Genomic DNA, 72,089 nt, shown 5'->3' on the forward strand with positions numbered 1-72,089 from the left:
TGCAACATTTCACTTAACCCAGAAATTATTTATCCATAGCCTTGAAAGGAAGTATCACGATGAAAAAAATAAAAATGAACAAAATCAAATGTTGCTATGAAAGAAAAAAATAATTGAAAGAAAATCAAAGGAAATGAGTCTTTGCAACAATATCTTATTTTCTAATTTTTATATTTTCTTAACCAAATGTCATAGACTTGAGATATTTCAAACTATGAATTTTGTTAGATCAAATAGTCTAAGTTTGAAATATCAAAAGATTACACTAGTAGGTTGAAAAGATATAGAGGTTTGCAAATTTGAGTTTGTGGCAAAGACTCAATTCCTTTCTTGAAAATGTTCTTTGAAAATATTAGATTAACAATAAAAAATGTAAGGATTTGTCCCATTTTACTCGTATAATATTACATTTGAACTGGCTTTGGTTAAGTTGTAACTTCCCAAGCTCGAAAAATAGGAAAAGTAAAAAATTCACTAAAAACTTGCAAAAAATAAAACGTTTAGGATGTTAAAATTGCACTATTTTAAATTTCAGGTTGTACAAAGAAAAAAAGTTCTAAAGAAAAAACGTTAAAAAACATATCAAATGACGTAAACCGTAGACCAACCTAAGAATTGCGTTTTAAGAGTGTAAAAAATGAAGAAACTCTGAACAATTTTTTATGTTGAAAAAATAAATCGAATCGAATTAATGGATTTTTCAGAGCCAAATCCTGAATTCATTTTATCCAAAAATGCACGAATATTTGAAAAATCAATATTTACAAGGACGAATTCAATGCATTACAACTTGCATTTGCATTTATCAAAAATTAAGTCAATCAGTAATCGAAACATGAACACTTTTAAAAATCTAATTACGAAACGCCCCCCTTTTCCCTCCCTTTTATTAGACCGGTATCCTCTTTTTTAATTAAAATCACATTTCTCATTTTTTAATTCAGTTATCCAATCCTCACTTTTTAGTTGAACCATCCCCTCAACTCTTTTAATTGAACCACTGGACACTCCCCTCCTAGCTTCATATAAGACCCCCCCCCGACCAATTTTTTTGTTTTGACCACCCCTTCCCGCTTTAAAGGGACTGTAAGCGTAATTTCAAGTGACCCTGTATGCAAAGATGCCAATGCCCGATTTACAACGGTACTCTTTTAAAGCAAAATATACAAGGTTGCAATTTTTTTTTCGTTCGAATAATACAGAGTTGGTTACCCAGAAATGATACATCAATAATTCGACCTGACAATCTTAAAATATAGCGCCCTGGAGATTGAATATTCTTTACTGACATGTGTATAAAGTTTCCTAGAAATATGTAAAATGATTTGGTAAAAAAGAAACAGTTTACAGCTGAAGGAAATCTAAGAAAAGACTAATTAAAATTCAATATAGTCGTCTCTAAAGGTAACCCTGTAGATGATTAGGAAGAACAATAAACATCTTTTTATTTGTGTAATTTGAGAGATTCATGGGTAAAGGTAATGGTGTATATTCAAGATGGCAGGGGCAGGGGGATGGGGTTCTGAATCATGCGGTTACAACTTGCAATATGCATTTATTTGCATTTCTAAGAAAAAGTTTAGAACATGAAAATAATTTGATCATCTTGCTCCAAGCCACGCAATTTATCAAGTGCACATTTGACACAAAAATATCCTTTTTTTGCTAAAAAAAGCAGGGATCATATTTGAAACTTCTTGCCAATGAAAAAAATTTAAATTTTAAGGGGGTTTTGTAAAATAGTTTTGCTCAAAGGGACTGTAAGCGTAATTTCAAGTGAACCTTCATACAATGATGGCTGTGCCCAATTTACAAAGGTACCCTATAAAACTTTGTCTGATCAAGTAAGAATTAGAAATCTACGTTTATAATTTTGAAAACTAATTTTTAATTGTGGTTTCTCTACAAAAGTATCTGGTGCATTTCAACAGCAGAAACTGTATGAACAAGTTCAATAAATGCAAAAAAAGAAGCAGGAATTATATAGGAATTATCAGAAATAAACATTTTAAAACCTGTAAACACGACCATCCCTTCCACGTTATTGATTAGGGTACCGTTGTGAAACGGGCATTGCCATCATTGTATCAGGGTCCTTTGAGTTTACGTTTACAGTCCCTTTAAGGACAGTAGGGTTTGTGTTACAGGACTGTTGGAATCCCATTTGGTAATTTTAAAATCTCAAGTACTCACTACAACTTTTAAAAATTGAGTTGTGTTTACGAATTTAAAATTTACATTTTTGAAAATCCATTAAGAAAAGCATGCAATTATTGTTCACGTGCTGATTTTCTGAAAAATGAAAAAAATTGTCTGTAAAACTTTTCCAAATTTTTTAAAATTCAAGAACATTTTTCAAGATAAGACAGTGCTCGCCCCCCCCCCCCCCCCCCCAATTTACAAACCCATTGCTATTTGTGAAGTAAATAGGCTTGTGATAAAGTTCTATGCAAAATGTTGATGAGATGGGTAAAATGCGCGAGAAATATGAATTAGATAGAAAGAGAGTTAATGAGGATGCGCCTGCGAGTATATAAAGAAGGTGTGACCCTTGAATCTTCAGTCTTCTGGAAGCAGTACTCGTGGGAACACCTGTAGGCTACAACAATGGCTCCTGTTAAAATGGTATAACATAAAAATTACATATATTTCTTTAAATTTTCAAAAGCTTGGTAATTTTCATATTTTTTGATAAGATGTGATAAAATCCTAGATTTCTGGATGGTAAAACAAATCTTCAAAAACGGGCAACATTAAAACAATTAAATTGTACCTTGTTCACCTAAAGGTCCTGCTCTTGGAATAGCAATGCAAAATGGTAATGGTCTTTCATTAAACCTTGAGACACTCCTTCAATCTGTGGACAGCAGAAAGAAAACCCTATTTTTTGTTGAATTTAAATCCTTTGTGAGCCACACCTTTACACAGTAAAGAAAGGTCTTCACCGACATGCTGATATTTTGCCAAAATTCATCATTTAAATTGCTGGATCACAAAAGTTTTTGTGGTTTTATCTTTAGGTTTTTACATTTTAAATCTAATATTATCAATATTTCCTTAGATCTTGTCCCTACTTCTGGTTGGAGGAGCATACAGTGCTCGAACCCTTCGTGGCAATTCCCAGGATATTCGTGGTCAACGGTCCCTCCTTAACACATTCCCTTTCAATGCTCAAGGAGCTGATGCACACGCACATGATCATCATGCACATGTAGAGACACCTGCCCGTCTTATCCCATCTCAGAGTATTGCTCCTCGTGGTGATCGTCAAGGAGCTGCTGATACTGATGTTAGCTTCCCTGCTGTTGCTGCTTCAAGTCCTGGAGCTGATGGCAAAAGATGTATTGACAAGGTTGAGATGGTTGAGGAGACTGAATATGATGAAGTTGTCCAGTGTGACCATTCCTACGACAGAAGGTGTCACACCACCTATGTCACCAACTACGAGTCCCAGCAGGAGGAGGAGTGCGAGGAAAACTTCAGAAAGAACTGTTTCATCAACTACGAGAAGATTGCCTTCAATGAGACAGTCCAAGTATGCAGAACACCTCTTGTGAAGGACTGTGATGTCCAAGGACCTGAAATCTGCAGAACTGAGTATGAATCAGAGTGCTGGACCAAGCAGGAAGTTCACGATGTTGAAGATGATGTTGTTGAGTGTGAAACCATCCAGGATGAGAAATGTGCTGATGAAACCTCTGGATACACCACTCTAACCAAGTGCTCCAAGTGGCCTAGAGAAGAATGCAAGGTTACCAAGAAGAAAGTGCAGAAGTATACCCCTATCACTGGATGTACCAAGGAGCCCAGGGAGCTATGTGCCCCTGCAGGATGTGGGTTCAAGGAGGGAGCTGAGGAATGCTTTGACAAAACACAGACTGTTGTCCAGGATGCTCCCAAGGAAGAATGCTCCCTAGAACCCCAGAGAACCTGTGCTCATGTCACAAAGCTGGTTCCCAAGTTAGAACCCACTGAGGAGTGTGTTGATGTTCCTAAGGAGGTGTGCACAAGAGCCAGAACCAACCCCAGGAAGGTGAAGAAGCCCGTTGTTAAGAAGTGGTGTTACACTCCTTCCGCAGAATCTGGTCTTGCTTAAATTTGACAGTTCTTTATTTCAAAATCCTAAAACAAAATGACGAAAATATGAATGCGCGAAAGTGAAGTCAGTAATTGACAATTAAGACTAATTAAAATTGTTTTATTTCTTCTTAGTCAACATCTATGGAAACAATGGTTAAAGGAAGTGCATTCATTGGTGCACTTAACTTAAACAAGATTACAACTGCCTTTATCAAAATTAATTTGCAATTTTAAACAGACACAAGACAAATGTTCTAAAAAAGTGACATCCTGTACAATATACATCATGAGACTTCCAAGACAGCAGAATTATTGCCAGCCTTAGCAGACTTAATTGCCAGAAGCAACTGGCTGACTTTGTTGCCAAAAACTGCCAACTCACTTTCTTGCCTAGTCATTCCCATTGTAAATTCCCATCTATATTTTCAAACTGCCGTTTCACTCATATACATGCTTATATTAATCTGAATAAAAGATATCAATTGTATTATCATTTATTTACCAATGTAAGTATTTTGATTTTTAAAACTCACCGGTATCCATGATAAAGGTTTAATCTTTGTTAAAGAATTACAAGATTATCAACAAGATATTTTCAATATTTTGGTTTAGAATTGGGGAAATATTCTTGTTTTTATTGTCAACAAGAGAGAAAAAAGGTGTAAACCGTTACATGGCAAAAAAACTAGGACACAATTATAAAATATCTCTAAAAATTCAGAAAGTTTATCCTTTATAATAATAGTTTTCAAAGTGTAGCTGTAAGGTAAACTTTATAAAACCATTAAAACACACACTTTAAATATTAAATTACTTTCTCTAACACAAAAACTCATTCATTCATAAAAAAATTATTTATCAGAAGTATTATTGATCATAGCAGGGACTTACAATTACTGTTAATTTACAAATTCGTTTAATACAAAAATATACAAGGAATTAGTATCATTTTATACAAAAATCATTCAAATCTTGCAGCGATTTTAAAGACTAGATGGTTGTTTCCAAAATTATCACTGAATTCAAATAGTCAAAGATAAAGAAAACAACGCAATGCAATTTTTAAACCATATAATTGAACTTAAAATTGATAAACTCACAGGCACTGGTTAATATTTAAACAAATGGAAAAAACTCTTGTTGTTTCAAAAGTTTCTGAAATTCCTCTTTTTAAAATCATTTCAAACTCTTTCTACATAGAAGGCAGAAAATATAACTGAAGCATTTGGCACATTAAAACATAAATTGATAAAAGTCTAAACCCAGTTTAGGCAAGAGGTCTTGTAATGGCAAAATACAATGAGTTGAAATATTTTAATATTAGCTATGTTTAATCTATGTATTCTTCAGATCACCACCAAGCTAGGTAAAGAAATTATAAGGCTGAGTGGCCTGTTATGGAAGTTAGTGCTATGCAATCATCTTTTCCATTGTATTCTTTTGGTCAGAAAGCTGCTGAAGAAACTTTAAGGCACACTATTATGAGATTAATAGCATATGATACGCTTTGCCAGTATTTGCCTGCTGAATATGTACCACAAGAAAGGTATGGCGAGTTAATTGTCTGGATCATTGAAGGTTTTGATGAAAATGTAAGGCCTAAGTCCACAAGAGATATGAGATATGTATGGCCAATATATTCTTTATGTTTGCAAGCTGATGAAGACCATAAGTAATGCAATATTGGTTGCCAATGGCCATGAAGTTTTCTATAATAAAGAATAAGTCAAAAAAACAGGTGTCCAAGATGGTATTTAGTACCATGAGATACGCTTTGCCAGTGTATTTTCAAGATCAGCAAGTTGTTGAAGAAAGCCAGCATTAGGGCGGATGGGGCGGGACTGCCGGATTGTCTCCAATGCCTGAACAAAAATGCAGGAAGATGAACGATATATTTTGAAAATTTAGGTGTGGACAAATTTTATGTACATAATACATAATGGAGATATAAAATGTGATTTACCTTTCCCCCTCTTGTTTTAAAACACTTTTATTGTAAATAACAAGATTTAAAAAAGGAAATGGGGGGAAGGGGAAAGGGATTTTTTAACATTTCGACCGTTAAGATACATTTTAAATTCTTAAAAACCTACCCTTGTTGAAGTCATGTTGTGCTTCATCATAAGATAGGCAGCTACACATGTTGCTGATCTAAGATTATCTATGGTAAAAAAGTAGTTTTTATCTACCATTAAACATTAAAAATGAAGATCGTTAACAAACAGAAACTATATTACTGTCAGTCAGTTCATATCAAACACATCCAACAATAATCACAATTCTTATGATCACAGATTTGTAAATATATCATGTTTAGGGATAGGCACATGAAGTATCAAACAATAATCATACTTCCCAGAGACACAATCTTGTGAATATCATCTTCCTGAATATGGGTATATGAAGCATCAAACAACAATCATTCCTATATGGCACAATGTTGTGAATAACATTTTTACCTGAATAACATCATGTAGCAATGCAATATTCACACTTCCCATGATAGCAATGTAGTGAATATCATGTTTAGCTGGACAAGCTGGTTCTTTCCATTTTACTCAAAGCTTTGTGAATCCTACTTTGACCAGCTGGGCTACCAAGCTACACTGATTATACTTCACCAAGAATTCTATTACCTGGACCAGCCCATGAAGCAGTTAACAACTATCACTCCTCCTCCACTTACAGCTTTGTGAATGAAATCTGTTGTTCTATGAAAATATCTAAACAAAAGTGATACAGAGCTAGTGCATATCCAAAAGAAAATCTTTAAAAACATTGTCAAAAAAAGAAACTTGAAAAAAAATCAGGTTAAGTATATTTTATATTTTGCTTAAATTAAAATTTTGCATGATTAAGTACTACGAATTATGTACATTTAAGTCTCAATCTACATTATAGTTCTACATGATTAAGTAGTATGTTTTATGTACATTTAATTCTCAATCTACATTAAAGTTCTACATGATTAAGTATTATGTATTATGTACATTTAATTCTTAATCTACATTAAAGTTCTGCATGATTAAGAAGTATGTTTTATGTACATTTAATTCTCAATCTACATTAAAGTTCTACATGATTAAGTATTATGTATTATGTACATTTAAGTCTCAATCTACATTAAAGTTCTTTATGATTAAGTACTACGAATTATGTACATTTAAGTCTCAATCTACATTAAAGTTCTACATGATTAAGTAGTATGTTTTATGTACATTTAATTCTCAATCTACATTAAAATTCTACATGATTAAGTATTATGTATTATGTACATTTAATTCTTAGTCTACATTAAAGTTCTGCATGATTAAGTATTATGTATTATGTACATTTAAGTCTCAATCTACATTAAAGTTCTGGATGATTAAGTATTATGTATTATGTGCATTTAAGTCTCAATCTACATTAAAGTTCTGCATGACTAAACATAATTATTAACAGTCTGTTTAACTCATTTTCATTGTAATTAAAGATTTTATTTTTAACTGTTTTGAAGTCCTAACATTTTTTTCATTTGATTTTAAATCAATGAATCATTGACTTTGCAATTCCTGCAAAATATTACCAAGGGAGTGGTTCAGAACTGAGTACCTTAATAGGTTTTGTTAGCCAGGGGTTGACATTTTTCATATTTTTCTCCCCATCCCTTTTATTTAACAAACATGTATTGTATAAAACTATTGTATATTATTATGAAAAAAGAATACAAAGATATTTCCAATAAAAATCAGAATTTATAAAAAAGTTTCTTATCGATTAGTGAATATACTTAATATCGTGAAAAAGGCAACTTCAAAGTTGATTGTAAATGTTAAACAAAAAGTAGTTTTGTTGCAAAACTGTTGGGCGTGTTTATTGCTTAAACCTTTTGAGAGAGTTTATAAATCATCCTGAAGTTTAAAGTTTTACCTTGAAATATTAGATTGTGGCAAATCGTCAACATGAAAGCCATAATACTGGATTCCGTGACAGCTGTATTTCCCGGGGTTTACAACCACGTGCTGTTCAGCGGTATTCAGCACGTGGGTTACACCTATACCTACACAACAGCTGATTTTTTTAATAGAAAACACCAAATCTGTCAAAAGAATAAAACCTAAAATGTTGTTAGCAATATCAAATAATTAAAATCATTTCGAAACTACAAATTTTTTGTTCGAATTTGATAATAGAATGAAAAGGATATCTGACATATTTAGCTGCTGCAACATAACTTAAAATTCGGAAAAGGAATTGATTCTTTGCCTCAAACTCTGATTTTCTAATCCCTTTATCTTTTCAATCCAATGTCTTAGACTTTAGATATTTCAAACTATGCATTATGTTTGATCAAATAATCCAAATTTAAAATATCAAAGGTTTAAACCATCCGGTTGCAGAGATATAAAAGGAATAGAACATTTGAGTTTTTGGTAAAATCTCAGTTCCTTTCTTGAAAGAACAATCAGCTTAAATAGGTTTTAATTAAATTGAAAAATCATTTCATATGAAAACATGTCACCCACTAATTACAGTCTACAGTAATAAGCTTTAATTTTTAATAAAAAAACATCTCTTGTAGACCATAGGCCATACAGTTCAATGCTCAAGAATTATGATTACATTTTAAATTTTTAATTCAAGCTCAAATTGTTCTGATCGAAAAACGAATTGCCAATTACTAAAAGATAAGAAATATATTAATTTGATGGATATTACCTAGTAAATAATCAATATTAAGAATAGTCTCTCCATTTCCAATGATGATCCCGTTGAAAACCTGAAGAAAATATGATCATTTTTTAAAATCTTAAAAAATAAGTAACTTATCAAGTTTATAAATTAAAAAAAATACATACATGGTTACCCACAAAGGATGAGACTGTAAAGACGACATAAAACTCATAAAATACGACGAATACAAGGTTAAATTAAGTCTTCTGCATTGAATATTGTCCTGTAATGACAACGAAAGAAATTAGTTCAAAGTTGCAGAGAATCCTAAATATAAGTTAATATTAATTCTGTCCAGTCGTCTCTGAAGTCTCATCATTTGTGGGTAACCCTGTAGAATAATTCTGGTACAAAGAACTTTTATCATAAAAAAGATTAAAAAAGATAAAAGCCACCACTTTACCCTCCGCAGTACAGTTTGCAGAGTTGCAAATTTTTGAGACGGAGAAATGAAAAATCTTTTTAAACAATCGAGGTCCTGATTAAACGTCCAGTGGGTCTCTGAACTTTAGAATCCATTTTTACCCATGTAATGCAGATTTTTCGTTCATGCTATTTTATACTACAGTGGTAGGCGATTATATCAATACAATGAAGACGACTTTTGATTTTAATTTTGATTTATATCAAGCTGTTAAACAGCCTGGATACACATAAACATAATATTCAAGAGAAGCTTCTCTTGTATTACTTGTAAACTTGCAATTTGAATAAAGCTTGCAACAATAAAAAGTAACAAAGTCGTTTTCATTGTATTGATATAATCGCTTACCACTGTATATATTTTAAATATAGCACCTGAAGTAGGAGCTACTTAAATTTATTTACGAATTTTCAAAGTTCAAAATATATATGACTGAAAATATTTCCATACAGGCTTGATTAGCTAGTAGTTAGTTGTAGTTGGTTTTAGGTAGCATTGAGAGATTTTTTAGTTTTTGCATTTACCTTGTCACAATCTGCTCTCATAGATTTTTAAGTTTTTGTATTTACCTTGTCACAATCCACTCTCATAGATTTCTTAGTTTTTGTATTTACCTTGTCACAATGTGCTCAAATAGATTTTTTAGTCTTTACATTTAACTTGTCACAATCTACTCTCATGGATTGTTTAGTTTTGTATTTACCTTGTCACAATCTACTCTCATGGATTGTTTAGTTTTGTACCTTGTCATAATCTACTCTCATGGATTGTTTAGTTTTGCATTTACCTTGTCACAATCTACTCTCATGGATTGTTTAGTTTTGCATTTACCTTGTCACAATCTACTCTCATGGATTGTTTAGTTTTGTATTTACCTTGTCACAATCTACTCTCATGGATTGTTTAGTTTTGTATTTACCTTGTCACAATCTACTCTCATGGATTGTTTAGTTTTGCATTTACCTTGTCACAATCTACTCTCATAGATTGTTTAGTTTTTGTATTTACCTTGTCACAATGTGCTCAAATAGATTTTTTAGTCTTTACATTTAACTTGTCACAATCTACTCTCATGGATTGTTTAGTTTTGTATTTACCTTGTCACAATCTACTCTCATGGATTGTTTAGTTTTGTATTTACCTTGTCACAATCTACTCTCATGGATTGTTTAGTTTTGTACAAACATTGTCACAATCTACTCTCATAGATTTTTTAGTTTTGCATAAACCTTGTCACAATCTACTCTCATAGATTTTTTAGTTTTTGAATTTACCTTGTCACAATCAACTCTCATAGATTTTTTAGTTTTTGTATTTACCTTGTCACAATCTACTCTCATAGATTTTTTAGTTTTTGTATTTACCTTGTCACAATCTACTCTCATAGATTTTTTAAATTTTGTATTTACCTTGTCACAATCAACTCTCATGGATTTTCGTTCATCATAATCAGTAGAGGACCGAAATCCGGGCATAACTCTAAATATTTAAAAATTTAAATTAAATCTAAGGGGCAAATTTTTTTACTCTCCCCCCCCCCCTCCGATCAAGACTTTTTCATTGCTAAGAAAATCTTAACTTGCAGAGAATTATGATAATAATAATAATACAGAAGATTAATCATAGTTATCTATTTTGAACATCACCTTCAAATGGTAAACTATTAAATGGTAACCAATTAAATGGTAAACTATTAAATGGTAAACAATTTAATGGTAAACTATTAAATGGTAAACTATTAAATGGTAAACTATTAAATGGTAAACTATTTATTATATTATCTGGCAGAAAGAGAAGCCAATTCATTGCAGAGACACAGATTGTTTAAATAAAAAACGAGTTCAAGTCTCATATTTTTTGAGTAACCCTGCCGCTGTGCTCAGCACGTGAGTAGACAGAGAAATTGATACATCTAATATTTTCAAATATCTTTAATCGTGTTTTATCTTCAAATTTGTTTTTATTTTGGCAGAACTTAGTCAGGTGACTAATTACAATCGACATGCTTTCAACTGCAAGATTGACTTTCACCAATTAAATTAGAAACAAGGTTTATATCTTAATACGAATGATTTCCTTTATAACCCCTAAAGGAATTGAGTTTTTGTCACAAACTCTGATTTTCTGATTTTCACGTGGATTTAACGGTTCTGTCAATATTTCAGAAAACTGTGACTTTCGATCACAATTTGACCCCTTTAACATAATTTTATAGCTTTTTATCTAGTTTTTTGTTGGCATATAGATTTTGATTTAAAAAGTATTATATAAACAAATCTGTAAGTCTAAAGACTGTTGAGTTATAGACGAAAACACGTTTGATTTCAAATAAAAGAAACCGAATGCTTCTCTCTCTGGTTAGTTCGGGGTGATATTTGCATTTCAATGTCGGAGACCTTAGATATTTCAAGCTATGAATTATTTTAGATCAAATAATGATAGTTTGAAATATCAAAGGTTAAAACAATCAGGTTGCAAAGATATAGCGATTTGAAAATCAGAATTTGTGGTTAAAACTCAGTTCCTTTAGCAATGACACATAAAATAGTAGAGCTTGAAGGGACTGCAGTTAAGGTAAAATTGGCGAAAATATTTTAGGAGTTGATCGAGACCAATATTATTTCAATCTGATGTCCCTGTCTCGAGAAAAGGATAAAAAGAAAACTGTGTCAATGTTATGAAAAAAACAAAAAAGATGGAATCGTTGAATGTTTCCAATCCAAACTCCTCTTCTTGAGAAGCTATTGAGAATATCAACAACGTTTTGGATTTCTAATACAGGGTGTCCCACAAAACATGACAGTGGTTGAATAGTAAACATCTTTTTCCAAAAGGATTTGAGTTTTTGCCACAAACTCTGATCTTCCAATTCCTATAACTTTGAAACCCGTTTTCCAAGACCTTTGATATTTCAAACTAATAATTCTGTTAGATCAAATAGTTTGAAATATCAAAGGCTTACACCATAAGGTTGCAAAAATATAGGGGTTAGAAAATGCGAGTTTGTGGCAAAAACTCGATTCCTTCATATAGTTCTTTGATGCCAAACAGAATGATAAAAAACATCACATGGTTCTCATATTATAGTAAAATTGATTTAAAAGTAAAATATATTTGAGGGAAAGATTTTTTTATCTAGATGAACTGCAAAATGTCTTCAATATCTTATATAATATATGGAAGAAGACATTCAATACTATTTACTAGCTGTCATGTTTCGTGGGACACCCTGTATGTAAAAGCATAAATTTCCTCTTTCATAATGATGCCAAGTCCATTAGCGCCTGATCCAATCAGGGTTCAGCCATGTGTTTGTTGTCTATTCTGAACAAAGAGAATAGATATATATTAGAGGGGAATTTACCAGAAAAAGTGTAAAACGGCCAATTTGTTGTACTGTTTCCATACAGCAGGTGTACTTAACATATTTATGCTATATAACCTTTTGGGCCCTGGAATATCATTTATAGAAAATCTCAAATTAATATGAACCAAAATATGAAAAAGGCTGGTTTCATAATTGACCAATGATCATTTCACATAGACTCTATGTCTTTCACTTTACAAACGATGATTTTCCGTTAAAACTATAAATCAAATGATGTTTAGGGAACATACTGTATTAATGTACTCTACTGCATATAATTTGTGAACATTTCCATGATTTGTACACTTTGAACTCCCTTTCAGGCTGAAAGGGACTGAAAAAATTCATACAGAGAACCAAATTCCGCTCTAATATATATTCTATTCTCTTTTATTCTGAAACAATAGAAATAGTATGGCGGTAACATCTATCTTTCTATCCATCTCATTATCCAATTAGAGATATGAATCATTCAATCGGCGCTATCAGTAAATGGAAATATTTACTTCTACTGAAACTGTAGTGAGCTACGAGGCAACAAAGTTGGACCAGTAATACCTGTGTTCACGTGTCCGGGTGTGTACAATAGAATCAATCAATTCATCTCTTGTTCGTTCTTTTGGTATACTCGGAGATTTAAGTCGTAGGTTTCGGTTGGGGGGCGTACTCGGCCTTTCAGATCTAAATAGAAAATCAACTATCCTAAATCTTTAGGAAAGGGGGCATCCACCAATTTTATTGAAGGGTGTGTGAGGGCACTTCTTTTATGGTTTCTTTTTACTATTTTCATTTTTATTTTTTATTTTACTTGAAAAAAATATTTGGAGAGAAAATAATTTTTTACAATTTAATCATATTTTTGCCATATTATAATTACTTTTTTATTTTCTCATTGATTCTTTTGTAAAACACATTGATTTTCATTTAAAACATCTTCAGTGCATCTCCAAGACATTCGAAGAGAAAGTTTAAAAAATAATAATTTGGATTTAGTATAAATGTAAAATATTTCTGAAAAAAATAGTTTAAAATGGAGTGTATGTATTGCAGTGTTGAAAAGTTCCCTGCTATGTTGAGCTTATCAGTTACTTCAAAGTGCTCAAGATTACAAAAACCTACAGTAAAAAGATAACTGTTTAACTCCACAAAGTTTGAAGAAATATTAGATTTAAAAGAAATTGACTTTGGGGAAACATTTCGATGTTTGAAAAAAATTTCGATATCTAAACTGACAAATTGATAAACAATACAGGCTACATTGTTTTATTCCAATGATCTTTATATAATTATAATCTTGAAACATTCAAAGAGACAATGATCGTTGCTGTTTAAGAAGCTATATTTTTTTGTAAATCACATTTCTCGGATTTTCCGTTTAAAGGAACTGAGTTTTTGCCACAATCTAGTTTTTTCCAATCCATACATCTTTGCAACCTGACGGTGTAAACCTGTGATATTTCAAATTTAGATTATTCGGTCCAACATATTTCATTGTTTGAAATATCTAAGGTCTACATCATTGGGTTGCAGCGATTTTTGGCAAAAACTCAGTTTCTTTGCGCAATTTCAAAAATAATAAATGTCGATATTTTTTTTCTGGCAATATTTGTCATTTTTAATCTTCTATAAACCTTCCCCGGGGTCATGTAAGTTGCTACAAAAAACCTGGGCCAGATCACAGTGATCCAAAGATTGCAAGCTCAAAACTCTATCAGCATTTTGCCAATTAGTCCTACGTTAAACCAACCAAATGCTTTAAGATTATTCAATGTACATGTCTAGGATTAAAACAGATTATAATTGGTCAATGTGGTCAAATCAGAGGTCAATGTGTTGTGACACTTTTTCAGTCTGGATCAATGTGCCATTAGTTTCGTCGTTTGGACGTTTATTGGATACAAACAAATACCAACAAGTAAAGAAAAGTTTGCCTGTAGGATGTTCTCTGCCTGCTATCCCGACCATCTTGGTGGCAGAAAATAAACAAAAAATAAGAAAAAATTTTGAAATTTTAGTTTAATTGTTAATGGTTGTATTATTCAAACTCAAATAACCAAACTTTACAATCCAAAATATTTTTAGTAATTTCATGAAAAATTTGCTGGATATTTATAGAGGAATTGAGTTCTGACACAAACTCTGGTTTTTAAATCCCTATATTTTTGCAACCCAATGTCGTAGACCCTTGATATTTCAAACTATAAATTCTGTTTGATATAATAATCTTAGCCAGTTTATAATTCCAAAGGTTTAAATAGTTAGGTTGCAAAGATATAGGATTAGACAATTAAAGTTTTACGCAAATTTTACAAAATTTTTCGTAAAATAATTATTAATTTTAGTTCATGTATTCCTTCCTAATCCTGAGGGGGGTAGAGAGTTTCCTCTAGACACTGTAGTCCCCCTAGTAGGGGTGCTCGACAAATTTCTGAAACATTTTAAATATATGCAAAAGGTGAATTTCAGATTTGATTCTACGGATCAATTTCTTTTCAATGATGAAATTTGTAATTACAATTTTTGTATTTGCAGCCATTTAAAGACACTTTAAGTCAAATCTTTCTTTTCATAAAATTAGAAACATTTAATTCATTAAAGGTTTAAACTTGTAACTTCTATAACTCTATAAAGATTACCGAAAATATATTTTTTTTAACTATAGATATCACGCACCTCTGCCTCTTTAGTTAAAGTAAATAACCAATATGCAGCATGAAGTCTGACCGCGTCAACCTTGTTGCACCGGCTAGTCCTGTCCATAGAGCTAGGTACAGACAGTACAAACTTGGACCGAAAAGGTTGACCCGGCTCGGAAATTCAAATGTACTACGGCTGCCCGTGATATATGTTTTGTATATAGAAATGTATGCAGTCGTAACAGTTAAAAAACGGAACGAAGACGACTTGCATTTTACTTTTTACTTGTTAGAAATTTTTCTTTATTTATTAAATGTTTTACCTATAGTTCATAGGAGTAGGATATGCACTAACATTTGCATATCTGCTTGAGTAATCCTTATATCTGAATATATAGATAATAATGATGATAATAATAATAATAATAATAATAATAATAATAATAATAATAATAATAATAGTAATGATAATACAATACGATATCCAGGTTGGTAAAAAATTGCCAATGCGATAAATACATGAAGAAAAAAGTCGAAATCCGCAAGAGAATTTATGTTAAGTGGTAATTTTAAACATGTTTAAGGCAAGGAAGGATTACAGACTGTTTAGCGGTATTCAGCTCAGAAAGCTTTTAAGTTTAAAAGAATTTTTGAGATTTTTTACTTTGATGTGAAGACACAACAAAACTTCTTTATTACAATTTCTATATTAAATTTTTAAGGCCTTGAAGAAAATGGATATTTGCCACAAACTCAGATTTTCTAATCTCTTATATCTGTGTACCCCAGTGTTGTAGATTTGTTGAGATTTCAAACTATGAATTCTGTTAGATGAAAAAAAATTGTACATAAGATTGAAATTGGGGGTTACCTAGGACGAGAGGAATATCCGTCGCTATACCCTCCATAAGGGGAAGAGAACATTTTAATCCTGAAATAAAGACGACATTTTAAACTGGCGGAGACTTGAGCGTATTTGATTTGTTTACAAGAGACTTATTAAATCAGTACTGAGTCTGCACAATTACTGTACTGTACTGTGTAGTGTGACTGTACTGTGTTACTGTGCACAATTACTGTACTGTACTGTGTAGTGTGACTGTACTGTGTTACTGTGCACAATTACTGTGTGTGACTATTTTAAGTCAAAACTTGAATCAAAAGTCATCTTTCTTTTCCAAAGTATTCTATACAATACAGCTTTAAACTATTAAAGGGAAAAATGTGCATCAATATAGAGGACTGCGGTACCAGCTTGAAACCTTTTTCTGATCAACAAAGCTGGAAAACAGCGTGAGTTTTCTAGCTTGATAATGTTCAATTCTAATAATTCCGTCATTGTTTTCTTGCAATTTAAATACAAAAGTTACTTTTGTACAGAAACCAAATTAAAATTAATAATTTTTCTTAAAATTATAAACATGGCCACGGTCCCTTTAATCAGCTGACAACATCAGTTTAAGAGTAAGGTGTTTCTAACCAAAAAGATTATTAAGTATACAATAGATGGCAGCGTAGTATTTGTACACTCTCAGTACAGCTGTATTCTTACATCACAAGTGTCAAATCAGTTTTATGTGTCTGACAAAATTATTAATAATAGTGATAATTTTAGAATAAAGAGCTTATCTTTCAGTGAAAAAGAACTACTTTTTTTTGTGTTATTTATTTTCTGGTTTTACACTTTTTTATTCAATCTTAGAAAACATGTCAACTAATGTGAGAAAATTTCGTTTTCCTTGTTAAATTTGACACTTGTGACGTCTTGTATAATTGATCCATTTCTCTGTTGCCACATATTGTACTTGATAATCTATTTGTTTCTAACTCTGTTAAAATATTACTATTAACTTCTTTTAAATAAGAAAAATTAAATTTGAAGTGACTTTCCCAAAAATATACTTAGTTAAAGAAAATTCAAATTTAAAAAAATCTTCACAAAGAATTAGATTTTTAAACTTTTATTAACATTCTACACATTGATGCAGCTAAGGTGACTTTAAAGTAATGCATGTGTTAAAGATTTGCTAAGGACACCCTGTGACCGTGTGTAGGCTAGCATGGGCCGGTCAATCGGCAGGTCAAGGACGTTTTATACTTTTTTACTCAACTGCAAATATAGGATTGAACTGGGCGTTTTCACTAATCAACATTCTCAACTTGGAAAACCGTCGACGAAAGAAGTAACTAAAAATGTCATTTGAAAATGTCATTACAAGAAAATCATTTTAAAACTTAAAATTTGTGATTTTGTTCTCGAAAAGATTTGATAATAAGAGCAATGTTTGAATGCATCATTGTATATGCAAAGGGTTACCCACAAAGGATGCGACTTCATATTTAAAAAACGATTGTACGAAATTAAATTATTAAAAGAATTAAATTAAAAAAATTTTGGATTTTATTGTTCACCTTAATCAATTATCTAACTGGGAATACTAGTTTTGTAACACATCAAGGGAGTGTTTACGATAACTAAAAGTGGGTATAGGTTGATGATGGATTGAATTTGATATCGATTCCTACTAATTTTACTTCTAATCTGAGGAGAAAGGGGTTAAAAACGACTCATACCACCTTCTAGAACCCAAACTAATTCAAGACTTGCATTGTTTTACCTAGACCGTTATGAATATAGACATGTCAAAAATGCAAGACACTTGTTTCTAGTTTGAGGTCTAAATTAGTTGTGGACAAAACACTGTTATATTTTTTGCTTGAGATGTTGGACATCTCCATCTGATGCAGGTTTATTTGAGTCTTTTACCAAGTAGGGAAAACTAAAAGGAAGTGATGAAGCATTTTTCATCGAATTAAAAAAGCACCCACACGGCATTTAGAGATCAAGCGTTGAAAGTTGCCCAAGGAAGTTACCTGCCCCGTTGAATTACAAAAAGATAGAAACCAGTTAAAGACACTTTCTTGGCTGAGCGCTGCGTATTGAACCTCAANCGGAGTTAGAACAGGCTCTCTCTCTCTGTCTTGTAATTCAACGCAATATGCGCACGTAACTTCTTCAAGCTCTGCCTCAAGCGTTCAAGGTAAAAAAATCAACACGAATGTACCAACTTCCTCTGCTGTCTGGGTGTAAAAGTTAAAAATCAAAGGACATTATTAGACAACTTAGAGGCTTTTATAAGGCAATACAAATGTTGATGATGAATTGATTATATAACATCATGAGAAGCACATTATTTCCGAAATGAAAACTACATGTCTACACTTGTGTAAAGAGTATGCAGAGTACAGTGTACACTAGTACGAGAGATCTGAAACTACTGAATGTTTATAGAAAGTCCTGAAGTTAGGACAAGTATTTTTTGTTGGGAATTTGCCAATTTTTTATTGTTTAGCACAACTACAAGGACAAAGTACATGCACACTTTTTTAGGCAACGTTTATTTATAGAGGGTTAAGAATAGAGACTTGCATTTTTAGTGATTGACTGATTGATTTGTGAATAGATTGATTTACAGAAAATGAATTAAGTACCAAATCATAAATTTTTTCGCCAAAATTGAAATATGTTTTTTTTTCTCGGTTGAAACATAAGAAAAGAAATTTAAAAAGGATTGATAATAACAAGGACTTTATTCGATTAAACTGCAGAAATTTTTGTTTTAAATCAAAATTGAAAAGATTTTTTTAATGTTTTAAAAATAAAAAATTATAATTTGCCTGGCAAAATAAACCAAATTGTTATAATAAAATGGGTATCGTTGTGAATATGCAACTCACTAATTAAAAAAAACAGAGCTAATGAAATTACACTGACAGTCCCTTTNAATATCACGTGTTATTTACTTGAGTTTAACGTGAAATGAACCATAAACAACCTGTTCATTCTTCGCAATATCTCCTCAATATGGTTTAATATAAAGGTAAATATCACGTGTTATTTACTTGAGTTTAACGTGAAATGAACCATAAACAACCTGTTTATTCTTCGCAATATCTCCTCAATATGGTTTAACATAAAGGTGAATATCACCCCCCCCCCCTGGTTAAGTGGTAGATTGTATAGTCTACATTATTTAGGCCCTGATCCCTGGTAACCCTGGAAGTTACGAAGACAAAACTTATTAAATCAATATTTTCACAATGTGACAGACTTAAATATCAGTAATAGAAATAACTTGAGTCAGGGATACTAAATAGGTTAATATTCAACCTTTAAAGGGAATGTTGGCCTAATTTCAAGTGACCCTCAATTTCTAGCGTTAAATCGCCGATTCAAAACAGATTTTTTTTGGAGCTTTTTTATTCAAATACCATCTTTTTCTATCTCAAAAAAATTTGAGCCACGATTGAAATTTGTTTCAGATGAATAACAAGGATATCCAATAATTTTTAACATCGATAATGGTTTAAACGATACAGCGATTTGTGAAAATCTTTTAAAAAACGCTTTAGATTACGTCAATATTGACAATCAATTGAAATATTGTTTATTTTCTAAAGATAGATAATTTTTATTTATAACATACAAGTAACTCAGGGATTTATATATCATAAAAGAGCCAAGAAAATTGACAGAATTCAACATGTGTTAGGATAGAAAAATGACAGAATTCAACATGTGTCAAGGTAGAAAACTGACATATTTTCCCTTATTATGGCTCAATTTACATATTTTCCCTTATTATGGCTCAATTTACATATTTTCCCTTATTCCTTATTATGGCTCAATTTACATATTTTCCCTTATTTTGGCTCAATTTACATATTTTCCATTATTATTGCTCAATTTACATATTTTCCCTTATTTTGGCTCAATTTACATATTTTCCATTATTATGGCTCAATTTACATATTTTCCCTTATTATGGCTCAATTTACATATTTTCCCTTATTTTGGCTCAATTTACATATTTTCCATTATTATGGCTCAATTTACATATTTTCCCTTATCATGGCTCATAAAAACGCGTAAAGCGTAAAATTGTGAATCCAGGATTCAACTCTAGAATATTGTTGGTGATTTATAATAACGTTTACAGTCACTTTAAAGGTTAAAATAAGGGGCTAAATGATCCGATATTGTCCGCATATTCGTTAGAAAACCTGCAGGGTCCTTGAGAGTTTTATTTTTACAACGTTTTCTATTTGTTTAAAATAAAAACACGATCAATTCAGAAATAACATTTTTTCATTTAAAACTTACAAATTAACTTTATCTTATTTTGTTCTTTAGAATAAGGGAGTGAGTGACTGACGGAGTGTTTTCCAAAATTTTCATGACCTAGCGCAAAGTCTTGAAACCTGGACACTTATTACTGGTCCAACTTGTCAAGGCCTACTCAGAAAATGTTCAGACACCTCATTTTTATTTCAAGTACCGGGCCGTCCGTTAATCACATGGAGCTATCTGTACAAGCTGTACAGTACAAATACAGAATGATCCCCTTCTAATGAAATGTATGTGACCGTATTGTGAATTGTCGGGAAAATGTTTAAAAATGGTTCATATTGATTTTTAAACCAATATGCAAATTTTTCTAACACATCAAACTCCAATAAACAGAAAAAGGTCAAATTTGTGCGGAATTGTAACATCGTAGCTCCTCTTGCTTAAATTTTTAAGCCCAAATATGAGATAAGCAAATTTATATGATTATATAATAAAGGTTTAAAACATGTTTATTCTCCTCAATATGGTTTAATATAAAGGTAAATATCACGTGTTATTTACTTGAGTTTAACGTGAAATGAACCATAAACAACCTGTTCATTCTTCGCAATATCTCCTCAATATGGTTTAACATAAAGGTGAATATCACGTGTTATTTACTTGAGTTTAACGTGAAATGAACTATAAACAACCTATTTATTCTTCTCAGTATCTCCTTAATATGGTTTAAAATAAAGGTAAAGATCACGTGTAATATACTTGAGTTTAACGTGAAATGCATCATAAACAACCTATTTATTCTTCTCAATATCTCCTCAATATGGTTTAAAATAATGGTTAATATTACGTGTAATTTACTTGTGTTTTACGTGAAGTAAACCATAAACAATCTAGATATTTTGTTAAGATAAGATGTAGATATTGATAAAATGGTTTCAAAACAATTTAGAAGCGGAATCAAAAGAGGCCAAAGCAGTAATACAAACCCAAGGTTCGTCAGACGTTTTAATTGGCATTTTGCAAATAAGAAAATCACGAGTATAAGAAAACCAAAAGAATTGAGTCTTTACCACAAACTCTAATTTTCCGATCCTTATATCTTTGCAACCCAATGGTGTAGACTTTAGATATTTCAAACTATAAATTCTGTCAGATAAAATAATCTAAGTTTTAAATATTAAAGGTTTACAAAGTTTGTGACGAAGAATCTAGTCCTAATTTATCCCTTTAACACATTTGTGTTTCTTCTTAATAACTCTGCAATAAGATGAGTTGTGATTGAAAAAAAACTAAATTTAAATTTTACTCTAATTACACGTGTAATAATTCCATTGAATGGCTATTTTACTTTAAAATGTTAAGATTATTTGAGAAATTTTTTTTATAATAAATCTGGATTATGGTGAAGGGCTCTAGAAAAGGCCAATGATGTAGAGAAGAACCCAGGCCCTAAAAGTCCTAAAAAGGATGTTTCTTTACAGGTATACTTTTAGAAACCCTGGAATAGGAAGACGACTTGAGACTCAAGTTATGACTTTAAATCGTCAAATGAACATGAGACACAGCAGTATTGCAGTGTAAATAAACTCATTTCTCTAAATGAGTGTTTTAATATGCTACTAGTTTTGTAACAACATCAAATACTCTTAATTGTTGTTAAATAATTACATCTTCCGTTTCCACAGTTTTCTGGTTCTCACTGTATGTCAAAATATGTTCTATCCGTAATATCAGTTTTTCTATTTTAACCCATTCAGATGAAAAGCCACATATTCTGTCAACTATGGGTCAAACAGTCTTTGGTGACGAAACTAGAAAGGAATTGATTCCAACGTTAAAACCAAAATATCATATTCTTATATAACTTAACCCACCTGGCTGTGGATACTTTTAGTTGAATTGTACAATGATGTAAATAAACATATATTTACTCAGATTATGACCCCTAAGAAAGGGTTTACATTTTATAGGGATTAGACATTAATTAAGAATTGGCCCTAACCCTTTACAACTACTTAAGGTATAAAATGTTTCAAAATAAATTCTGACTATTTTTAAAACTATTTTATTTTGTCACAAAAAGCGATTTTTGAAAAACAAGATTTCCTGTTTTGGAGATTCAGCCCCCTCTCTCCTAATAAAATATATTTCCTATTTTAGACTCGTCGATCTAGCCGAAGCCGAAGTATATCTGTTCAACGAAAACCATCAGAAGTTGTGAATGTTACTCCTTGCAGTGCTACCGTAGACTTAAAGGAAACTGTTAACGTAATTAAAAGTGTTTCTTTTGTTAAAGAATACTTTATTCATCTTTAAAATATTTGTTTCTCTATCGTTTTTTAAAAGAACTAAGCTTTTAGGGCGCTTCGCGCCCATCTTCTTTTTCAATTGTGAACCTATTTTCTTTGTATACATTGAAAAACAAAAACAAAAAATAATTCGCGGATTTTTAAACAGAATTTTGTAAGAGACAAATTTTTGAAAATTCGATCATCCATGAACTTCATGGAGTCACGCGAGATCCCACAAAAAATGTGGGCCCGATCGATTCAGCCGTTTGGACGTTTATTGGATACAAACCAACAGCAAAGTATGTTTATAGATGGATTTAAAGAAAAACACTTTTGAATTGTGTTGAGAGTTTTTTTGTTAAAGGTATTATTTAATATTATGATTTTGTCTACAGGGTAAATATCAAAGAATACCACTTTAATAACGACCTGAAATATTTAAAACATGATCATCATAAAATCTAATTCGGGGGTTGGACCTTGAAAATAGAATAAGATGGATAAATTAACTAATTTAATAAAATCAAATTTCACCTAAAGAAAATTGTGAAGGTAAAATATATTTTCCATAAAGTCGTCTCTGAAAACTCACGCTTTGTGGGTTACCATGTATGTTATAAAGCAGTTTTTTTTACAAAAAAAACACTTAATTTGTTATAATTTTTTTAACATAAAAATATTATCTTTCAATGAACGTTTGTTAAAAATAAAAAGTCATAAAATTATTTTTAAAATTTTAACTACAAAAAAAGAAAACTTTTAGTTGAATAGTATTTTGTCCAAATGATTGAATGGGAATCTGCTATCAAAAGTTTAAAAATGTCTTTGAAAAAAATGAATAAAATAAAATCAATGAAATGGTACAAAAGTTTTGACCCCTGTTTAAATTTTCTTTTTTTACAGGATAATCCAAGAAGGGATTCAGCGCTTTCTACAGCATCAACAGGAAAAGAACAGGATAAAATTTCAAGGTTAAACAAAATAGAAAAATTAGTATCTGGAAAATATAATTTAATTTTTGCTTATTTAGACTTGAGTCCGAAATTGCTTTACTCCAAGTAACTTTAGGTAAATATATAAAGCAACCATTGTTTAGGGGTAGGTGGGCCGTGGGGGGGGGGTGATATGGTACAAATAAATTAACATTTATCAGCTTTTTTAAATTCACGTTTGTATAAAACATAAAAAAATCATTGTAGCCTTAATTTAAAATATACATTAAAAACTTAATTTTCTTGTTTCTAGTTTCAATCTGAAAACCAGTAATAACCAGAAAACTCTTTACGAAGATGACTTTTAGAATTAAGTTTTAACTTTTAAAATTCATATGAGCATGAGAGACAACAATTGTGCAGTGTAAAGAGACCCATAAGTGATTTAATAAATGTCTTTAATTAAAACATTCATTCTGTGTAAGAACATCATGTCAATTTTAAATATTAACAAAATTTCGTCTTCTTATTCCATTGTTTTCTGTTTATCATTGTATTTTTTATTGTCAAAGTTTTCTCAATTATATAAACAATATTTTTTATCTCCCACAGAAAATCGTGAACTATCCATTTAACTTTTATTCTATATTTAGAAGGTATTGACAACAATGTGCTAAAACTACAGAGTTCAGTTGATCAGCTTCGGCCGATCTATAATGATGCTAAATTAGCCTTAGGTAAGTATTACAGTACTAGACTTAAATTTTAACCTTTAATTTGTGCTTTGATCTGCGGCTTATTCAGGGCTCCTAACCAATTTTGGGCCTGGTCTTAGGCCCGGTCTGAGGCGTTTTGACGTTTATTGTTTATATAAAGAAGCCATGCACTCGCAGACAAGCAAATTGTATATATATAGAAGAATCATGAACGGTGAATTAGGAAAAAGACTTATATTTGATTTATATTTGAATTTTTTAAAACTTTTAAATTCCTAGCAAAATATTAATATTTGCTAGACATTTATTATTATATTGTTGAAAAGCTTTGACATTTAGAAATAAATTACCAAATAATATTACTTTTTGTTGAGATTTTATTGAAAACAAACTTTTAACGGGAAATGCGGAAAAATTAAAGATATTTTAGTATTGAAATATTAATCTAATTGAAACATAAGTACTGGTTTACTTTGAATAAATTAATAGTTTTACTATTTTCACTGTAAAAACAGGTCTAATTACTGGTTCAGCAGTGTGTTATGAAATCTAAAAGAGAGGAACAGAAAACAGATGTGTGACCAGATAAAAAAGATTCAATCCAGAGTTCAGAAAAAAATTAAGATGCAAGAGTATACAGAGTTCAGAAAAAAGAAAGCAAGATATTCAGCAATTTCAAATTGATGGCTCAGAAAAAAAGCAAGATCATTCAAAAATAGTTCTTACTTGTAACACGGCAAACTACAAGGACATCCAACAAAATTCCTTCTTTTTATTTTCAAAATTAGCCAAATTATGATTGAAGGATGGACCAACAAGAAAAAAAAAATGAAGAACAAGAAATAAAGAAATCTCAAATATTTCAATCTGATATCATATAAATATTTAAAAATATTGTAAAATTTAAATAAAATAAATTATTAAAGTTAAAAAAGAGGAGTTATAAAAAACATGTAAAAGTCCAATCTTACGTGAAATGTACTTTAGTTTTACGTGTTTAAAGTATTCGACGTTATAGCCTCCAAATTCAATTTTCTATTTCTCTTTTCTGTATAAAATGGAAAAAATTCAATTTTCACGGCCTTTGAGATCATATAATTCACATAAAACACAAGACACATCATACACATAGGCTTTATGTTTATTTATATTTATGTTAAACATCTTTCCAGAGACAAAATGTCATTTCTTTATCGACAAACAAATTATTAAACACCCATTATTTTAAATAAAAAATATTTTAATGATTTAAATGTTGAACAACATTCTATACACAATTGGGCTGTTATGCCATTATTTTGCTTTCTTAATTTTTTTGTAATTTTTGCAAGGTAAATCCTTCTCTACTCACAATAAGAAAATTTCCAAAAAACATTTTGTTTTTTCAAAAAAAATTCACTAAGCTGGTTTTTAAATGCTTGGCAAAATGAGTTTTCGCGTTTCGGTGATTTCCGTGAAAGTCATTGTTCTAAAAGTTTATAAACCCTAATTATTTAGGAAGTATAACATCTCAGCAGCAGAAGAACAATCTAGTCTTCTACGGGATAGCTCCAGACCCGCTGGAGGTAACATAATTACATAAAGAAATCATTTATTTGTAATTTTTTAACAAAGAAGCGCGCATTTGTTTTTAGAATTATTGATTGCTAACTTTTGCATAAGATAAGTCAAGAATCCAACTTGTTTAATCAAGCAAAAGATAATTAAACAAAAATAATAAAAAAATCAATATCTCACTTGCCATAAACTCTGCTGTTCTAATCTTGCCAACTTGTATCTATATAATAAAACAAAACATTCGTATTTATATATATGTTGCGTATAGCCGGCCAAACGACTGGACCGATTGGGCTGATTTTTCTTGTGAACACTCATGGGTGGCCGGGGGGCCCCCGGGGTGTTATAGGCTAAACAAAAATTCAAAAAAAAGAATTTTATTTTTTTTATTTTTTTTTCCACGGGCAACGCTGGGCCCTTCAGCTAGTTAATATTATTAAGATTAACAGTTTTGAGTTTGTTTCAAATATTTAATTTCTTTGTTGATTTTACCTTTTTCAAGGTTTAAAAAAGTATTTCTGTGATTTCAAGATTGTATTAAACTCTATTTTGAGATTGATATGATGTCTGAGCCCGACTTTTGTCGAGATATCCTTGAAACCAGGATCAAGGGGATCCTGAGGGAACATCTTAAAATATCAAGGGACATCCCTTTCCATCAGGTAAGGAGGGAACCTTGAGAAGTCTCGAAAAACTTTATTGGTCCTTAATATTAATTAGAACCTTTGATACATGCAAATGCTTTTTTTTTGCCTAACATTTTATGAATTCCATCGTGGAAGTAAATTTTTTTTGAAATAATTTTTTTTCAATCCTAAATTAGACAAGAATAAGAATAAGAATAAGAGAATTCGCCCAGTTGCATTCTTTGATTCAATTTATAAATATTTCAATTTTAATTATATTTTGAAAAGCCCACGAAAATACTAAAGGAAATCCATGAAACTACAAGAAAAGCCGAATTAGCCCTATTAAAAAGTCACCTTAAAGTGTCTCGAAACAAATATGGAATCTTTCATACCAATGATCGTGAAATTAAAAGCAAAAGCACGGAATAACATTAAATTTTGAATTCATTTTATTTATCAGGTTGCCAGGATACATAGTGCAAGGCCAGTTAATGGTGTCCAACCTATTGTCGCCTGCTTTGCAAATTGGAAAGTGAGTTTAAAAAAAATAAAAAAAATGTATAAAAACATTTAAAAACCATCTTTCTTTAGCTCTTAGAATGGTTTTACATTTATCGTTGAACATTTTTAAATGTCAGTTCGAAAAAGTAACGTTTTTTGCTCATAAAAATCTCTAATCTAAATATTTTTGTAACTGAGTCTTTGCCACAAACTCTGACTTTTTAATATTTTTAACCTGATGGCAAAACCCATTAACATTTTAAATTTAGGTTATATATGTTATATATGATCAAACTGAATTCATTGTTTGAAATATCTAGGGTCTGCGATAATTGATTGTAAAGATTTAGAGATTAGAAAATCAGAGTTTGTGGCAAAGACTCAATTCCTTTGTTTTTCTTTTTTCCAAAGTGTTTTTAAAGCCCACGGACAACGCCGGGCACTTCAGCTAGTTTAATATATTTCTTATCTCAAATATAAAAAATTCTTGTATTATTGTTGGATGCGTGTTCATTGTACTAAAAACTTTTATATTCTTTACAACTTATAAATCAATTAAAGATTCACGTAGAACAAAAAAACTTGGGACAATATTATAAAAAGTTTATAAATTATTATAAATTATTAAAAATTATAATTGATAAAAAATTATAATTTTTTGAAAATATTAAACTGTGGATACAAATATTTCCATAAAAAAGGAAAAACGCTTTTGAAAATTGAAGCAATTATTAATACATTTTAGGATAAAGAAAACATTCTACGACAGGGGAAGTTACTGAAAGGGGCTGGCATTAACATCACTGAAGACATATCTAACAAATCATTTAGTTCAGGTATCAATATTTATATGTAGACACTTTATATTCACTTTTTTACCCTAGCACTTTCATTTTTAAATCTGAAAAATGAGGTAAGAATCTAAACTTTACATATTTAAAAACCCATAAAAAACGAGAAAAAAACACCAGTCATTAATAATTGACATTAAATTACGCTATTTTTGACATTTTTATGACTTACTTTTGTTGTAATTTTTATCCTCTCTGCCAATGACCATTGAACTTAGAGATATAAAATTATCAATGTAATTGCATTTGAGGATTCATTCAAGTATGTATCAATCCAGATACAACTCTCTCTGTATTCTCAAGTATGCATCAATCCAGATTGAACATGAGANGTATGCATCAATCCAGATACAACTCTCTCTGTATTCTCAAGTATGCATCAATCCAGATACAACTCTCTCAAACTCTGTACTCGCTACCGAGAGCTAATACGTCTGACCGCATTGAAACAGTTTTCAAATTCAACTAACTATATTTTCAATAATGTCCAGATTAAGATTAAACTGACCGATAATACGGTCAGGTTGTTATAATGTAATATATAATATATACAGGTACGTTCAGGTTTCCAAGATGGTTCATCACTGTATTTATTACGGACTTTTTAAGGCAAGAGCAAAATAATTTTAGGAGTAAAAGTTTCTGGGTCTAACAATAATAAGACGAGGACAAGTGTTGATGAGACTAGCGGGGATGAAACCAATAGAGAGGTACAGTATTAATAATCAATATTATATACATCATGTTTTTACAGATACGTAAAAAGGTGCTCTATAGAGCCCTAAACAATTTCATGGTCAATAAAGAGAATATAAGATAAAACGATATTGACCCAAAATAATTTTAGTAATTTCATGAAAAACCCATATATTTACTATATATATATATATATACTATATATATATATATATATATATATATTTACTAGATTTTTGTTAAGGAATTCAGCCTTTGCTACAAACTCTGATTTTCTAATTCATATATCATTGCAACCCAGTGCCGTCAAATAATCTAAGTTTGAAATATCAAAGTTGCATCAGGTTGCAAAGATGATGGAATTAGAAAGTTTAAGTTTGTGACAAAGACTGAATTACTTTATTTCTTTAAAACCTAATTATAGCTGAGGTGAACGGTGGCCTCTAAACTTTACTTTGTTAATACATTTTTTGGTTAAGTTAAGATTTCGTTTTTGTCACCGAGTTTTGTGAATTTAAGCACTGTGGCTGAACTATCTATACTGCCGGTTCAAATTTGAACCACCATTTCTAAGTAAAATACAAATATCTGATAAAAAAAATATTTTTTTTTGTATTTGAAGGAAAGAGAGCTTGCAAATGGATACACATCTTCATCTGCTAGTGGCACTGAATAGTAATCATCAATATCATTATTATTATCATTATACATATGGGTTTAAATTTATATAGAAGGAAGTGATTACCAATTAAACTCTTATATCATGAAAATTTAAAATCAGAACTTTTGTGGTACAGCTAAACCACAACTTTGAAGGCATCAAAAGAGTTTATAAAATGTCGTCTTGGCAGTTTTTTTAATCTCTCCATAATATTATATCCAACCTCAGAAGTGTACCTCGTAGACCAGGGAGTAAGGAATAGAAGGGAGATATAACTGACGCGGTTCGCCCTACCATATGATTATACATGCTTTGCAGACGAGTACTCCATTTATATAAGAGATATTTGTCTGATATACATTTGCTGCGTATGCAATAACCTATTCTGAATATTTCATATACAAATGGAGAACCCGTCTGCAAAGCACGCATAATCATATGGTAGGGCGAACCGCGTCATTTATATCTCCCTTCTATTCCTTACTCCCTGGTAGAGACCCTTGATTCTGTGAATTCTATAAATTCTGCTGATGAGTATCAAAGGTGTATCAGGGTGTAAACATATAGGGATTAAAAACTAGAGTTTGAGTTGAGGCCAGTGTTATCCTTTTCTTTAATGTTTCTATATATATTGTTTACTAGACTTTTAGGGTGCTTCGCGCCCATCTTCTATTTCAGAATTTAATTGTGCACGTTATCTGTGAGCATCTTCTCTTTGCACAGTTTAAAACAAAAACAATAAAAAGTTTATTTTTACAGACAGACAAGCTAAAAGAATTGAGTCTTTGCCACAAACTCAAACTTTCTAATCCCTATATATTTGCAACCCCCTGCCGAAGACCTTGTAAATATTTCAAAATATGAATTTTGGTAGATCAAATAATCTAAGTTTGAAATATCAAAGGGTTGCACAATCAAGTTGCTAAGATATAAGGATTAGAAAATTTGAGTTTGTGACAAAGACTCAAGTCCTTTACAAATATATTATTGAACGACTGCCAGTTTAATTGTCAGTATTATCAGAATAATTTGCTTTTGATTCAAACTTTTAAACATGTATCTATAGACTATATATCTTTGTTTATATTTAAAGTAATATTTCATATTTAATTAACAATGTTATAATCAAATTTTTGATTAATTACAATAAAAACCATATTTTTTCTAATGGACATTTTTTTAGTATTAGGTTGTTACGATTGCTATTTCTTTAAATACACCATCTAAAAATTAATCTGTTAGTGCCTAAAATATATGTATTTGTATGATACATTAAGAAATTTGGTAAACACTCTAAGAACTGTCAACTATTTATAAGACAAATAATGTTGGTACCAAAGCCAAATTCAACTTAGTAGTTTGATTCTTCAAATGTTGATAAATAATAAATTTTATTCAAAAAAAAATGACGAATAATGGTACTAATCTTAACTTAATCTTTATCCAGAAAAGTGTATAAAATTCAACCAATCAGAGGGACGTTTGAAGAAACAAAGGTCGGAACAAAGATGAGAGAAAAAAAGCGGATTAAGCAGAAATCAAAACTGTCTACAACGGATATTCAGATTTAGCTCTCAAATTAAAAATACAAATAAAGTTTTCTTGCAAAAACGGGGGAAAAAATGTTGTAAAAAAATTAAACTATTTTTTATTTACCTAGAAAATTAATACCCCAGAAAGGGGGGAGGGGGTATTAAAAATATCTAACACTGCAAGGTTATATATGAACACTAAATGTTTTGTCATGTTTCGATAGTTTAAATATATCACAAATTGTTCACAAATCACAATGTTTAATTAAAATAAATATTTTATTTCAATAAAAGAAACAAATTTACTGTATATATTGCACACACTTTTTGGCTAAATTATTTTGAAATACATTTCATTTCAATATTGCACGTTTCCAAAACACAACATATAAAACAACAATCACATTATCCTATAAGTGTAGGTTAGTATAAACTTAATATTTTGAAAATAAATTCAAAATATTATAAATGACATAGAATGATAAAAACTTACACTAGCAATATTAAACACGCACGGGCAGCCGTAGTACATTTAAATTTCCGAGCCGGGTCAATCTTTCCAGTCCCAGTTAGTACTGTATCGCACATTCAGTAAATAAAGCAGACACTCAATAGGACTAGCCTGAGCAACAAGGTTGACGCGGTCAGACTTTAGATTGAATTTACTTTTACTGAAGGGTCAGAGGTGCATGCTCGGTAACTGTTGTGTTACCACTATATACTCAGTATAAAGGGTTGATACTTTTTAATATTAGAAACAAATTCTTACATTTATCGATCTATTTTTTCTATGTTGAGAACCAATTTTGTAACTTGAAACAACCTTTCATTTTAAGCAAATACATTCTAAAGTTAAATTTGTATTACACATGATTGCCCACAAAGAAGTTTTGGTTTTTAAAAGGCCTATTTTCTGTTTTGGCTGAATAAGAAACAAGTTTACAGTTGCAGGACATCAGAAATAAAAGAAAACATACAATACAAATTATGTACAGTCGTCTTTGAAGTCTTATCTTTTGTGGGTAACCCTGTATCTGAAAAACATCAGCTATTGTTCTTAAAAAGAGCGTTAAGGATCAATGTTTCCAAATCAACCCATTATTTTTGTAACGACGATGAAAAGATTGCTTACGATTTAAACAAATTTTAACTATTTTTAAAAACAATCAAAAAAATAATTCTGAATTTTTCATGGTTCTTTCAATATCTTAAAGGAGACAGTTTTGTATTTAAAATGTTTTTGTCAGAACATGATGTAAAAGTTGTCTTTAATTCTCATCGTACAACTGCTTTCAGTTTCGACTGATTCTGATTTTAATTCTATCTAGTCTGCTGGATTCTAGTGATCCAGCTTCTCAGAGACATCTATTGTATGTTTATCTAACTATCTAGCCTGATGAGTTCTTGTGATACAGCTTCTTAGAGACATCTATTGTACGTTTATCTAAATATCTAGTCTGCTGGGTTCTTGATCCAGCTTCTCAGAGACATCTATTGTAAGTTAATCTAACTACTCAGCCTACTGGGTTCTATTGATCCAGCTTCTCAGAGACATATATTGTATTTTTATCTAACTATCTAGCCTGCTGGGTTCTAGATCCAGCTTCTCAGAGACATCTATTGTATGTAAATCTAACTACTTAGCCTGCTGAGCAGAAACATTTATTGTCTGTTTTTGCTAACTATCTAGTCTGCTGGGTTCTTGTGATCCAGCTCATCATGCGAAGTTGCTTCTCTTGAATCCACCCTTCTGCCCTGTAGTTTTCTAGCCGACTAGATGAATGAGGATCAGAGGATTTCCCGGATTTTGGTGGAGGGGATGTTGGGCTAGCAGCCTAAATAATATTTAGAATAAATGAAGAAAATTTAAACAATTTGATTTTTCTAAAGCAAGATTTTTAAGTAAGTTTTGATGTAAAAAAATAAGCTTAAAAGAATTCCCACACATTTTAAATTTGCTCATCTCTATATCTTTGAAATCTGATTGTGTAAACCTTTGGTGTTTCAAACTTAGATGATTTAATGTATTTAAGAGAATTCATAATTTGAAATATTGAAGGTCTAAAGTATTAAGTCGCAAAGATTTAGAGAATTGGCGGCAAAAACCTAAATCCTTGATATGAAACATGTGTTTACCTTTATAACAGTGTTTGCTACATATTGTGATTTATCTGATCTATCTTCTGCAAACATAGCGGAATCACTGGTAGCTGTTACAGTACTGATAGATCTACAGGAGGTCAGGGAAGCATCCTCTGCAAATAAATTATTTTATTTTATAATTTTATTTCTTAAAGAGTAACTTATGTGACCCCTTTATAATTAATGTATCCTTGTTTTCCTTTTTGAAAATTCAAGTACAGGTTTTATTTGTATAGGAACCCCACGGAGTACTGCAGGTTACCCTTCCGATCATGTTTTCTCCTATAGTGTTAAAAAGTAAATTTGTATAGGAACCCCCCGGAGTACTGCAGGTTACCCTTCCGATCATGTTTTCTCCCATATGGTTATAAGGTACTGGAGTGCTGGAGTTGACCTGTACACCCGTAACCATATTTACTCCTAGGTTCAGTAGGTTTAGGATATCTATGTATACTCCCGGAGTACTGTAGTTTACCTGTAAACCCCTGATCATGTTTTTCCTGGGTTTAGTAGGTTCAGGATATCTATATACTCCCGGAGTACTGTAGTTTACCTGTATACCCATGTTCATGTTTACTCCTAGGTTTAGTAGGTTCAGGATATCTATATACTCCCGGAGTACTGTAGTTTACCTGTATACCCATGTTCATGTTTACTCCTAGGTTTAGTAGGTTCAGGATATCTATATACTCCCGGAGTACTGTAGTTTACCTGTATACCCCTGATCATGTTTACTTCTGGGTTTAGTAGGTTCAGGATATCTAGATACTCCAGGAGTACTGTAGTTTACCTGTATACCCCTGATCATGTTTACTCCTGGGTTTAGTAGGTTTAGGATATCTAGATACTCCAGGAGTATTGTAGTTTACCTGTATACCCCTGATCATGTTTACTCCTGGGTTTAGTAGGTTCAGGATATCTAGATACTCCAGGAGTACTGAAGGGTCCTGAGGATCCAAAAATCCCTCCTGGACCATAAACTAGCTCTCTTTTCTCGCTCAAGCTTAGTTTTGAAACATCACTTATCTGAAAAAATATTAAATTAATCCTATTTTATGTAAAATATTATGAAATACTACGAATTTAAAATTATCAACCATTATAGAAAAATCCATGATTATTGTTGACATTGCAAATGATTTTTGAAATGTTTAACATTTTTGGCACCAAATTTGTTACATTTCTGTGTTTGACTTAAAAAATAACTGACTAGTTATTGTAGCATGTTTGGAACTTTATTTTCTTTAAAAAAAAATTATTTTGCAGCCAAAAAGTTAGTAATCTTATTTTATTTGCATAAACCTGGGATTTGGAAGATGTAGGCCTCTCATTGTTCTTCAGTGAAGGACTTGTAGGAGGGTGATTTGGGGAACTTGAGTATCTTTGATCTGGTGATCCATTATTTCGTTGGTCTGGTGATCCATTAATTTGCCGTTCTGGTGATCCATTATGTCGCCGGTCTGGTGATCTTGTATATCTTTCTTCTGGTGATCCATTATGTTGCCTGTCTGGTGATCTTGTATATCTACCTTCGGGTGCTCCATTATGTCGCCGGTCTGGTGATCTTGTATATCTTTCTTCTGGTGATCCATTAAGTTGCCTGTCTGGTGATCTTGTATATCTTCCTTCTGGTGATCCATTATGCCGCCGGTCTGGTGATCTTGTATATCTTTCTTCTGCTGATCCATTATGTCGCCGGTCTGGTGATCTTGTATATCTACCTGCGGGTGATCCCTTATGTCGCCGATCTGGTGATCTTGTATATTTTTGCTGTGGCGATTGATTTCGCCTTCGTTCTGGTGAACCATCATGTCTCTGTTCTGGTGATCTATTATGCCTCTGGTCTTGTGATTCATTGTGTCTCTGTTCTGTTGATCTATTATATCTTCTATCTGGTGATCTTTGTCCTTGATCTGGTGTACAACTGTATCTATTACTGGCAGCCGTTGGAGGTGGATTTGGTGGCGTAAGAAACTCTCTATCGTACTCTAAAAGAAAATTCTTATGAAAATTGATTTTTCTACAAATAATTTATGAAAAACTTTGATTTTATGAGGTCCTAAAGAATCTGTTTCTATTATAGTCTTGCGGATATAATTTGTAAGGTTGATATCTTACCAGAGTTGTAGCAGGAGCTTTCACAGTCACATGTATCCGACTCCTCCACAGTTTCAAGGTGGCTAGATGCACTGGACTCTCCTCCTTTGCTCACCCTCCTCAAGGATGCTCGTTTCTGCAAGAATTCCATCTTTGACTCTTCCCACTCTTCACGCTCGCCAATTAGACGAGTCTTTCGCATACTTCCATACGGATCCATCGGAGCTTTAGATTTAGGATCTATTGTTCTATCAGTAAATAGTTTGGAAAGTTTAGGTCCTACTTCTGCATGTTTCTCTTGTATAAATTGCTGACTAGGCTCACTGTGCCTACTGGCTGCTGGAGGACTTGACAATCCATTTGATGGAAATCTTTCTTTTAGTTTAGACTTCAATTCCCGCAGCATGGTGTCCCTCTTCTTACCTGGTGGAATGATTTTATCCGCCACATCTTGAGCTTTAGTTTCCTCCAAAGAGTCAGATTTTGGACTCATTCCAGGTGTTGATATACTTGCTGGATTAGAACTTATCCCAGAGTCACCCATCTCAGAGTTGCCTGATTTAAGAATCTGTACTGTTAGATTTCCCATCTCTTCCTGAAGATGATCCCTGGTGGTAAGGAGTTGATCCTCTGAATAGTAATCTTCTTCTTCTGTTGTGAATTCCTTATGTTCCCTCCATCTAGGTTCCTGAATATACTCCCTGGACTCATCTATAGAATCCTCAGGTTCAGGTGTTACAGTTCTAAACTGGGATCTGGCAACCCGCCTGAACAATTTTAAAGTTATAACTTTATCAAAAACATTAAGAGGCAAGGGAAAAGCAAAAATATGAGGACTTTACCTTTTGGAGGAATTTGCAGATTTTTTCTTTACTCTGCTCTTTCTATCCTCCACTTTTTCTTCATAGATTCTTTCTTTGAGAGGAGCCTCAGGGGAACTTATATCATCTTCATCATCAATAATAACTCCATTCTTTTCTCTTCTCTTCTCAATATTTAAGCTCGCCTCAGCCGAACGGCTTTTGGCTCTAGAAGATTTATTACAGTGAAGATATTAAGACTATAAATATTGCTAAATTTATAATTTGAAATTTTAAAGAGAATGTGAGCGTAATTTTAAGTGATCCTTCAAGCAAAAATGACAATGTCTGATTCACAATGGGTATCTTTAAACTTGTATCTGATAAATTATGTGGAAGATGTGGTCGTTTCTCTAAGCTTAAAAATGTTTAAATCCAATAATTCATATCTGTTTTTCTGCAGAAGAAATGCGCAAGTCACTTTTACAGAAAAACCACAATTGAAAATAATCAGTTTATAAAATTAGAAACTTTAATACCTAATTCAAGCTTGATCAAATTGTTTTTAATCTTTGTGAAGAAACAATCTCAAGAACTGACGAGGGTCAACCCAGACCGAAATATATTTTCAATAAATGTGGAACTAACATCTACTTTTTTACTCTACAGAGGTTTGGTCCATCACCATCACTGAATTTTAAATGAAGGCATTTAAGAGTACCATTGTGAACAGGGGATCTCTTGAAATTAAGCTTAAAGTCCTTTTAAAAGAATGCTAAGAAATATTGAAAATATAATTTTTAACTTTTACCTTAAATTCCCAACAAGGACAATAGAACTGGCCTGGACATTGCCCGAGGAGGATGTGGATTGTTGTGTGTTGCCCCTAGGTGATCTTGACTTGGGAGGTAACGGTGGCGGGATTGAGTTTTGGAGTTGTTCATCCCCCCTAGGGGATTGTCTGGGGTGGGGTAAAGGAGGAGATTCATCCTTGTCTTCTTCAATTTTCTAAATAAAAACATTTTTAAACCATGAAAAGTTAAAGGAATTGAGCCTTTGTCACAAACTCTAATTTTGCAATCCCTATATCATTGCAACCTGAAGGTATAAATCTTTAATATTTCAAACTAAGATAATTTGTAAGAACAGAATTCATATTTTGGAATATTTAAGGTTTGCGACAATGTGTTGCAAAGATAAAGGGATTTAAAAATCAGAATTTGTGGTAAAGACTCCTTTTTATTTAATCATTTCTGATTGTTACCTTGTTTTTGTTGTTTTTCTGATTTCTGTTGTCCATATTGTTGTTGTTATGGTTACTGTTGTTGTTATGGTTACTGTTGTTGTTGTTATGGTTACTGTTGTTGTTGTTTTCATAACTATCGATTCCCACCATGTCACTGAATATATTTATTAATTTTACTATAACTAAAAAATAAATTAGAATGAAAAACAAATATTCTTTTTAACTGCCTTTTGACCAATATTATCAATCTATGATTCCCCCAACAGAGGGAGGTTATATAGTAACTTAATAATTGGGATAATAAGTAAATTGATTATTTAAACTTCTTTACAGGAAAGTTAAGGGTAATTTTACTTTACCAAGAGTTCCCAAGACCAATTGTGTTTACAAAATATCCAGAACCAAGCGAGGGATGTTTTGTTGGCAAAATTGGTCGAGGGAACCCGTGGTTAAGTAAAACTTTTAATTTCCCGAATAAGTAGTTGTACACAATTTTATCGTCTTTTGAGATTAAAATGTGCGAATTTTTTTTAGTGTGGGTGGTTATTTTACTTAATTGTCCGAAGGGGCGTAAAATAACTTAACCTCCCTCTGTTGGGGTAGTTATGGGTCGATAATGTTGGTCAAAAGACGGTAAAATTTATAACCTCCCGCTCTGCAAAATTTTTGTTACAAATAATGCACATTTTCATCACAAAAGACGATAAAACTGTGCACAACTACTTTTTTGGAAAATCAAAAATGTTACTTAACCATGAGTTCCAATTTTGCCAACAAAACATCCATCCCTTGGTCTTGAGAACCAATTGTAAAGTAAAAGTTCTCTTCAAAGTGATTGTAATCTACCTTGTTCTGAAGGATTTGGTTTGGTAACTACATTCAGGACAATCCGAGCATGCGCAGTAGTCAGAACTATTCCCAACACTGTATATACTGGAATCCTGAACAAGAAATGATTTTCAAACCATTTTATCATAAAAATACGCATTAAAGGGTCTGTAAGCGTAGATTCAAGTGACTCTTCATACAAGGATTGTCATGCTCGATTTACAAACGTACCCTGAAAAGCCTTGTATGATCAATCATGAACTAGATATCAGAGTTGAAAACAGAATTATTTTAATTTAGAGTTTTCTCCAAAAGAGACTCGCGCATTTCCACTGCAGGAAAAGATAAAGGAAGGAATTATCCGAGTAAAACATTTTGAAATACAAAAGAAAAAAATCTTACATATTATTGACCAGATAAAGGTTTCAAGGATACTGTTGTGAATCGGACATTGACATCTTTGCCTGTAGGGTAACTTGAAATTACGTTTACAGTCCATTTAATGGTTTGATTAATTAACAATTTAAAATCTGTACTTTCTTTTGCCATTACTTTGTACTGACACTTACCCTTGTATAGGAGTAATTGCTAGTACTAGTTCCATGTCTGTAAGAATGGATTTCAGCTTCTACAACTGTTTTACTACCGTTGATATCTCCGTAATCATCATAAATCTCATTCTCATTATCATCATCCTCTGCTACTTGTTCCAACCTGAAAACAATATTGATTCTATTCTTTTTAATCTTTATTAGTAAACGGATATTCTTGGATTAATCATCACTCAAAAATGCCACTTTACATATATAACGGTGAAAAGCAAAATTGCCGCTTTTAGTGGTTATAAATTTAACCGGATGCAGTCATAGATAAAGATAGATTTAGCATAAGAAGACATTTTTCATCTTGAAAGATATAAATGTACAGATATGTTTTAAAGGTATTCATATTATATAGATTAACTAGGTCGGTTGTGAACATTGGCTGTTCTTATTTCATTGAGTACTTGTGGTGTACATGAGTTCTGTAGAGAGAAATTTAAGTTAGTTTAGTCCTTTTCATGTCCTTCTTCAGTTCTCGTCAATATGATATATTGCTCAGTGAAATATTGTTGTTCAAATAGTTCCATTCCCGGAGTTATTTTACACTCTATTATGAAATCCATTAAAACCCCAAACCACCCCGCTTATCATTGAAGTACACTTTGACCCCTAGAAGTATGAGTTCGCGGACTGTACAATTCTTAGTGATTTTGCGTACATAAGCTATCTATGTTTATTTATTTATCTATAGATGCAGTCTAAAGTCAGACCACGTCAACCTAGTTGGACCAGCTAGCTCTGTCTACAAAGCTAGACCAACTATATTGACCACAGCTAGGCTGTACGGCTGCCAGTGTAGTTGGTGTACCGGGTGTGGTAGTACAAACTATAAGGACCGTTAAGGGCGGTTCAGCTCAGAATCAAATGTACATGAGTTGAGTGTGATGAGAATGAATCTGCAGTTTTTACCTTTCAGATTTATGTTTTCTATTCATTTTGTGTACATCTCTTTTTTCTACACTTTCTTCAATTCTTTTACTTTTGGAATATCCTAAACATTTAATAAATCTAAATAAAGCTTTCTTTTTATTTAATTAAGAGAAAAAAAATGCGAAGAACGCCATTTAACAATTTAACAAATTCAATAATTATATTAAATGTACGTGCATTGTGCAATTTGTTAAAACAATAATTAAATTTGGTAAGAATTTTATCGTCATATGGTGTACCAGCACAGAAAGTCAGTAAAATGTTAGAATTCTTTTATACCTTGCATTTTATTGTCAACATTGCAATTTATTGTAAAAAAATCGTTTGGAAATCATTTTATGACAGACCTTGAAATTTATCATTGATTAATTGTCGACCAGAGTTTCCTGTTGTAGAATAGGTAACTGATGAGGTTCCTGAATCAGGGTTAACTGCGTAGAATGCAGTTGAGTTGCTGGCTGTTGAAGCTGTACTGTTCATATTATAAACAATAGTGCTACCACTACTGTGAGTACTCCTTGAGCTACCAGAACTGATAGAACTTCGCCCTTAAGAATATTTACGTTTAAAAAAGTTCTTAATAGGACTGTAAGCGTAATTTCAAGTATATAAGTTTACTGTGTGAATTCAACACAGATGACGTCACATTTATTCCTAGAAAGCCACTTCTAGAAAGTAAATATTAATATTTCTTAAATTTAAACAGCTAGTAATTTAAGTTTTCAACATTTACAAGCATTTCTGTAGATAAAAAGGGAAAGTCTGTCATACTTGATCAGTCAAAGATTTCAAGGGTATCATTGTGAAAAAAAGGTCACTTTAAATAACGCTTACAGTCCCTTTAATCTTACTTATTTCTTAAATATTACCTGATGAATCACTTTTGAGTAGAGCTTGTTCTTTCCAAGTTGTCTGAGCTGAGTGAGCTCTGATTGGAGATCCCCATGCTTTTATCTCTCCATCAGTATGTCCTTCATCATTCCCAGGTGTATCAGTTCTACCAGTAAGAGATTGGAACAAGCGCACCCTTTCAGCAAAACTTGTTTTACCAACTGCTACTGCGTTCTTTACATGCTTACCAACCAATATAGGCTGAGGTAACTGCTTTGGAACTGACGGGAAGACTTTTCTAGACGGTGATAATGATTCTCGGATAGTCCTGGAGGATTCCAAGTGAGTTGGTGAAGTGGTATTGGATGTGATAATTTCATTGTTATTTTTATATTTTACCCCAGACACTTCATCATCTTTGATAATTACTTGACGTTCCAGGTTCTCTAGACCAAACCCAACAGAACTTTTGTGTCTATCAGATCTTTTTCTAGTTTCAGGGCTACTTCTAATCTCTGATTTTTTTCTGCTTTTAGAACTTTCTCTACCTTCAGAACTTGTATGGCGATGTTTGCTGCTTTGACTTCCTGGACGACTTTTTTCTGCAGGACTTGTTTTTCCATTAGACCGTCTTTGACTTTCTGTACAAACTTTTTCTTCATGGCTTGTTTTTCGAATGGGGTGTCTCTGACTTCCAGCAATTCTTTCATCCTCGGAATTTCTTTCACCTTCATGGTTTTTAGGGTTACTTCGATCTTTTGATACCCTTTCTAATTCAGAACTGTTAGAACTTCTCTTCTCCCTTGAGCTTTGTTTTCCCTCAGCATGTTTTCTGCTCTCAGCTGATCTATGTTCTTCAGTTTTTCTTTTGTTTTCAGAAGGTCTTTCGTTTTTTGGAATTTCAACACCCAGTTTCTTTAACTCCTCATGGTTCATATTGCTGTTTGATGATTCTACAAACTCTATTTGTTGATTGCTAGGCATGTTTTTAACATTACCCATTGCGTCTTTATGATTGTGAGTGGTAGGACTAGAGTTTCCATGTTCTGTAATGCTCTTAGATTCTTCTGGGATTATTGATAAAAACTTGTTAGCAGGACTAAATTCTTCTTTCTTATTATGTCCTATACAAATGTAATTATTAGAATCATGTACAAATTTTGTATTTCAAATCTGATCATAACTCACTCAATTGGATCTTTTCCCTGCACTGGTATGGGTTTTCCCATATAACCCTCCATCTAAAGATGGCATTGACCAACTCACAACAGTACCCTTAAAAGCTTTGTCTGATCTGTTTATAATCTTAAAACTGATTATTTTCTCTGCAAAAGTGATTTCTACCCAAGCAATACTTAAACAAATTATCAGAATTAAACACTTTAAAATCCAGAAAAACGACATTATCTTTCATATTATAGATCAGATAAAGGTTTTAAATGTACTGTTGTCCTTTGTTTAGAGTTTAGAGTTAACCTGAATATGTCTCCTCCTCCAGGTATTCAAAAGACTGAGTAATCTCGTCTTGAACTTCCAAGATGTCCTCCTCAGTAGGAATCTGGAATATCATGATCAATCAAAAATAAGGAAACATTTTTTAACTTACAGTAATTAGTGAGGTACTTCGCGCCAGCGCCATAAATACGAACCTAATTCGTTTTCGTTGCCCTTTCCTTAGACTGCTAGACTGGTTTGAGATGAGTTCACCGATATTTCAAACTTCAATTGAAACTATATGAAAGAATTTTCAGGTGTTCCCTTTAAAACAATTGGTGTAATAAATTGTAAACATTAACTTCAATGTGTAAAGTGCTGTTGCAAAAGTAAATCATACAATTAAAAAAACACTTCCAAGTTGAACAGAAAGTCTATATAGTCACAGATTCTTGCCAAAAATATTTTCTAATCACTTTATGTTTGCAAACTGATGGTGATATTGTAAACTTAGCTACTGTTTAACATAACATAGTTTGAAATATCGAATGTCTAGAGTATATTCTTTTTTATTATTATAGGTCACAGGTTGATGCCAACAAAATGTATGTCCTTCCCTTCCAGCGACCAGAAATAAAGTGAGGAACTTTTGCGCGGGCCTGACTCATATCTCTTTGCACTATCATTGCAGAATTTTTACAATTCTTAATTGTTATTTTGTTTTATAGTTTCATGCATTGCACTAAAAGGATATCAAACAAAATAATAAAACATGACACACGTAATTGTAGGTAATTAATATGGTTTATGGCTTATGTTACCTTGGGTTCAAAGATTAAGGAATCAATACTTCCAAAGGTATCATAATCTGTGTTTTCTCTGCTCGCCATTTTAGAGTTGGAGGGATTTTTCTCCATTGGAACATACATGTGCCCTTAACAGATGTTTTTAAGTAAAGTTTGAAAAAAAAGATAAAGAGAAACATTTCCAATAAAAAAATAAAACAAAAACATATATGTATATCAAGGAATGCAGTAAACGTTAAGGTTTCAAGGGTACCTTCGTAAATCTGCCAACATCGCCATCTTAAAATGAAGGCTAACTTAAAATTACATTAAGTCTTACCAATGTTTATTTGAAGAGAGCCTCCCAGAGCTTGTCGCAGAGCAGCATCAAGATGTTTCCCAAGATCCTCTTCAGATAGATCGTCCAGATTCATCTGTACAAAAAACGTTATTTGTTCAAAACTGCATAGAAATTCATAGTTAATTTCATATATATTTTCAAAATCTGGATTAGAATATTTATATTTTTGAAGAAACCTGGCTAGTTACACTGTCACGGACTTGTCTGTACACTCGCTTACGTTTAGCAGTGTTTATATTTTGCACAGCCCTAAAATAGAATCAAAATTAAAAGTGTTTATATTTTGCACAGCCCTAAAATAGAATCAAGATTAAAAGTGTTTATATTTTGCACAGCCCTAAAATAGAATCAATATTAAAAGTGTTTATATTTTGCAAAGCCCTAAAATAGAATCAAGATTAAAAGTGCTTATATTTTCCACAGCCCTAAAATAGAATCAAGATTAAAAGTGTTTATATTTTTCACAGTCCTAAAATAGAATCAAGATTAAAAGTGTTTATATTTTGCACAGCCCTAAAATAGAATCAAGATTAAAAGTGTTTATATTTTCCACAGCCCTAAAATAGAATCAAGATTAAAAGTGTTTATATTTTGCACAGTCCTAAAATAAAATCAAGATTAATGTTAAAAACAGCCAGCCAAACTTTGTAATAAATCTTTCTTAAATACCCTAGACACTTCAATCTTGCGAATGCTTGAAAAGAATTGAGCATCGTAAAATAATGTTTACTTAGTCCTTCTATTTTCAGTTATTCCTTGCCTCTGCGTTTACTATTGGTCGGCAATGGTTGGTACAATTAATCATCAGTAGAGCGTGGTATCCGAAGCTATTAGAATAACACTTGTAGAAATTTGCAAATCATTTTGATACATATAGAATAGAATAACTAAATTCCATTTAGATACAGCGGTTGGCGATTTTACGAATTAAAAACGATTTTACATCAATAATGCTTTGATTCCTAACATGCACTTTGCAAATTACAAGTTTACAAAGAAAATCTGTTAATTAACTACTCTTTGTATGAATATTTAAGTCTTTGTATTGATATATAGGACGACGATTGTATTTAACGAGGCCCAACCAAAATTGATTTTGTGTAGTTTTAAATAAAAAAAAACATACTTGTCCAGATCGGGAGCCATTGTTCTTAAATGGTTTCTGATTTGTTTCATCTGTCGTTTCCTCTTGAGCTCTGTTACTGTAACCGGTTCGTACAGTTTTTCAAACTTCTCATTGGTCCAACTCTTCTTACTGCTTACAGATCCTCCCTTCTCATTGGTTGAACCTCCTTGCCTCTCATTGGTTAGAGTATCATATCTTCTCTCTGATTGGTTACTCCGCTTGGACACTTGTGAATCGCTTTTCCTTCCGGTCGATCGTTGAATTGAATTTGTTGTATGCTCACTAAAAAAAAAAGATTTTAAATGGAAATAAATTTGAGCAATTATATTTGTTTTGACGAAAAGCATGAATTCTAATTCCTATAACGTTGCAACTTCATAGTTTACACCTTTAACATTTCAAAATTAAGCTTTTTGATCTAAAAAATGGTAGTTTCAATATCAAAGTTCCACAATCAGAACACAAAGAAATGAGTATTAGAACAAAATGGTTGATGAAAGAAACGTTATCTTTATTATTTTTTTGCTAAAATCTAAAATCTAAAAATAACTGTACCTAAGTTGTTTTTGTTTTATCGTATTGATACCATTATGGGGCAAAGGATCATAGTTTGTGGATTTATTTGAGAATTTAGACCCTTTGGAGCTCGATTTTGATCCTTTGGAGCTTGATTTAGAATGCTCGCTTCCATTGATGTGATAAATATCAGAGTGCTTCCTGCAATAATAAAATATTACAATAAAGACACACATATCCGGCTGAGAGAAAATTAAAACATGAAGGAACAAATTGCAAAAATACCACTGCTAAAATAATTAAAAAGTACTAGCTGAAGGCGCGGTGTTGCCCGTGGAAATTTTTAAAAAATCGAATTTTGAAGAAAAAATATTTGATTGGCCGGCCAGAGGGAACATATATACGAATGTCTTGTTTTATTATATAGAAGATAATCTATTAGAATTTGTTACACATTTTCTAAAAATAACCTACAAAATGTGTTACAATTTTTGATAGTGGACGATTGGCAATTGTGTTAGCATTAGCTGTTTTTTCTTGTAAGATACATGGCGCAGCAGAATCTAAACAGCGTACCTCAATATTTTACTTTGACTGCTTTCATCGCTTTCCTCTCCAACACCTAAATTATTTAACTTAAAATAAAGCACTTCGCTCAATATATATATATATATATACACATATATATTTTTAAACTTTTTTTTCAGTTTAAATATACATTTTAGATGTTTAAATATATATTTCTTCCAAGACAAAATGTTTCATGGGTCTAACCCAATCATTAGTTGGAATAAAACTGATACTGGAGTATTTTTTACAATGATTTCACGGATTTTACAGAATATGATAAAAATTGTTTTACATTTAAAGTGATAAATATTGTTTACTTTATGTATGTATATTTATATGTTAGCTAAAGTTGGAAAACTGCTGGACCACATTGGCTGACATTTTTTTTGAGGGAGCCCTTGGGCCTGGGGTTTTATAGGCTAAAAAATTTAGATTTTTTAAAATAAATTTTTTTTTAATTCAAATTTTTTTAATTTCACGGGCAACGCCGGCACTCCAGCTTGTAACTCATGAGAAATGTCAATTTTGCCATGTGATTTTTTTTTAAAAAAGACAACTTTGGCCTATGGCAATTTTGCTATATGTAATTTTACCATGTGACAATTTTGTTATTTGACAAATGTACCGTAAGAAAACTTTGCCATTTGTCAACTTTAGTAGATGACAACTTTGGCAATTGAAAAAAATGTCAGATTTTCAACTTTGTCAACTTTAACATCTGCCAACTTTCACATGAGATTATTCAGTCAGATGAACACTATATCAAAGTAACTGTTTTTAATCTATGTATAGCCTGAAAAACTGTCTCAGAGTAAAGATATTGAGGAATAAGACATGTCCACAAAACAGTTTTAAAATGGCAGCTCATTAACAAATCAGAATCCTAACTAGTGATACCTTACCCTATACATCTAAATAAAAAAAAAATGTAGTCAAAAAACTTTTAATCACAATTTTTTAAGTTAAGAAATTTCAAGGTGGCAAAATCAAGAGTGTTTTTACCAAAAAAAACTATGGGGGATGGTGCGCCTTCCGGGCCCCTCTCTTGATTATACTTTGCTACATATATTAAGTATTTATCAACTACAGTACCTTCCCTCCCCCTCTCTTGATTATACTTTACTACAATATTAAGTATTTACCAACTACAGTGCCAGCGGAGGAATTGGAACCCAGTGAGGATTTACTAACTTCAGAACAACTGCAATCAGTCTGAAAAAAAAATTAAAATTTTTTAAAAATTCAAAAATCTCTAAAAAATTCAAAAGCTAAGAAGTTCAAAATTCAAAATCTTAGGCAAATCGATTAAGCGTTTATGAATGAACATCCAAACGAACACACAGAGATTACTACTTTGTATATAGATAGATATTTACAATAAAAATTCAAATGATATTTTCTCAGATATATCTGTATGTATATTTATAAACCATAAGAATAATTTTTTTAAATTAAAAATTAATATGTTGATTGAAGGTATCTTTATTATATATATGTATATATATTGTATTTGGCGACCTGTTGACATGTATGACAGGTTGCACAGGAACATGTATCCCACTCCTCTATACTCTCATCCAACTAGGATTAAAGGGATATCAATAAAGGGATTATATTCATGAAGGGAATTCATTTAAGGGATTGTTCAACTATTTCAATTAAGCATGACAATCCAAATGAATGATCTTATCGATTTTATTAACAAATTTTTAATTTTAAAGGGTATTAAAAGAGTCAGATTACTTTATTTGAAATAAAACATAGCGTTATCATATTGGAAATACTAAAAACGGAATACGTTTTTTGTTTAATAAATTTATTTACAGTGCTATGAAAAAATATTTTGTAAAAAAGTATTATTAAAATCTCCTTTTAAACATTGCAGCTTAAATGTTTCTTAATATGAACAAAGTTGCCGGATACCCGACAATTAGAGAGAAATCAAAGATTAAGCCTTGGTTATTCAGGTTCTTTCAGAATATAGCACTGCAAATAATATACAGGGTGTCCCAAAAAACATGGGAATTTAGTGACGAATTCGATATCTTCTTTGTTATGATTTAGCATTGTAATACCTAGTTTCAAAACGCATAATTTTGTTATGTCTGCCAGGATTTATTCTATGAAAAGGGTAAAAAACAGTAAAGATGTGTCTGTAATGTCTCCGCAAGATGAATAGTGAAGACGGACAAGTTTACTCTGTTTATATACTGCAATTTTTTTGTTTTAATAAGTACAACCGTATGCAGTACGATATTGAATTCGTCACTGAATTCCCATGTTTATTGGGACACCCTGTATCATTGTTTAAAAATTATACAATCATTCATTACCTTGTCGTTTTTCATAGCTTCAGCATGAGTTTCATAAGATGGAAAATGTTTTCTCTTCTCTTGATCATCTTGCTTAATCGAATTACGGTTTTCTGCACTTATTCTTCTTTGAGAGGAATATATTCCCCTAGGAGGAGTTGCAGGACCTAACTGAGATGCATTCGAATGTCGTCTTCTTTCTGGGGCCCGGGGTGAACCGTGAAAGGGTGAACTGACTTCTAAAGATTTTTGTGGTAATTTCTTGGGAGCTGACTCGTGTTTGACTCTAGTGAGTTCGGTTTCAAAAACATCCTTTTGAGATTTCCACTTTCTCTGTTTTGGACTTTTATCGTCATAATCATCATCATTCATGTTTACACTTTTAACTGTACTCTGGTCAGAATCAGAGTCAAAGGAAGTCTGGGAAATCCCACTCAAAGTTTCTGAAACATTAAAATGCATGAAGTATCGCATCTGAATGTTCAATTATAATAATTAAATAAAAAAAAAAACGAAAAGAAATTTCTAACAACCTAAAAATGTCAGATTTGTGTGTTTTTTAAATATTGTTTGTTCTTTAAGAATACCTAGAGATTTAATCTGTAACTTCTCGAGTAGTTCGACTCTAGATATATACAGGGGATCATTTTCCTGAAATTATTATTATTAATATATTGATATTTTTGAGCAATTCTCCTCTTGATACGTAGATAGCTTCAGGATCCTGAAATGACGAAAAAAATGAAGGACAATTTTTAAAAAAAAATATTTTTTATTTTTAATTTTACTTGCCTTGAGTATACTGCTTGCTCGACTAGACCAAGAATCATGGCGGGCCCGGGATTGCCCCTGATGGGCCCTGGATTGGTTATTTTGGGCCCTGGAAGTAGTTTGCTCATGATGGGCCCTGGAATTAGGAGATTCTACAGATTTAGATTCTGATATCTGGGATTTTGAAGAACTGGCAGGCCTTAAACCGGGTCTTCTAAACAAACAATTAAGTTACAAATCTTTTCTAATTGAGAGATATTTTTTATGATTGTTATTAAATCTTATATTACAAATTTGTATTTATTACAGTGCAGACTCTGTCGAATAGTATGACGTCATTGAATCCTTTTCTTCGAGATTTATTTAACATTTACAATAGTTTTTTTAATACTTTTCTTAGAATTGTTTTTTGAATAAAAAGTGTTCAAATTGCAAAACTATCAGAATATCAAATGCCAAATGATCAAAATCTTTAAATGATCAAAAAAATGTACGTTAAACAGTTAGGACAACTATTTTTTTTCAAAAATATCAATATACAATTTTACAATAAAGTTAATTTTAAAGTTTAATGTATTCTTAAACATATTTTTATGATAAAACGTCTGTAAGATGCAATCTATTTTTCTTCTTTCTCTTCTCTTCTATTTTCTACTCTTCTCTTCTTTTTCTTCTATTCTCTTTTCTTCTTTTTTCTTCAATTTTTTCTTCTCTTTTTTTCTTATATTTTCTTTTCTTCTATTCTCTTATCTCTTCTCGTCTCTTATTTGTTTTCTCTTTGTTGTTGACATTTAACCGGTTTTGAGATGAACAATGCAGTACGATCTGTTGTTATAATTTTTCTCTGATTTGTTTATATTTCTAGCTTGTAGACCTAATTGAAACGCACTGCGTTTGAACTCCATAATTAGGAATTTGATATTTTGATATTTTTGCGATAGTTTTACCAGTCTCTTTTATTAACAACTTATTTATTAAAATTAGTCTGTGTACACTGTACACTATGTCTTCATGTTTATCGGACTTAAATCTTAAATCATAACTAAATTGTGGAATTGCGCGGTATTGCGTGGATTTGCTAAAATAATGTAAGTGGATTTTACTTGCGCGCAATAGGGCTTGCAAGTACAATCCATTAGTGTTAAAACCATATTCAAAATCGAATATTTTGCAGCAAAAAGTTAGATGACTGCCAAATAAGTGATTTTAATTGACGCTTATTTTTGCTTTTGCTGTCAAATAAGCGATTTTTTTTATTTCGTATAATTTAGAGTGTAGATTCAATTCAAAAATATTTTGCTTAATGACATCACCATAATTCTAAATCCTTTTCTAATGGCCGCCCTACAAGGGATGTGATTAATTTTACCTTTCATATATTTTATCAATGATTTGAGCTCTGGACACATAAGTGTCCTCACGGCTGACAAAACTTGCTCTAGAAATGTTGTCATCCGTATCAGTTTTCACTTCTTCTTCTTCTTCTTCTTCCTCTTCTCCTTCTTCTTTATGCAATTCTTCTTCTTCCTTTTCATCTCTTTCATGCTAAAAAGTAGATGAATTATATAACCTGAAAGAGTGAAACATCAAACGATAATACTGCACTCTAAATTTCAAATAAGCAATATTTTGTTAAAAACTAGCGATTTTTTCTCCCTTATTTGGCAGCTTTCCAACTTTTAAGGCCAAATTTTGATTTCGGAAACTGATAAAAAGAAGAGAATATGACTGAAACAGATTAAAAGAAGAGAATATGGCTGAAACTGATAAAAAGAAGAGAATATGGCTGAAACTGATAATAAGAAGAGAATATGGCTGAAACTGATAAAAAGAAGAGAATATGACTGAAACTGATAAAAAGAAGAGAATATGGCTGAAACTGATAAAAAGAAGAGAATATGGCTGAAACTGATAAAAAGAAGAGAATATGGCTGAAACTGATAAAAATAAGAGAATATAGCTGAAACTGATAAAAAGAAGAGAATATGGCTGAAACAGATCAAAAGAAGAGAATATGGCTAAAACAGATCAAAAGAAGAGAATATGGCTTAAACAGATCAAAAGAAGAGAATATAGCTGAAACTGATAAAAAGAAGAGAATATGACTGAAACAGATTAAAAGAAGAGAATATGGCTAAAACAGATTAAAAGAAGAGAATATGGATAAAACATATTAAAAGAAGAGAATATGGCTAAAACAGATTAAAAGAAGAGAATATGGCTAAAACAGATTAAAAGAAGAGAATATGGATAAAACATAGAAGAGAATATGGCTAAAACAGATTAAAAGAAGAGAATATGGATAAAACATATTAAAAGAAGAGAATATGGCTAAAACAGATTAAAAGAAGAGAGAATTTGGCTGAAACTGATAAAAAGGAGGGAAAATATGGCTGAAACAAATTAAAAAGAAGAGAATATGGCTGAAACAGATTAAAAGAAGAGACACAGATTGGCTGAAACAGATTAAAAGAAAAGGATATGACTGACACAGATTAAAGAAGAAAATAGAGCAAAAACAGATTAAAAGAAGAAAGAATTTGGCTGAAACTGATAAAAAGAAGAGAATAAAGCTGAAACAGATTAAAAGAAGAGAATATGACTGAAACAGATTAAAAGGAGAGAATATGACTGGAACAGCTTAAAAGAAGAGAATATGACTGAAACAGATTAAAAGAAGAGAATATGACTGAAACAGATTAAAAGAAGAGAATATGACTGAAACTGATAAAAAGAAGAGAATATGACTGAAACAGCTTAAAAGAAGAGAATATGACTGAAACAGCTTAAAAGAAGAGAATATGGCTGAGACAGATTAAAAGAAGAGAATATGACTGAAACAGAGTAAAAGTTTAGAGAATATGGCTTAACGAATCAAAAACAGAGAGACTACGACTAAAAAAAAAATGTAGAACTGATGGATAAAATGGATATTAAAAAGTGTATATTAAAAAAGATTGACTAAAAAAGAGAGATATGTAGATAAATGACTTTGAACTTTTAATTTTCATATCAAATAGTCAAATTTGAAATACTGCAGGGTTACCCACAAAAAATGATACTTAAAATAAGACGATTTTAAGGTTAAATTATATATTCTGCCTTAGATATAATAATCTGTTTGCGTATATAATGATTCGGCAAAGAAATAAAAAAGATTACAGTTGCATGGAATCGAGTATAGAAGTAAACAGACAGTATAGAGTTCGTATAGTCGTCTCCGAAGTCTCATCCTTTATAGGTAACCCTGTATGAACACATCCAACTACAAAGACGACATTAAAATAAGAAAAATCAGAGTTTTGGGCGAGTAATCAGTTCTTTTATTTACCTGGTCTACCCCGGGTCGGAGATGAACGATCCCAAACTTTTGACTCAAATATCTCGCATTAGCCTAAAACGATGAAGAAATTAATGTTTGAAGTCTGATGAATGTTTTCATAATATCTCCTGTAATTTTAAAATTACAATAAAATAATGCAAATTTTTAAAGAAACTAATATGATTTATAGTTTAATTCCACAATATCTACTTTTTTAACTTCATGTTGATTAAAACTTAATGTTATGTTAATTAATGCTTACAGAAAGTAATATTTAATTTTACCTAAATAAATAAGGACAAACAAAATGTAAGATCCATTAATTAATTGAAATGACAGCTAGGATTCACCAGATGTTGTCTTTTTAAGATTTATGGGTTTTTCGGTCCCAATAACCCTGAAGAAGAAGCCCAAAGGAGTTACGCGTAGTCGACGTAGTACAGGTTCACTCTCTGTCTTGTAATTCTACTGAGAGAAAGCCTGTTCACGTAACTCCTGTTCTGTTATTTTAATTAATCTACGATAAGATCTAATTGGGTTTAAATTTGAAAACATGTAACCGTGTCGGAACCAATTCTACGTAATTTAAATGACCCTCCAGTTGAAGAGGGGTTTGCCCAATTTACAACGGTAAAAAATAATATAGATTTTTGTTAACTGGAAAAGTGTTAAATTCTGATAATTTTCCTTTCTGTCTCTAATGCAGAAGTCCGAATGTTTAATCAAAGAGAAAGCTAGATTTAAAATAATCAATTTTTGAAAAAAGGGCCTTTTACCTGCATTTCCGATATTTTTTCGAGAATCTCCGAGTGCGTGAGATATTCGAAATCTTTGCGTATTTTCTGGCTGTTAACTTTACGGATTATTTCTCTCTGTGAAAACATTAAAATTCAATGAAACAGCAATATATTGTACACGAATCATCAATTTACAATCATTCTCTTTCACCGGAATTAAAAGAAAAATAGATGTGCCTTGTCTTTAAAACCAAAAAACAATTTGATAAGTATAACAATGTTTTTTTAAAGATAATTTTAATTGCATGAATTAATAAATGTACAGTACGGCAAAGTCCTCCAAAATATTATTTTAATAAAAAATTACAGTTTTATAATTATTAATGTTTTTTCCTTTGACATTTTTCTCCAAGTATCCATTCTGATAGAGAGCGGAATAGGTTCATAAGCCAGCGCAAAGTTCTCTTCTAAAAAAATAAAATCTTGATTTCAACAATCTTTGTACGTGTTGTAGACTTTTGGTCTAAAGCCTATCACATATATTTTGGAAAAATATACAATTCGAACGAGAAAATTGATTAGGATTTTTCAAAATACTCCAATTTAGAACTTAAAAATGTGCAGCTTAGAAATCTTCATATTGAGGATTAAGTTGTCAAATTAAAACTGTGGAAGGAAGGCAATTGTATAAACTCAATTTATGAATTTAAAACTAATTAGTTTCTTTATAACAACATCAAACACACATAAGATTGCCTAAATATCGCCTTACTATTCTACAGCTTAAGGGTCTTAATGTACAATAAAAGTTCCATTTTTAAATGCTTTTTCTTTGTTTGATCTAACAGAATTGAATTTTTAAAATATCTAAGGTTTACAACTTTGAGTTGCAAACATATAGGCCTTAGAAACTCAATAATTCCTTTAACGTAGTCTTTAGTAGCTTGTGTCTATGAAAGGCTCTGATTTTGTCTTTTTATTTTTATGTCTGATAAAAGTGCTATACTGTCTACTGTCTATGTTTATGTCTGACAAAAGTCTTATACTGTCTATTGCCTATGTTTATGTCTGATAAAAGTGCTATACTGTCTATTGTCTATGTTTATGTCTGATAAAAGTGTTATGCTGTCTACTGTCTATGTTTATGTCCGATAAAAGAGTTATACTGTCTACTGTCTATGTTTATGTCTGATAAAAGTGGTATACTGTCTATTGTCTTTGTTTATGCCTGATACAAGTGTTATGCTGTCTACTGTCTATGTTTATGTCCGATAAAAGAGATATACTGTCTACTGTCTATGTTTATGTCTGATAAAAGTGTTATGCTGTCTATTTTCTATGTTTATGTCTGAAAAAAGTGTTATACTGTCTATTGTCTATTTTTATGTCTGATAACTATGTTTATGTCTGATAAAAGTGTTATACTTCTACTGTCTATGTTTATGTCTGATACGAGTGGTATACTGTCTACTGTCTACGTTTATGTCTGAAAAAAGTGTTATACTGTCATATTGTCTATGTAAGATAAAAGTGTTATACTGTCTACTGTCTATGTTTATGTCTGATAAAAGGATTATACCTAAGTCTGACCAAGAATCATATTCAGACACACTGTCTCTACCAAGATGAACCTCCTTAAATAAATAATATAATAATGTATTATGCATTTTACAACAATGTCTCTAGAAGGGGATCATTATCCCATCCCCCCCCCCCCATAAAAAACGTTGAATCTATTTCTTTTAACCCTGTTTTAGTGAAGTTAATTACAGTTTTAGAAAGTTGTAGATAATTTGAATAATATCTTATTTAAACCAAAACTTTTGAGTAATTATGTATAACAACATGGGGAAGGGGGCAAATATACTGTAAGCATGGAGAGAGGCTTACTTGTAAATAAACTGTAGTCAACGATAACAGTGGCGCAGATGATAAGTCGCCTCATGTATAACATGTAGAGATATTTATCCATTAAAAGACGCCAGCCCAGAAAACATGATTTTAACGCATGTTTGAACATGTGGAAAACCAAAGTCCGGAATTCTATTTTAAATTCAAGCCAGTAGGCTTGAACCACGGCTTGAAGCATGAGGGAGAAGGACAAAGGATCGGCCTGGGCTAAAACCAAAATGGAGTTAGTGATCACAAAGAATCAGAAGGAGGAGGATTATGAGGTGGAGTAAAGGTGGAAAGAAGGCGGAGGGTCTGCCAGAGAGCTTCGACTTTCTTTGATTCATTAGTATCAACCATTATTTGTTCTTTTTTTATATTGTAAATACATTTTTTACTATACTCTGCACCCCGAACTAACCAGAGAGAGAAGCATTCGGTTTCTTTTATTTGAAATCAAACTATGAAATCATCTATAACTCAACAGTCTTTAAACTTACAGATTTGTTTATTTTATAATATTTCATTCAAAATGTATATGCCAAAAAAAGTATTTAAGATTAAAGGCTATAAAATTATGTAAAAGGGGTCAAATTGTGATCGAAAGTCACAGTTTTCTGGAATATTGACAGAACCGTGAAATCCACGTGTCTGTAGATTCATTTACATCAGTTTTAGGCTTTATATTTCCCTTGAATTCCACCACTTTCAAATATCCCCCCAAAACACATTTTTTTCCCTACCTGTGCAATTTGTTTTTGCATTTGTCGTATCAAAAGTTTCCGAGATACGTATACACTCTCAGGATCAGATATTTCTGGAAACAGATAAATAACTTGCATTTTTCAGAACAAGATTAAAGGCGTAAATACATGCTTTTAAAAAAAAATGATGGATAAATATATTTTTATGAAACTATAGTATACTTTATCATTATTACAATAATTCATCGTGAATTTCATAATGAAAATGCTATAATGTTAAAATAGCTGTACTTTATAGCACGCGTGTGCTATAAACATTTTAATTGGTTCCCGGATTTTCTCTAAACAAAGGAATTGAGTCTTTGCCACAGACTCTGATTTTTAAATCCCTATATCTTAACAACCCAATGTTGTAGACCTTAGATATTTCAAACTATGACTTCTGTTATGTCAATCAATCAAAGTTTGAAATATCAAGAGTTTACATAATTTGGTTGTAGATATATAGGTATTAAAAAATTGGGATTTGTTGCAAAGACTCAAATCCTTTAAATATTTCCAAAATGTTTTTTTTTTCAATTGAAATCAACTTTATATTTTGATTTCTGCTTTGTTTCAAAGATTATTTAATATAGAAACAGCCATTGAAATAAGACAAGTACACAATCGTTGTATAAAATTATCTAACACTATTATTTTGGCACGACGTACTATAAAGTTTTTGGACAGACATTTTCCGTTTTCGGAAAGGTTCAAGCCTTTTTAGATTTAATTTCGATAACGAGAAAATTTCTGTCCAAAAACTTTATAACACTGCAAACCAAAATAACAGTGTTATAAATAGTTATAAGTATATACCTCCATTATCCCTTCTAACCCTTGAACTTTCATCTTTGCTACGGTGATTGTCCTAAACATATTATATTTGAATAGTTAAGGAAATTTTTTTAATATAAAGAAAAAATTTGGAATTTTTATTTTTATTTTATTTTATTTTGAAAAAAAAAGCTCAGTTGATTTCAATCGATTTAAATTGGTTCCATCATTTAAAATACAAACTCTGATTTTGTGTTAAGAATATTTTAAAAATATACTTTGATTTTGTGATTACACATTCGAAGCCGGATCATTGATTTGATAAATTCAATTTTGCAAATTTTTAGAATAAGTTTACCGAACTTTTACCTGAGGCATACTTTTAGCTATTTCTTTTATCCCTTCCCTTTTCTTCTTTAACTTTCTTACACTGTTCTTTTGCTCTCGAATAATCTAGGAAAAATTGGAATTATTAGAATTAGGTCCATAAGTGCTATTCTTCCCAAAAATCGTATCAGTTTATGACAAACTTTCAGATGATTATTCAACCACTTTGTAAGCTTAAAATTTGTCAAATATCTATAACATTTTATTTTCAAATTCTGAAAATTTCATTCAGGATTGTATATCAACAGTTTTAATTGTTGTAATTAAAAAAAAACGTGTTAGGAATTGTATTGATATGATAACCCCAACCACTGTATTCGCAAATTAACTATAATTAAATAAATAATCCATCACTTTGTATTCATGTTTCAACAATTATTCATTTTAAGATGATTTTAGTATTTTTTAAACATCATGGCAAGGTTAAATAAACGCCTTTTCTTGAATATTTTTTCCATTTAAAACAATCAGATTTGTCATTCCAGCTAGACACAATAATTGTTTAAATTTTGGATCTATAAGCATTTAGTTAGAAACTTCTAACTTTGATCAAAAGATCAAAAACATTCTTGTCTTTAATAATAATAAAGATTATACTCTAATGAAAAAAGAGATTTTTGAAACAGAAATCTAAGGCTGCAAAAAAAATTTACTATTAATTTTGTGTTATTTAATGACAGTTACTGAGTTTAAAATAAATGATACCTATGTTCCAATAATGTCAATTCTTATAATATACAACAATACTTTAATCTCAGTTATATTACTTAAACACCATTCTTCTAATATATGCGGGCTTGTGCTGGGGAAATTGGAGGTATAAGGTGTTCGCTGTCAAATATGAATTTTGTTGGTAACATGGTTAATTTGTGGCCGAATTTAAAGAATTTGAGCGGCAGTTTAAATCTAAGCCGCGGCTTAAAGCAATTGTAAAGGAAAAATGAAAGGGGGTATAGGCTGGAAGCTAATCACTTTAGCTCTCGATCGCGACCCATGAAAGTTATATCTGATGTTCCTATCTCGCGAAACTGATTTACAACTTTGTCAAATTTATACGAAAAATAATATATATACAATTTTGTATAAAAGCAGTAGGTTTAAAAAGATCAAATTCAGCAAATATGCAACCAATCTGAAAACGATGATATCCCAGAGAAAGCTAATTGTAACTTAGGTTTACTCCAATTCTAATTTTATATTTGTTATTTCTATATTTAATAGATTTAAATCATAATATTATGTATACGTTCGTATTGCTTGACCAGAAATTCCACCAATGGCAGTGCAGTAAAGAGGCTACGTAATACAGGCGGAGAAACGTGACCAGTATACTGCTCTACCATTGGATATAGCTCTGGTCACGTGATTTAAGTTTAAGATTTTCTTAAGTTTACATACATGAACTTTCGTATAATCTTAACACAGTTTTATATCAATTTCTCGAGACAGGAACTTTCATCTTTCAGATAAAACTTTCATGGGTCGCGATCAAGAGCTAAAGTCATTAGCTTTCAGCCTATACCCCCTTTTATTTTTCCTTTACAGTCCCTTTAAATATGGTTGGTTCCACTTAAAATTGTATCAAATGTTTCACTGACCTATCATTTGATTTTATCAGATCATATTTCTTTAAATTTGTTTTTAATGATAATTTTGAATTGATTCACTTTAACATCTTTCCACGACTATTTTGTGTACAGTTCCTTTAATGTTACCTTTCTATAACTATTTTGTTTACAGTCCCCTTAAAATTGTCTTTCCACGACTATTTTGTTTACAGTCCCTTTAATATTACCTGGCTATAACTATTTTGTCTACAGTACCTTTAACATTACCTTTCTATACCTATTTTGTATACAATCCCTTTAACATTACCTTCAATTACGACTATTTTGTATACAGTTTATTTAATATTACCTTTCCACGACTAATTTGTATACAGTTTATTTAATATTCCCTTTCCACGACTATTTTGTATACAGTTTCTTAAATGTTACCTCTCCACGACTATTTTGTATACAATTTCTTTAATTTTACCTTTCTACGACTATTTTGTGTACAGTTCCTTTAATGTTACCTTTCCACGACTATTTTGTGTACAGTTCCTTTAATGATACCTTTCCACGACTATTTTGTTTACAGTTCCTTTAATGTTACCTCTCCACGACTATTTTGTATACAATTTCTTTAATGTTACCTTTCTACGACTATTTTGTGTACAGTTCCTTTAATGTTTCCTTTCCACGACTATTTTGTATACAGTTCCTTTAATGTTACCTTTCCACGACTATTTTGTGTACAGTTCCTTTAATGTTACCTTTCCACGACTATTTTGTATACAGTTCCTTTAATGTTACCTTTCCACGACTAGTTTGTGAACAGTTCCTTTAATGTTACCTTTCCACGACTATTTTGTGAACAGTTTCTTTAATGTTACCTTTCCACGACTATTTTGTGTACAGTTCCTTTAATGTCCACGACTATTTTGTTTACAATCCCTTTAACATTAAATGGCCATGACTATTTTGTTTACAGTCCCTTTAATATTACCTTTCCACGACTATTTTGTTTACAATCCCTTTAACATTACATGGCCATGACTTTTTTGTTTACAGTCCCTTTAATATTACCTTTCCCCGACTAGTTTGTATACAGTTCCTTTAATATTACCTTTCCACGACTATTTTGTATACAGTTTATTTAATATTACCTTTCCCCGACTAGTTTGTATACAGTTCCTTTAATATTACCTTTCCACGACTATTTTGTATACAGTTTATTTAATATTACCTTTCCCCGACTATTTTGTATACATGTCCCTTTAATATTACCTTTCCACGAATATTTTGTATACAGTCCCTTTAATATTACCTTTCCCCGACTATTTTGTCGTCTGCTTCTTGTTGATCCAGTTCCTTTACTTGATCTAACCCCTTCTCTAACTGCTGAATAGAAAATATAAATAAAGAGACAGTTCCTCAAATTTGGTCAATGTTGGCAGAACATTAATAAATAGATTTTAAAGATGTTTTAAAACAAATCTTTATAGATATTGGGTCTTTGTCACAAACTCAAATTTTATAATCCCATATCTTTGCAACTATGTAAACTTTTGATATTTCAAACTTAGATTATTTGATATAAAATAATTTATAGTTTGAAATGCAAAAGGTCTACGACATCAGGTTGTGGAAACATAAGGTTTAACAAATTAAAGTTTGTGGCAAAAATACATTTCCTTTAGAGTATAAATGTGATGAACAAGTTTTGTAAAAATCTGAAGGAAATGTCGTGATTTGAAACAAATATTCACTAGAAAATCTCAACATGATAAGTCAAAAGTTTTTTTGAGACCAAGTGCATTTTTGTTTATCTCTAAGGAAGTCTGCATGAAATTGAAAGAAAACCGTAAAACTGTGAAAAAATGGCAAGAATATAGCTGTGGATTATCTAGCTTACCTTGTTTTCCAGAAGCGTCATCCTTTAAATATATCAGTTTCATTTCTCAAAAAAAGGATAATAGACTTTCATTGAAAATGGATGTACTTACATACTGTATTTTTAATAATAAGAATAATGAATTCAACTGTAAATCTCTGTCTTTTCGACTTTTAATCATCAATGTAACAAAATTATAATTCTATGAGATAATTCTGAATATATACAAACGTGAAACGTGAAAATGACATTAGTTTTTTTCTTTAAAAAAAGGTTTGAGGGCTAACTGTCTCCATCTCCTTGGATTATGGAAGATGATAAAGAATAAAGAATTCAAGGACCAAAACACCAAACTTAAAGAAAAGGGCACACGACAAGGATGATTTGGCACACAAAAGGAATTATTCAATGAAAAACAGAGAGGGGTTTCTTAATCAGGGGACAAAAAACGGGGGGGGGGGGAAGTCCACCCAAAAATTACGAAACAATTTGAATAATATAAAATATGAAATTAAATGAACATTTATTAAGCTGAATTACAAAAATGTTGATAAAATAATAAAATAAATATTTAAAATGCATAAACTGAAATATTCCTGGAGGGGTTCCGGGGTTTTATCACGATTACGTCGGAAAATGCTTTTCTTCCCCATAATTCCAGATCTACCCTGTCGACTTCTGTTAGAACCCTGAAATATAATATGATTAAAGGGACAGTGTGCGTAATATGACATGAACCTCAGTTTAAAGAGGAGCATGCGCGATTTACCACGGTCTTCTTTAACAGGTAGAAATCGTCTTTTTTTCTACCTTGACAACAAATGACATACAATTTCATTTTCCAACGTTTGCTGCCTAAACTGTGATTGAAAAAAGTGTATTTTCATATAGAAAATCAAGACTATCTCCATAATTTTTTACAAAGGTTTAAATGGTGTTGTTGTGAATTTGGCATGAAACTTTTTGAATGGATCTCTTGAAATTAGTTTTCGACGTTTTCCGGATTGCTTTTTTGATACTTTTGTTAAATTCTGAAACTAATTATTCTGTACATTTTAACTGTTCGTAAATTTTTTTAAATAAAACCCCAAGAGCTTAAAACAAGCGATGTTATCCCGATTTAAAGTAAGATCTTTATTTCCCGAAACTTAACAAAACTTCCAAACTAGAAATGTTAAATCTTTTAGATTAGGATCTTTTCTAAGAAAATAGTTTAACGAGCAGGTTTAGTAGTTTTTCAATCCTCATCAAATGTCAGTAAATTGTAAAGAGATGAAATTATAGTTTAGAAAACGTTTTAAACTGAAGCAAAAAAAATGGATAGATAATTCTGAAGACATGTACTTTAATAATATCTTAAAATTTTAAACTAGAAATAAAGAAAATTAACAAAAACAAATATCTTAGTGTGGTTATATTATAAGTAATATGTATTTATAAAAAAAAAGTGTGACAAAAGATATTTTCTACTCACCCATGTTGTGAAAAATGACATTTTTATCCCAATTTAATCTTTAATCTTTATCACCAAATTAAGATTAAAAAAGTTTCTTATTTTAAAGACTGTTAACGGTGCACCTGTTAAAATGTTACTGAGCGGTTTTTAACCTATCCTGAGCGCACCCCCTCCTCCGAGCATCTTATCACCTATCTATCTATCCATCTCTCCTAGTCCCTTATGTGCATCTTGTATCTGGAATGAAAATAGCAAAATAAACTTTTGGATAAAAATGGAAAATCCGCAGAATTGAAAAATAAAACTCAATCAAAAGAATTGATGGATTAAGAAATATGAAGTGTAGTTTAAACTTTACAGAACCGATTAAAACCATCAGAAATAGACATACAGCTGTTAAGAAGTGGCCATACATGGTACAATTCCCTTCTTTAATTCCAACCGTATGGCATCTTAATTGTTCTAATATTGTCTGACTAAAAGTTATCCAAGATTAGCCAAATTTTAACCAAAAAACTAGTCTTTTTGCATGCTTTTCTTTGCAATTCAATTCAAGAACGTTTGAAATGAATAAATCTATTTTGCTAAAATTTTCCAAGAACACAGTAGTATGTTGTTTTGTTTCATATTTCAAAAATTACTAAGATTAAAAAGATAGGATATATTATATATAAATCATCTAAGATTACTCCTATCCGAGGNCAATTTTTGGGCTTGTAAAAGAATACAGATGACCCCCCCCCGTCCCACCCACCCTCCATAACAACATTAATTTATTCTTTAAAGGAAGGAAAATCTAAATCTAAAGACAATGTTTTCTGAATTAATATTTTCCCTACTGATGGTATCCAGTTCATAACAGTTATTTTATTTTATTTTTAATGTGTAATGAATCTGGGCCCCGATAAATCTCCGAATACTCGACTCTTAGTCTAATGACAATCTCTCTGACTCTATCTCTAGCCAAAACTCAAGGCTCTATACACGTTCGTCTAAATCGACTATTCGTACTATACTACTTTATTAATACAGGTAAATTAAACTGACCGGAATGGCCGATCAGGGTCAACATGAACATAGATAAAATAGATAACGGAACATAGATAGTAAAGATCATACTGATCGTGATAACATAATTTATTACTTATGTGCCTGGCTTTGGCGCATTTAATGTCCCGTAATTGTCAATAAACTTGTAGAAATTCATTTCTACTGAAACTTATGTTTCCAAGCAAATATGGAGTCGCAGAGCGTCGAGGCCTTGTGTATTTTACAAACATATACAACACAACAGAACCAGACAATTAATCATAAAGAATACATCTGCTAACGCCACACATGGTCACACCTATCTATGTTAGTTTTGAGAATATTTCCTTTTTAGGAAAACAAAATATATTCTAAAGATGACGATTCGTCATTAAAAATATAAACACGTGTTTAAAAAAAACTTTAATTTTTCAAAGTGTTGCCTCAAAAAATATATTACACAAAAAAATCCTTAAAAAGCTCTCGACATAATTTCTAGTGACCCTTCATAAAAATTTAAAATTTTTTTTAAAAATTTTGTTTTCCATGGGCAACGCAGGGCCCTTCAGCTAGTGAAATATAAATATCTATTTAAATGTCGATTTAATTTCAAGTTACCCCCCATATAAAGTTTCCCGATTTGCAATAATACCCTTTAAACCCTTCATAAGTAGAGAATTATGAAAATATTCCGGTTTTCCTTTCTAAAATATAATGCATAATTTTTCGCATAACGATGTGTGGATTTATTGCAGAAGTCCATACGCGTAAATGCGCGATGGTTTATTGCAATCCTTGAAGACGATTCCATAGTTTTATGCAAATTATTTGCAGATAAGAAAATGTACGCCATAGCCAGGATTTTTGCACATTATAAGAATTTTATTGATTTTAAATTTTTTTCAAAAGAGTTAAATTTTTTTTTAATATTATGATATTATGAAGTTTAGTTTGAAAAATAATTTGATCTGGACTGCTGATGTTACACGTCCTACTTTAGGACAATGACAAAGATAAGCACCGTTGGCGTCCTCCCACACAAGGATAAACATTGAACACCGTCCTCAAACTAACCTCAAACTATATTCTTATATATCAGTGCAACCTGATGTTGTGGTTCTTAGATATGAAAAACTATGATTTTTGCTAAATCAAAAAGTTGTAAAAGTTGGAAATATTAAGTATAATAAGATAAGGAACTTGTCATATTAGTCCCTTATTATCATATTACTAAATAATTTTATAAAATTCAAGGTCAAAGATTACCTGCCATTGAATACAATTTGTTTACAGGCCTATACACTATAATTCAAATTATTCTTTGAACTTGCAACTAGAAGATTTTAATAATTCCTTTCACTTGCAACTAGAAGATTTTAACAGCATACAAATCCTTGAAATACTTAAATATTTATGTTTTCATGATAATACAGAAAATTCGCACACATACTTGTCTGAGGTTTAATGAAAGGGCTGACGAAACATTGACGCACTGTTGTCACACAATGAACAAGTGCATGAAATCTAAACTGGGTGTCCCAAAAATAACAGGGTTTACAATGTTTTAGATATCCTATTTAATGCCACAATTTTAATGACAGAAGAAAAAAATTGGATAATGTTTAAATAAATAATAAATAATTTTTCTCTTTTTTAACTTACAATTTTTTTTATATGTTAATATTCTATTTACATAAAGTAGTAATCTCCGTTTGTTTGCATATCCGATCTTAACGCAGGAACCCTTGAATGATTTGCCTCAAATTTGCATTGGGGAACTCGGTAGAATCACGGGAATGTTCTTAGTTGAATAGATTGACAATTATAGAGGCAGAAAGATAAGTTTCCAGACAGAGCTGGGTTCCCAAGCTAGTATAACTTCAAAATTGTTTTAAAATATTAAAAGAACATTCAAAAAAAATATTTGTCACTTTCCGCGCGTTTTCTCCAGCATTGATTAATAATTATAAAGTATATCATGATACACAGGAAATTGAGAGAAGCCAAAGTAACTAGAGCATAGAGTTTAAGAAGGGTAAAGCAGGTGGTGGGGGGGGGGGGTTAATTGAAATCAATCAGATAAAAAGAGGGTGGATTTTCCAATTTCAGAGGCCTAATTATAAGAATTTAATCCGCGGCTTAAATTTAAGCCACGGCTCGAATATGGTTGGTTCCACTTAAAATCGTATTCCTTGTTTCAAGAATTATGCCGGCGCTCAATTGAAACCGATTTTTTGCGGATTTAAGACGCAGCTCAAATTCATTAAATTCAAACACCGATCAGATAAAATTGTCTAAAGAATGAAACAGGAGAGGAACTTATTAGTCGCCTCAAACTATTTTTTCGATACCCCATATCTTTACAACCTGGTGGTGTAGAAGGCAAAACTCTGAAATTTCAAACTATGCTTTTTGATCGGCAACATTCATAGTTAAAAATATCAAAGTTCTTAAATGGAATAAGACAAACAAGAAAGTAGCCATAAAAGACTTATTTCAAAATAAAATCAATGCAATATCTATAAAAATTCTACATAGTATATTCTATCATGATGAAGAAAAATGAACTTTACATAAGAATATCGTGGTTTTTGGAGTTCCAAATGATAACAATATAATGTTGTTTTCTAACATGCTCTTACTACTGTATCTAGTGTTATAGTTTTATTTCTCAGAGCTACAAAAAGTCGTGCTACGCTATCTCAAGAATTACTCTCGAATTTCATGGTTCGGAAATTCGGCTAACCACAGTTCAACTCGGATGAAAAATTAGGGAGGGGGAGGAGGGGGTCGTTAGTGGGAGGAGTAGTGGGTCATTATCGAATTACTTATCTCAACATCTCAATTGTCGTCTTAAAAATATTAATATTATTTATTTATATTTATATTTATATTTATTTTATCTTCAAAATTACAATTGTAATTCAACATACATGGCTACTACTTAAATTTGAGAGAGTTTTTATTCACAATTTCATGATTTCTGTAAATCAAACAAAAAAAGTAGAAATCCCAGCCAAAGGATTTGTAAATATTACTCTATTAGGCATCATTTTTATTATATACTTTGTTCCATAAAAAAAAAGTTTTAGGTTATTATCTAAAATTATTGCAACGGGAAAAACATTTTATGTTTATTATATTTTAAGTATCTTTTGTTGGTCCACGATTTTTAAAAGAAACAAATTTGACCACTAAGTAAAATTGTCTAATTCCTATATCTTTGCAACCTGGTAGTGTAAATCTTTGATATTCCAAACATATATTATTTGATATAACAAATTCATAGTTTGAAATATCAAAGGTATATGACATTGGATTGAAAAGACATAGGAATTAAAAAACAGAGTTTGCGACAAAAACTCATTTTTTTTTAATGTATATAAAAACTGTATATAAAAACTGTATATAAAAAACTGTATATAAAAACTGTATATAAAAAACTGTATATAAAAACTGTATATAAAAAACTGTATATAAAAACTGTATATCAAAAACTGTATATAAAAACTGTATATATATATAAAAAACTGTATATAAAAACTGTATATAAAAAACTGTATATAAAAACTGTATATAAAAAACTGTATATAAAAACTGTATATCAAAAACTGTATATAAAAACTGTATATAAAAATGGATTATGAAAAACTGTATATAAAAAACTGTATATAAAAAAACTTTATATAAAAACTGTATAAAAAACTGTATATAAAAAGTCTGTATATAAAAAACTGTATATAAAAACTGTATATAAAAACTGTATATAAAACTGTATATAAAAAACTTTATATAAAAACTGTATATAAAAACTATATATAAAAACTGTATATAAAAAAACTGTATAAAAACTGTATGTAAAAAATGAAATTTGAAGTGATTGCAAAGTGCAAAAGTGCAAAAAAATGTCTTCTCATTCTGAACATTCGAACAAAAACTTTCGTTTCCCGTCATTTACTTTAATTTCAGAGATTCATTAAATTCGATGAACAAAATCTACTTAATTACATTCTAATAGTTATGCTGCCCCCCCCCCCCCTCCACCCTCATTTATATGGACTGACTGACAGAAAAAGACAAAAATTTAAATTATTTCACTTCATAATTTTTTGAAGTTTTTCAATTATAGAATTTTATGAATTATTGAACTGTTTTAACCCTATACATACTATATGTTTCAAACCTCCTCGCTTCCCAGTAGGCATAAAAAGCCCTTTTTTGCAAAATTAAAGTATAATGCATAAAATGGAAATGGAGGTCTAATCTAACTGATTATTATTTGGTTTAAAACAACCCGTTAAGATTGGAATTTGTCCAAGATAAATTTTGAATATTTTCTTTGATTGACATATAATAAATCGGTCTAGCGAACCCCACATAATGAGTAGATATCATGTAACTGTATCTTGATGAATTCTGACAGCCGTGTAGGTTTTATTCTATAAGCTCTGACCATATATAGGTAACCTGAAGTTTAGAGTAGTTAAAGTTAGCTCAATACGCGAAAGTTTGTTCCGATTAATGGATTTTTACGAATGAATTTGCAAAAGGAATTGAGTCTTTGCCACAAACTCTAATTTTCTAATCCCAATAGCTGTGCAGAATTCATAGTTTGAAATATCTAAGGAATACAACGTTGTGTTGTAAAGATATAGGGATTAGAAAATCAGAGTTAGAGGCAAAGACTTAATTCCGTTTTAAACAAAATCTTTTAAATAAGTGTATTAGTATGGTTATCTCTATACTTCAATCTTGTTTTATGGACTCCTAAATGTAAAGTAACTATAACACCTTGTCAATTCCGCTAATTTTAGTTTATTTTAAGGCGCTACCAATCAAAAATGTATTGAAACCAGTCAAATTTGGTTCATTTAGAAGTGTATATAGTTCAAACTATACGGTTCTTTTATTTAGATTTTTTTTAAATAAGATAATTTCTATAAATAAGATAGTTTTTATAAATTCAAGACAGCCTTTATATAAATTTTAACATCTTAAAACACGACGAAATTGTATTCATATGATTACACTTCTTATAATTACACTTCCTATTATTACACTTCCTATAATTTCACTTCCTATAATTTCACTTACTATAATTTCTCTTCCTATAATTACACTTCCTATAATTACATTTCCTTTAATTACACTTCCTATCATTTCACTTCCTATAATTTCATTTCCTATAATTTCACTTCCTTTAATTACACTGCCTATAATTACACTTCCTATGATTACACTTCATAAAATTACACTTCCTAAAACAACGTTTTATATAATTACAGTTCCTATAATTTCCCTTTTTATATTTTCACTTCCTATAATCACATTCCTATTATTACACTTCCTATAATTTCACTTTCTATAATTTCACTTCCTATAATTACACTTCCTATTATTACACTTCCTATAATTACACTTCCTATTATTACACTTCCTATCAGTTCACTTCCTATAATTTTACTTCCTATAATTTCACTCTCATTAATTATCACTTCCTAAAATTACACTTTATATAATGACACTTCCTATAATTTCACTTTCTATAATATCACTTCCTATAATTACACTTCCTATTATTACACTTCCTATCAGTTCACTTCCTATAATTTCATTTTCTATAATTTCACATCCTATAAATTCACTTCCTATAATTTCACTTCCTGTAATTACACTTCTTATAATTACACTTCTTATAATTTCACTTCCTATAATTACACTTCCTTTAATTACACTTTCTATTAACAAACATTCATTTTTGAATTTTAATTTTAACAACATTTAATTTACACTTCCTATAAAATTACACTTCCTTTAATTATAAGATGCTAAAGCCCACTACGTGATACAAATTGTCAAGTATTTGAAGGATCCCTGTTTATTGCGATAATTCTCATTTTTTGAACATTTTCCTTTAAAAATAAGTAACGATTATAAACTTTTAATAGAAGGGGAGCTCCTACTAAACCATTAGTTTTTTCACAAGATTTTCTTTACTTTTATAAATATAAATTTATAATATTTTTATGTTATATATATAAAACTACTGTTACTTAAAACTACTTCTTCAGTCTTAAAGCCCCCATATTTGCCCTTTTCTCATGGAAAAAAACAAACATTAAATTTTTTTTTAAATATGTGCTATCATAAACTAAAATTAATTGCTTTACATTTGTCCACCTGTCTATCTTATTGTCCATCTATGTATCTAATAATCAGTCTGTCCATGATATTTCAAGCACGTAGAAGTAATAGATTTCGAAATAGAGACAGGGTGAAGTAAAACAACTACAGGGTGTTTCAAAATAAGCAAATCTCATTCGGGTTGTTTTTTTCTTTGTAATAAAAAACCCCAAGTTTAAATTAAAATAAAATTTTCACCTTCATGTTTCATTTATTATTTATTTTCACCAGTCTTTAGTCTTCTATTTCACAAACCAGATGAGTTTTTGCCACTTTGCTACTGATTTTCTACTTTTCTATATACAAACAACCTGATATCGTAGATATTTAATGTTTAAAACTATGATTTCTGTTAGAACAAATAAGCTAATTTTGGAACGATTACACGATTAGGTTGCAAAGTTATAGAGATTGGAAAATTCGTGTATGTGGCAAAAACTCAGTTTGAAAACTTAAAATACAAATATGAATTTTTCTCAATTTGTTAATTTGAATATAGAATTACATTAAAATGTACAAGAAAAAGGTAAAATGACTCACACTGGTACATTCAAAGGCTATCATGTTGAGCCACTTAATTTTTGGTTAATTTGAAATTGGATCCAATAAACGGTCCACCACACGGTCGAACCAATTCAGTTTTTTTTCGAATTTTTAACTTTTTAACTTAAAACAGGAAAATATGGAAAACCTTTTTAAATTATTGATTAAAATGTTTGAAGAAAACATGATTTTCTAACCGATAGATCAACAGATGCACTGTCGCAGATAGATCAACAGATACAGTTTTGCAGATAGATCAACAGATACAGTGTCGGAGATAGACCAACAGATACGGTGTCGCAGATAGATCAACAGATACAGTGTCACAGATAGATCAACAGAGACACTGTCGCAGATAGACAAACAGAGACACTGTCGCAGATAGATCAACAGCTAGATACAGTGTCGCAGATAGATCAACAGAGACACTGTCGCAGATAGATCAAAAGAGACACTGTCCCAGATAGATCAACAGATACACTGTCGCAGATATATCAACAGGTACAGTGTCGCAGATAGATCAACAGATACATTGTCGCAGATGCAGATAGATCAACAGAGACACTGTCGCAGATGCAGATAGACCAACATAGACACTGTCGCAGATAGATCAATAGAGACACTGTCGCAGATAGATCAACAGAGACACTGTCGCAGATGCAGATAGATCAACAGATACAGTGTCGCAGATAGATCAACAGAGACACTGTCGCAGATAAATCAACAGAGACACTGTTGCAGATAGATCAATAGAGACACTGTCGCAGATAGATCAACAGATACACTGTCGCAGATAGAACAATAGAGACACTGCCGCAGATAAATCAACAGATACACTGTCGCAGATATATCAACAGATACAGTGTCGCAGATAGATCAACAGAGACACTGTCACAGATGCAGAAAGATCAACAGAGACACTGTCGCAGATGCAGATCGATCAACAGAGACACTGTCGCAGATGCATATAGATCAACAGATACAGTGTCGCAGAAGATCAACAGATACACTGTTGCCGATAGATCAACAGAGACACTGTCGCAAAGCCCCTTCGAAGCCTTGTATTGCAGTCAAGTTTATCGTAACATACGGAAGAACGCAATTTCTTTGATTAGTGTAATGAAAATCTTGATTGAAGAGCCTACAGATGCCATGATATCTGCTAGAGTGTCAATTACTTAGAAAAGGTCAGGGCTAATCATCTATTAATCAATAAGCTAATTACCCCATCCATCCATTAACAAAATTTTACTAATTTATTTTAATATTTTAAGCATGGGACTTCCCACCTTGGATAAATTCCTGAGTACGCCGCTGATCTTAAATAATTGTATTAGTGCAATCTTAAAATAGAAAAGTTCACAGGATCTTACGCAAAAATTATGAAAAAGAAATCTAATATTTATTATCATTGCATTATTTTCTTAAATACTTTTGATTTAATGATTTACGTCACAAACTTGAAATAACTTTTCAGCAGTTACGTATTAATCAAACACTCTCTATATAAATCTACGCAAATTCTACGCAATTTGTTTGGCCTAATAGAGATTGAAGACAAATATATATATACTAGGATTTTAGGGCGCTTCGCGCACATCATGTAGTGTCATGTTCTCTTTGTGTCATAGCTAAAGATAGATTGCGCATAAGACGACATTTTTCATCTTGAAAGATATAAATGTACAGAGATGTTTTAAAGAAATTCCTATTATATAGATTAACTAGGTCGGTTGTGAACATTGGCTGTGCTTATTTCATTGAGTACTTGTGGTGTACATGAGTTCTGTAGAGAGAAATTTAAGTTAGTTTAGTCCTTCTCATGTCCCTCTCCAGTTCTCGTCAATATTATATATTGCTCAGTGAAATAATTTGATATTCTCAAAATAAAATTCACTCCTGAGTCTAAAACTAAAGAATGCGCGAATTTTAAGTTCGAGGTTAAAAGTTCTGTAAAATAATGAATAGCTACTTAAATATTAAACTTTCTCAATTTTAAATTTGAATTTCCCGGGAAAAATCTGAACCAATCAGAGAAAAGGATTTACTGAGAATATTACATAACCATCGCTAATCAGCTGTTATTACGTAACCGAAAACAAAACATATTTCGAGTTACAACCGTTTTTTGGGTTTACATGCAAAAATTAATTTATCTAAAACGTGAATTTTCTTTAACAAGGTTTTCACTTTTAAATATATCGTAAAGTTAAATGCCGCTAATTCTCAACTGAATGATGATTGAATAATAGACAATAGGGAAAATGCAGGATTTCAAGATTTTAAACCTGTGTTTTAATTTTAACTCGTCGATTTCGGCGAGTTAAATATTTAACCACAGGGTTAAATATTTAACCTCACGGTTAAAGTTCAGGTTTAAATTAAGTCAGAAGTGGCATTTAACCATGAACTTAAAATTTAAGTCAAAACTTTTCGTTCTTTAGTTTTAGACTCTGAGTGGTTTAATAATTATGAAATCCATTAAAACACCAAACCACCCCGCTTATCATTGAAGCACACTTTGGCCCATAGAATTATGAGTTCGCGGACTGTACAAGTCTTGGTGATTTTGCGTACATGAGCTATCTATGTTTATTTATTTATCTATGCTTTGTGTACATTGACAAACAAAACAAACAAAAATCGCGGATTTCAACAAAAAATGTTGCTGACTTTCAAAATTTTCAAAAATTTAATGAAATATAATTCTTTAAGGAGACACATTTTTGAAATTTTGATCATTCATAAACCTTCCCTAGGGCCACGTGAGGTCCCACACAAAATTTTGGCCTGATCGGTTCAGCCGTTTTGACGTTTATCGGATTCAAACAAACAGATATCCGTCCAGATATCCGTTCAGATATCCGTCCAGACAAGCTAAATTTATATCTAGATATATATACATTCCTATAGTGAAAAAAGGGTTAAAAACTCTGCAGTAAATCTATTAACATGTTTGTTACGAGCAGTAATCATTTCGGTATGTCTGCTTTTAATAGTATTCTTGGTGTTATTAACATTTTAGACACAATTGTCCCTTATAACTTAAAAATTTAAATTTTTTTACAGCGATCTTTTATACTATTTAGCAGGTAGATGTTTTCATTTTAGACATCTCAATTCTATCATATTTATAGCCTCCTTTATTTCCTAATTCTATTGTATAAAGGAACTGCATACAAGAGTACTTCTCACTAACTTGTAATTTCTAATCCTTATTATCTTATGAAAATGATGCTAAAACTACGAATTCTACTAGAAGTGTCTGATATAAAAGGATTTCAGATTTAAATACGAAGATAGGGATTAAAAAATTTTAATTTGAGGGAAGTGGCTAGACCCTTTTGTCATGAAATGCAAATATTTTCCGAATAACATTGATTGATGGCTGAACAGAAAACTATGAAAATTCAGACTTAATTAACAACTGATCCAGAACAAAATTCTTCATTGCCAATTTTTTGTTTGCTTGAGTTTTCAATTGTAAATTTTCAATTTATACTTTTAATTAAT

General features: G+C 31.2%; 4 protein-coding genes across 6 annotated transcripts; 2 read left to right on the top strand and 2 right to left on the bottom strand.

The window, feature by feature from the left end:
• Positions 1-2,525: 2,525 nt before the first annotated feature.
• Positions 2,526-4,567, top strand: LOC111707932 (uncharacterized). Its single transcript, XM_023481120.1, has 2 exons — positions 2,526-2,625; positions 3,062-4,567. The coding sequence occupies exons 1-2, from the start codon at positions 2,608-2,610 to the stop codon at positions 4,094-4,096; spliced, it is 1,053 nt and encodes a 350-aa protein (XP_023336888.1). The 5' UTR covers positions 2,526-2,607; the 3' UTR covers positions 4,097-4,567.
• A 103-nt stretch (positions 4,568-4,670) lies between these two features.
• Positions 4,671-15,618, bottom strand: LOC111707933 (dual specificity protein phosphatase 3). The gene is made up of 10 exons (XM_023481121.1): positions 15,547-15,618; positions 14,945-15,015; positions 14,519-14,552; positions 13,146-13,268; positions 10,630-10,699; positions 8,782-8,842; positions 7,993-8,122; positions 6,717-6,803; positions 6,174-6,231; positions 4,671-5,942 (listed from the first exon to the last, which is right to left on the bottom strand). Exons 1-10 carry the CDS (start codon positions 15,555-15,557, stop codon positions 5,835-5,837), a joined length of 753 nt encoding a protein of 250 aa, XP_023336889.1. The 5' UTR covers positions 15,558-15,618; the 3' UTR covers positions 4,671-5,834.
• A 5,623-nt stretch (positions 15,619-21,241) lies between these two features.
• Positions 21,242-29,882, top strand: LOC111707929 (uncharacterized). Of its 3 annotated transcripts, none has more exons than XR_002766553.1 (13): positions 21,242-21,345; positions 21,763-21,835; positions 22,515-22,622; positions 23,549-23,616; positions 23,676-23,713; positions 24,231-24,314; positions 25,791-25,858; positions 26,405-26,512; positions 26,940-27,011; positions 27,726-27,816; positions 28,462-28,541; positions 29,150-29,439; positions 29,683-29,882. XR_002766553.1 is itself a non-coding variant. In XM_023481117.1 (12 exons), the coding sequence occupies exons 1-12, from the start codon at positions 21,284-21,286 to the stop codon at positions 29,201-29,203; spliced, it is 906 nt and encodes a 301-aa protein (XP_023336885.1). In that variant the 5' UTR covers positions 21,242-21,283; the 3' UTR covers positions 29,204-29,608. The 3 variants fall into 3 exon arrangements, 1 of the variants encoding a protein (XP_023336885.1); XR_002766554.1 differs by having other exon boundaries at positions 22,515-22,610; XM_023481117.1 differs by lacking the exon at positions 29,683-29,882 and having other exon boundaries at positions 29,150-29,608.
• A 508-nt stretch (positions 29,883-30,390) lies between these two features.
• Positions 30,391-47,956, bottom strand: LOC111707935 (myb-like protein P). The gene is made up of 24 exons (XM_023481123.1): positions 47,888-47,956; positions 47,322-47,743; positions 46,507-46,569; positions 46,131-46,200; positions 44,995-45,040; positions 44,458-44,619; positions 43,903-44,184; positions 42,953-43,025; positions 42,756-42,849; positions 42,452-42,564; positions 41,673-41,754; positions 40,235-41,320; positions 39,713-39,913; positions 39,345-39,426; positions 38,403-38,547; positions 37,852-37,946; positions 37,024-37,159; positions 36,571-36,767; positions 35,802-35,987; positions 34,981-35,726; positions 34,165-34,850; positions 33,732-33,888; positions 32,857-32,975; positions 30,391-32,555 (listed from the first exon to the last, which is right to left on the bottom strand). Exons 2-24 carry the CDS (start codon positions 47,670-47,672, stop codon positions 32,403-32,405), a joined length of 5,325 nt encoding a protein of 1,774 aa, XP_023336891.1. The 5' UTR covers positions 47,673-47,743; positions 47,888-47,956; the 3' UTR covers positions 30,391-32,402.
• Positions 47,957-72,089: the final 24,133 nt, after the last annotated feature.

Source organism: Eurytemora carolleeae, unplaced genomic scaffold (genome assembly GCF_000591075.1).
Source record: "Eurytemora carolleeae unplaced genomic scaffold, Eaff_2.0 scaffold841, whole genome shotgun sequence".
Lineage (NCBI taxonomy): Eukaryota > Metazoa > Arthropoda > Copepoda > Calanoida > Temoridae > Eurytemora > Eurytemora carolleeae.

What these genes read in the sequence shown, in the direction of transcription:
- LOC111707935 (XM_023481123.1), bottom strand. Translation starts at nt 47,672, where the DNA reads ATGAATGATGATGATTATGACGATAAAAGTCCAAAACAGAGAAAGTGG. An exon ending in ATGGCTCCCGATCTGGACAA is followed by an intron (nt 43,026 to 43,902) that starts GTATGTTTTTTT and finishes ATTCTATTTTAG; the next exon opens with GGCTGTGCAAAATATAAACA. An exon ending in ACCAAATCCTTCAGAACAAG is followed by an intron (nt 37,160 to 37,851) that starts GTAGATTACAAT and finishes AAATATATTCAG; the next exon opens with TGACATGGTGGGAATCGATA.
- LOC111707929 (XM_023481117.1), top strand. Translation starts at nt 21,284, where the DNA reads ATGGTTTCAAAACAATTTAGAAGCGGAATCAAAAGAGGCCAAAGCAGT. An exon ending in AGCAGTAATACAAACCCAAG is followed by an intron (nt 21,346 to 21,762) that starts GTTCGTCAGACG and finishes ATTATGGTGAAG; the next exon opens with GGCTCTAGAAAAGGCCAATG. An exon ending in AAAAGGATGTTTCTTTACAG is followed by an intron (nt 21,836 to 22,514) that starts GTATACTTTTAG and finishes TTCCTATTTTAG; the next exon opens with ACTCGTCGATCTAGCCGAAG.
- LOC111707933 (XM_023481121.1), bottom strand. An exon ending in AGGCAGAGAACATCCTACAG is followed by an intron (nt 13,269 to 14,518) that starts GCAAACTTTTCT and finishes TTTTCTATTTAG; the next exon opens with ATCTGAAAGGCCGAGTACGC. An exon ending in ACCCGGACACGTGAACACAG is followed by an intron (nt 10,700 to 13,145) that starts GTATTACTGGTC and finishes TTAAATATTTAG; the next exon opens with AGTTATGCCCGGATTTCGGT.